The 72,089-nt window shown below is 43.0% G+C and overlaps 2 protein-coding genes across 2 annotated transcripts in view; both read right to left on the reverse strand.

Annotated features, from left to right (window-relative positions):
* Window positions 1-13,611: 13,611 nt before the first annotated feature.
* Window positions 13,612-50,725, reverse strand: LOC132591195 (zinc finger protein 501-like). Its single transcript, XM_060268417.1, has 5 exons — window positions 50,635-50,725; window positions 49,710-49,813; window positions 49,478-49,604; window positions 45,085-45,662; window positions 13,612-14,808 (listed from the first exon to the last, which is right to left on the reverse strand). Exons 1-5 carry the CDS (start codon window positions 50,723-50,725, stop codon window positions 14,368-14,370), a joined length of 1,341 nt encoding a protein of 446 aa, XP_060124400.1. The 3' UTR covers window positions 13,612-14,367.
* Window positions 50,726-72,050: 21,325 nt separating this feature from the next.
* The window catches only part of LOC118077698 (vomeronasal type-2 receptor 26-like), a 5,248-nt gene continuing 5,209 nt past the window's right edge, over window positions 72,051-72,089 (reverse strand). The window contains exon 3 of the mRNA XM_035101409.2: window positions 72,051-72,089. This exon is cut by the window's right edge and continues 860 nt beyond it. Coding sequence (XP_034957300.2) covers window positions 72,051-72,089 — 39 coding nt within the window.

The following is a 72,089-nucleotide window of genomic DNA, read 5'->3' on the forward strand; positions in this document are numbered from 1 at the left end:
TGACTTCCCTCCACCACCACTCCTCTTCTGGTTCCTTAGCCATAATCTTTTCCCCTACCGATTATAATTATTACTCCAAACTTATTTTTCCTTCAGTTTTTCTAGAGTGCCCCTAAAATTACAAGTCGTCTTAAAATCCTGCCAATGTGTTAACCTGTTTACAATACCCAATCGTGTTTCTCAAATCGCCATCGCAGCCAAGTTTAGCTTCAACTCAGCACGACGGAAGGGTTTAAGCTAAATTTTCCTGCGCGGGCGATTTGAAAAAATAGCAACTTAAAAAACAGAACCAACCTCAGGGACTTAGGCAGACGATGCTACTCTCTGTAGCCAAGGGGTCGCTGGCTGCTTGAAGCTGGTCGAAGACGATTTCCAGTAATGCACACGAAGCGAAGACGGCGACCTCTCCTGAACCCTGCAAATTCAAGTGCAAAAGCTTTGTAAACGGAGGGTATAAATAGTCGTGGCTGCCGAATGGAAAGTGGGGTAGGGTCAGGCGTGGGCGTGGCAACATCTCAAACCGTCGTCCCCTCTCCTACCCCCACCCAACCAGAACGCAGAGCGTTGACCTTGTCTGGACAAAAGCGGGATAATTCAAATTGCGCAGAGACCAAAGCTGGTTTTCAGATATACAGTATTGAAAAAAAAGTGTACTTTTTCTCTATTGCATTTATCTAAGCTCACATTTTAGCTTCCAATGAGCTTCTTGTCCCTGCTTTGCGGGGGGGGGGGGGTTGAATGAGATGAGCCTTTGGGTCCAACCTTGCAATTCAATGATTCTGTGAATATCAGTTACTTGGAATTGCAGTTGTGGAGAGGGTTGTTGGGCTCAGGTACCATTTGTAGACTTCCCCTTTTTTTGCGGGGGGGGGGGAGTATTTATTTATTTATTTCCTGCCTTTTCCTCCAAGAAGCAAAAGGTGTCATGTAGGGCTTATCTCACCCTCCTCATTTAATCCCCAACAACAACCCTGTGAGGGAGGTAAGGCTGAAAGGCAGTGGCTGCCCCAGGGACACCCAGTGAGCTTCATCATGACCGAGTGAGGATTTGAACCCAGGTCCTGCACCACACCCTGGCTCTTTCAATCATAGAATCATAAAGTTGGAAGGGACCATGAGTGTCATCTAGTCCAACCCCCTGCAAGGCAGGAATCTTTTGCCCAACATGGGTCTTGAACCCCAAACCCTGAGATTAAAAGTCTAGCACTCTACCAACTAAACTGATGTTTAGTCAGAAGCTTCAGGCACAGTGACTTTGTCACTAAGCATAAAATAACTCATAAAGTCTCCTTTTTTCTCCCCTTTAGCTATCATTTTTACCGTTTAAAATTTTTCTTCCCACATTTTTCTTACCTTTATTATTAATATTATTATATTTAATTTTACTTTTTAACTTCATTTTTTAAAAATCCCCCTTTTTCCCCCTTCCCCAATATCAACACTTCTACATCATTACTATCACCCCCATCTCCCACTTTTAATACATAGACACCACCCCTTCATTTTATACACCAAATCCCCCCCTTTACTCATCTCATCATCCTCATCTACCCCACTTCTCACCCCCCCTCCCACTTTTGTCACTGTTGTTTGACTGCTGGTTGGCCTGCCTTTAAATTGAACATCTTGGGCCCAGTCTAATTCAACATTTTTATCAATGACTTGGATGTTGGGCTTGAGGGCATCCTGAGCAAGTTTGCAGACGACACAAAATTGGGAGGGGTGGCTAATACCCCAGAGGACAGGATCACACTTCAAAATGACCTTAACAGAATAGACAACTGGGCCAAAGCAAACAAGATGAATTTTAACAGGGAGAAATGTAAAGTACTACACCTGGGCAAAAAAAAAATAAAAAATGAAAGGCACAAATACAGGATGGGAGACACCTGGCTTCAGAGCGGTACATGTGAAAAGGATCTAGGAGTCTTGGTAGACCACAAACTTGACATGAGTCAGCAGTGTGATGCAGCAGCTAAAAAGGCCAATGCAATTCTGGGCTGCATCAATAGGAGTATAGCGTCTAGATCAAGGGAAGTAATAGTACCACTGTATTCTGCTCTGGTCAGACCTCACCTGGCGTACTGTGTCCGGTTCTGGGCACCACAGTTCAAGAAGGATACTGACAAGCTGGAACGTGTCCAGAAGAGGGCAACCAAAATGGTCAAAGGCCTGGAAACAATGCCATATGAGGAACAGCTTAGGGAGCTGGGTATGTTTAGCCTGGAGAAGAGAAGGTTAAGGGGTGATATGATAGCCATGTTCAAATATATAAAAGGATGTCATCTAGAGGAGGGTGAAAGGTTGTTTCCTGCTGCTCCAGAGAAACGGACACCGAGCAATTGATTCAAACTACAAGAAAGAAGATTCCACCTAAACATTAGGAAGAACTTCCTGACAGTAAGAGCTGTTTGGCAGTGGAATTTGCTACCGAGGAGTGTGATGGAGTCTCCTTCGTTGGAGGTCTTTAAGCTTTGGTGGTGTTTCCTGCTCGGCAAGGGGTTGGACTGGATGGCCCTTGTGGTCTCTTCCAACTCTATGATTCTACGATTCTATGAAATCGTCTTGTCTGACTGTTTTTGAGAGGGGACTGTTTTTGAGAGGGGAGCCCTTTCCCTCCCCCTTCCCCACCCCCCTTTGTCTCTAAAATAATAATAAAAATAAATATACTGTGGTAGAAGGCTGGGTGGAACAAAGCCGGGAAGCTGTTAAAAATCTGGGAGACTGAAGCAAGAGACCACGATGGGCGCTTAAAAAAAAAAAATACAACAACAACAACAACAAAACAAAACACAAGGGGAAGAGGGGGTCAACCCCAATGCATTTTAAACCTCCTCCTTGAGAGTGGGAGTGAGGGGAGAGGTGGGCTGAAGAGGGCCACAAGGAGGCACAGACTGAACCCGAGTCCACCTCCCCAGTGGCAGACCCGTTGGAGGAAGGCCTGAGCCCAGAGTCCCACTGGGAAAGACCTCTGGGTTTTGCCTCTCCCCCCCCCTTTTAATTTTTTTTTAAAAAATGATTTAAATAATTAGTTTTTGGTTCATTAAATACATTTATATATTACAATTATACATTTTTGTTATTTGAACTATAAATATTGTGAAATTATGGTGTGTTTTTTTCTTGAAGTGGCACACCACCTGAGTTATGCTCAGTTTTTTGGCGAATTTGGACACACCAAGCTCAAAAGGTTGCCCATCACTGTTCTACATTGATGTATGAAAGGCAGTCTATAAGCTCCAGATATGGCAAAATGATTCATTTCTCAAAATTTATATGCTGCTTGTTGGACACAAAGCATGACAAAGTGGTTTACAAGAAGAATAAAACAATGTTCTTATGACCTGTATCCCAATAACACCTGGAGGGTTGAAACTTCAAACAAACCATGCCTTGCAGAGGGTGGAAAGAATCTCAGTTATTACCAGTATTTATCATCCCAGATACACTCCTGACTAAACTTAAAAAGACATCCCGGTTTGCATAAGCTATGAGGGTGTAACTGTGAAAGTTAAATAATCCAATTAATTTGAAAGGACATTGCCCTCCAGAACCACCACTATCTTGACCCCTGGGGGTCTGGATGCCAACAAGTCTTGAGGTCACCAGCCTCACCTTTATCTCCTTAACAATGGGGAATGCCCTGGGCAATTGCCTGACTTAATGGGCTTTCTTTGCAAATGTAAAAGGGGTTGGGTGGGGAGTGGAAAGAAGCCAAGTCTGGCAAAACCTATACAACCTATATGTATGTACAGTATATACAGTTGAAATTGAAATTATTCAACCCCCATTGCAAATCATGTTGATTAACAATATTTACAGACTTTCAGCCGTTTGCAATGAGCAAATAAAAGCAATGGAAATGGCTCAACAAAACGATGCTTCAAGTGGTACCCCCCAAATTCAGCTAAAATTGCAATTTATACTGAAATTGCAACTTTTATTTTTGCTTTTTGATAATCTGCGTCAGTGTCAAACTCTGTACTAACACCAGCATCCTTAACAATAACAGGATCTGCATCTTTCTTACTTGTTTCTGCATCTCCATCACCAAATGGGATGGCATTGAAAAATGCCAACTTTGTCCCATTTTGGGTTGCAATCCATGCTTCTGGTCAACCTTATCACTTTTGTGTCTGTCATTAACACATATAAACAGTAAATTGCCAGAACTCGGGCCAGGAGGAAGATGAATTTCAAATAAGTTTTCAAAAGGTTTTATTTATGTAATGATAAGATGAATTCAAATAGGAATCAATTCCAGTATGATAGTGAGGCAAATAAAAATAAATGCCAGTGAAAAAATCCCAGGACAAGGCCCTGTTTCGCCAATTCTTCATCAGCAATGTTTTAATGGTCAGAGTGTAACAAGTATTTTTGCCTTCATACATAGAAACAAGAACTCCAATTTCTACTGCCATTAACACATAGCCTAGAAAAATGCCATGTTGACCACATTTACTTAACTTGCAGAGTGTGCACCCATACCTCTGAACCAATTTTTTTTATATGTTTCACATATGGTTTTTTTCTTGTAAAGTATTTCATATGGGGTGCAACCAATGGCTGACTGGTATCTGTGATTGTACACATAAGAAAAGAAAAACAGCTTAGGGCATCACCCCAAAAGGGATTGGGAAGGCCAGAATCATGCAACAGAGTTGCAGTGAAAAGCAGACACGAGAAGCGGACACGGAGCAATGGATTCAAACTTCAAGAAAGAAGATTCCACCTAAACATTAGGAAGAACATGGACACTGGTACCAGAGCCTGCAATAAACCCAGATGCCAACTTTGCTGCCACATACACCTGGACAACATCATTACTGGCCCCAACAACATCCAACATACCATCTCAGGACTATTCAAGTTGTCCCTGCGTCCAGTCCCTGTGTCCCGTTTTCGCGCTAATGCGCATGTGTCCCGGGGACACAGGGATTGGACGCAGAGACTGGACCGTTTCCCTAACTGTTTCCCTGCGGCCGCCAACCGCCATTTTTTTTTTTTTGCCTCACGTGCGCGGTGGGTCGCGTTCCTCTTCCCGCCGAACTCACATGGACGTAGAGCACGGCGGCCGCCTCCACTTCCTGAGCGGGAGGCTGAGGGCGGAGGCGCCTCCGAAGAGCCTCTCTGGCGGCTGAACTGCCCGCAGGCCAGCCAGGAGCGCCGCCCTGAGCTTGCCAAGGGCGCCCATGCCGCTCCGCGCTGCTCTCAGGTCCCGGAGATCTCTTCCAGTGCCTGACGGGCGGAGGCGACGAGGAGTCCGCCCATAGCGACGGGGAGGGCAGGGGGCGGGAGAGGCTGGGCTCGACTGGAGCTTCTCTGGCCCACGTTGCTTTTCACACGAGCGCGGTGGTCTGAGGGCGGGAGGGGGAAACAGGCTGCTTGCCTCCCTCGGCCCCCGGACAGCTCGGAAACCTTCCTCAGGCCTCATTCTGCCCCCTTCGGAGGCCAGCTGGGGAAATGCCTTGATGACGAGCGGGGCTCACGGCTTCCCCTCATCCCCCCCTCTTCCCTTTGTCTCACCTCCCTACCCCCTTTTCCCAGCGGCGTGAGCGGTGCTCGCTCCGGAACTCATTGTCGGGCAGCAACACCTCTGAGCGTGTGCAGAATGCCCACACTTTTCTGAATGACACTAGTCTTCTAATATTGTGTATGCCATCAAATGCCAACAGTGCCCTTCAGGGCACTGTTGGCATTTGATGGCATACACAATGTGAGAAGCTGAGCAATTAAATGGTATGTTGGATGTCGTTGGGGCAGTAATGGTGTTGTCCGGGGTTATGTGACAGCAAAACCGTGTTTTTGAAGACAATCTTACTCGGTTACGAGTGATCAGCAAAGAAGAACAAAGAATAAGCAGCTTTCATTTTTAAAGTAGTAAGGTCCTATGTCCTCTAGGAGAAACAATATGAGCCTACATTGATTCCTGCCCATTTGTTTAAAGCAATTTGAAGTAAAGGAGTCTGAACTAAAGCGTTCTGTCATGGATGTTTTAGTTGAGATTCCTTGGGGTCCCTTCCAACTTTCACATAGTGTTTTAAAAGTATGGTGTGAATGGGCGGTATCCCTTTAATGGGAAGCCCAAACGCAGGATCTGGATGCAAGAACAACTCTCTCCACCCATGAATCCCAGAAACTGGGATTCAGAACTACGGCTGCCTCCAGCTGCTGTGCTTTTCAAAGGCTTTAAGTTGTGGGTGGAGATTCAAAGGCTTTAAATTGTGGAGTTTCAATCACTAGCTAAAGAAAAAGAAAGCCAGGCCTCTGGTCACACAATTTCCCCAAAATTTTGTTCCATTTAAAAAAACCTTTATTTGCAGATTTAAAAGAGAAAAAATAACCTTATACAACGAATACAAATAGTAACAAAAATACAAATAGTAACAAAATAAGAATACACACAGCACATTATATACATAGTGACCATCACATTAAGGATTTGGCCGGGCTGGTAAAGAAAAAGCATTTTATATGCAATACAACACTATGATGGCGCTGTGGAGTCCAGTCTTTCCCTCCCGGATTTCCCTGTTTAAATTTACAACACGTTTAAGTGAAACTCTTCTTTGATGTGCTCAGATCCAGTCCAAAAGGCATCCGCACAAAACTGGCATCTCTAAGACATATTATCAAATGTAGCCAAGGCAATGCGAAAGGTCGTTATTTATCAAAATGTGTGTGCTGTGTACAAAACTAAGCAGAAATAGCTCATTGCATTGCATTTGTGGTTTAGCACGCTTGCCTTTCTGCACTGTTACACATGAGGCAGCCCAGGAGCCACAGAGATGACCTCACATCCTACTACAATGCAATGCCAGTAAGTCATATTGGGGGGGGGGATGTGACTCTAAAAATAAACAAGTCAATCAAAGTGATGCCCAATAATTCCTTTCAAATACAATGGAACAGTGATAAATGATATTCAAAAACATCGAAGCCACGAGATGTTGCAGTACAACTCCCAATAGCTCCAGGCTGGTGCAAATCTGTAGCAATGGTTAGATCCAACAATGAGATTAAGACAAGGCTGAGTTCCAAAAGAACAACCCCAGGCAAAGCTCGGGAGTCTGTATTTATTAGCAGCAGCTTTGACAGGTAAACATTAACTCACGATGTAACTTCCAGCCAATCACAGAGCAAACCTCATGCATAAACATGTACAGGTACAGGTCACTTCCTGCCAACACCCTAACTTCTCCGCCATAGAGGAAGTGGTGGACTGCACATCCCACACATCAAGTACCTGTCACATGTCCCTCTCATCAAACATCCCCCTCCTCTCAGTCTTGTGATCCTCAGTAACTTTCCAAACTCCCCATAAGGATTCATTGTGCTCTTCTCACCTCAGCATGACCCATCCCGGTCTTTCCCTGTCAGGCTAGATCCAACCAGTTCGAACCAAACCTTTCCAGGTGCATCCAGCCTCCCCCAGCACAGTTGACCCATACCTCACCTTCCTATCTCTCACACTGTACTGGTTTGCCAGTATTACTCTAGCTAAGCCTAAGGATTAGCGGGTTTGCCACGCTACTATCATACACCAACCCCACATGTCCCCTTTCTTTTGTTTAAAAATGAACCTAGGCTGACAGGGAGAGAAACAATGTAACGGTACTGAGTGCTTGTGTAGAAACTTTGTTGCTGCTTTTACGAGCACAGGCTGTCAAAGCTTTTAAACATATATAAACTTTGTAACCTTTCAAACCACTTAGCATCAGGTACCACTAGAACAATGTATCAAAACATAAATAAGCATTATAGAAAACAATGCAACAGTCTCTTCAGGTAGACTTTGTATCAGCGCCATAAGATTACTGAGTCTCTCAAGAAGTGAGGGTCCAAGAGCTTTAACGTATGTTCCAAACTTTAACTAAATAACCCATTTCCTCAACGGAGAAGAGGTGTCCTTTAAACAGGTAAGCAGTGTCCTTCAGTCCTCTTTTACTGTAGCCGATGGTAGTCATGGTCACGCGGCCTCGCAGAGTTGGATGCCAAACAAGAAAAAGAAGCAAGGAGATGATTTTCAGGTGTCATCGCAACGCCATGAACTCTCAGTATTTCAGTAACCTGCATGGATAAGGCTTTCACTTGGCCCCAGGTGACTCGATGATGCTGTAGTGGCACACGGTCCCGATTCCTCTGTGGATCCCCCTGCGGCAGTGGATCCTGTATTCGCAGATTCGCCAACTCCTGTAGCAGGCTTGACTCCTGCTGTAACCCTTGATGCCATCGATCCACGGTTTCACCCATCTTGCTATATCTGGATTGGTTTACCTGAGGAAAAAGCACAATTGGAAAACCCCTCCCCCGTATATTTCTAAATATTCAAATGATTTAATTTAGTAAATTTGATTTAATTTTAATGTGTTCAATATAAATAATACTGAAGACCCAAATAATAACGAAGACCCATAGGTATATAGGTATTCCTCCTTTTTTTGTTTATGTTTGGCAAGAGACTTACTCTAAGGGGCAAAGACTCTGAGACCTTGAATAGTAACAATGGCATTTGATCATATGTTCACATTTGAGATGCCAGGCACATCTTCCTATAACGGTCCTGCATTTTTTTTTTTTTTAAATATTTTTATTAATTTTCCAATTAAAACCAATTATATCACATTCAATATTTCAAATTATACACATATATATATCAATCAGACCGAATGTTATGCCAAATCATCTAAAGAATTTTTTATTTGGGTTCCCATGCTTCAAGAAATTGGGAATTCCTCGCAACTGTCCACTGCCGTCTTTTTTCTAAAGTTCAAATCGTCCTTCAAGTTCATAATAATCCAGATCTTCCCCTTACAGTCACATAGATGTTTTCCACTTTCACGATTGTTTCCCAGCTGCTGATATAAATATCAAACAAAGTCTCACAGATGTTCTTTCTCCTGTGTGAGTTAATCAGTCCAGCCTCCCCATAAATCTTCTTAATGGAGCTCCTGTTGCGTTGAAGCAATTCGAAGTAGCGCCATCTTAAAAAGCTCAAATCACTTTCGCTTTTCTCTCATAGCCATGAAGATTTACGATCATTATAGAATTTACAGCTTTTCCAGGCAGGAGACCCAAACATCAAACCATAGACTCTTGGTAAATTAATGGATCTCCTTGCCCTATAGCTGAACTTAGCTTCAGGTCGCTGCTCCAATTTAAAGTGCGTCACAGCTCATAAATCCTCCGAACGCATTCAGAACTCCTTCCGTCCGACTAGGGGGGGGCTTTTCTCATCGGCAACTCCACATCTTTAAAAAAATATGCTCAGTAACAACAGTTATAAGGTTCAACTCACACAGTCTTTTGCTTCTCTTTCACTCCAAACAAGCCAGGACATCGCGTCCGGGAAGGTACGAGGCAACAATATGAAGAAAAAAAATAAAATAAAAACTCACTCCCCTTATCGCTCCGTCCCCATCAATCCTTCTTCCAGATGCAGTACAATCTTTGACTCCTCTCACTCGGCAGCATAAATTTCTCAGCAGTAAACAGCGCTTCTTTCCCTCCTTCTGAAGTATGTCCATAGATTTAAGCCTAATTATCTTCTTTAACCATGGAAATCCCCGCCATGCAGATTAGCGTCCGGGAGTCCTGGCCCTTGTAAGTGCTCAGCCCAAGCTCCCCCCACTCCAAAAACAGTCGGAGTGGGTCTGGGGGCATCGCGGGCCAGCGGCCCCTCTCCGTAACCCCCGGAGAGGGTAGGGGGTTGCCATTTACTCCCCTAGCAACCGCCAAATTCCTTACAAAGGTCAGAGAGATGGAAAACAGGTCCGCCATTCCTGCAGGCGGAAACCGGAACCTCAACGGTCCTGCATTTTTAGCTCCCACAGAATCTTACGCTAATATGTTGAGATAGAATTTGGATTAATATCGTAGCGAACCTCAGTGCTACCTGTTAGAAGTTAAATCTACTATTCTAATTCACACTGGATACAAAACTTATAATGCAAATATACCAGAAAACCTTCAGTCCTGGCGTTCAGCAAGCAAACTAAGATTTAACAAGAATAATTAAAAATAATAGAATCATATGGAAAAGACAAATTCTTCACATTAATCATGTGGAAAGAAGCTATGAAAAATATAAGCATTCTAAAATGCGGAAAAGACTCCAATTACAGGTTCCTGGCTATAGAATATCAAACTTCCTGTTGGGCACCTTCTTAAAAACAGAGCCAAAGAAATAGGCAGTAAAATACAAAATGTATTTAAATAGAGAGCATCCATGGTTTTGAATGGACCAATATAGGTCAGAGAAATAAGAAAACCATTGCTGGAATGGCACATGCACTCTTTGTAGAAAAATTAAACAATACTGTTTAATCTTCAATAGAATTTGAGATCTGAGAGAATCCCACAGCAAGCTTTTTGGTGACAGAGGGCAAAGAATGGACCATCTTTTAATTATGATCACAAGAGCAAAATACACCATAAACTACTTGTGTAGCCAAGAAAGCCAACTTCAAGAAGTGTTAGAGGAAAGAAAATGCAAACTGAAGAAAGAAATAGCAGCAATAGGACTTAACAATAAGAAAATAGATTGACATACTATATCCAGGAGAGCCAAATACAAAAAGACTAAAATCTTCATAGGAAATAACAGCAATATGAATAAGCATGAGAAATAAAGAATAAGATATAAAGAATTGCAGCCACAACACATTAAATCTAAGGCTAGTAATAGATATAGGATTGTATTCTCTGACAAAGAGACCCAGAAGATCACAGGAAAATCCAAGAATCTAACATTTAAGAGAAAGATAAAACCTAAGCACTACTGCAGAAATAATCCCAAGAAATTACACAAAAGAGAAATCAAAGAAGAGATCTCATGCCTTCCAAAATGTTGAGAAAATAAAGTATGCAAATAAGGCTTGTAAAAAATGCTAAAATGAAGAAAAATACTAATAGACTGCTATGCATTCACATACCCCACAGAAATGAACTAAAAAATACTCTGCAAACTGTTTGGTTAAGCTGCATCTATATACTTCAGCAAATAAGGAAAAAATGAATACTGCCAAGATGGTGTAGCAGCCAACATAGAAAATCCAACTATTTGCACCAAATTTAGTCCCAAACTACAACCGAATTAAGATTGTTCATGTAAAAACCTAGAACCTGCTGTAGCTAAGAAAAATCCACTCATCTTAGAAAGAAGACAACATACAATAGCTAAGTGTTTGAACTTTACCCTATAGCTGATAAAAGAAGAATCATACAATCAAAAAGAAATAAACACTTTAAATCAAGAGACAATGACTCCTGTAGGTAAGGAATATTATTAATCAAACAAGCTTGTTCCTGGAAGTTCCTTCAGAGAAAAAAATCACAGTTAATTATTAGTCGCTTGAGCATGTGCAGAGGACAAATCTGTGAAAGGAAAACAATGAGCCAACTCTCACACACAAAGAAGTAGGATTTAAACACCTTTCCAATGCTAAAAGAAAGAATTAAGTCTTGGAGGGAAAAACATTAATCTAAGAAATACTGGAACTCCTTCTGAAAATGAATTCTAGTCATCGAGTCTGAAAAGGAAAAATTCTATAAAGAGTAATCAGAAGTAAATTTCTTACACAAAGATTGAAATCAGATTTAACCAGACTATATAGAGAAGAGGTAAGACTCCCATGCTCACACCTGTAAATGGGAAATAAAATACACAAAGCAAAAATCAATTGCCAATTCTACAATTGGAGACTCATTTTAATGCAAACAGTGAAATCCTTTGGAGTTGGGCTACTGGCGATGAACTGGGTAGCTCTTGAAAACAAATGTAAACAGTGAGTTTTCCAGCATTCCCCATTCTTTAACCAAATCTAATCCTGTTAATACCTAAGTGGATATAGGACAACCCTGCATTTGAAAAGAAGGGGAAAGAATTTGTAATACAGACAATAAGCAAGCAGAATATTTTCACTGAACCCTTAAGAAAAGACAATAAAAGCTGACATGGGGAGAGAAAACATAAGCCTTCATTTACATTAGTGAGGAGAAAAAGGTACTTTCTTCAGAAACAATCAGTTGCAGATATTTTAAGTTTTCAGTCTGAACTGGCTACTTTAAGCAGACTGAAAAACTGCCAAATGACAATAGGAAGGTTCCTCTTTTTTTTAAGGAAAGCCTTGAGCAACTTGAACAGCCAAAAATCTGTTAACCATTTAACTATCTCAAGGAAAGGAAATGCAGATCAAAGCTTCTCACCTTCCTGGATCAAAAGGAAACATTTACTCAGGCCCTTTAAGCTTAACGCAGTGCTTCTGTGAAGCCTTCGCAAAGCTGAAAAGGAGTCAAACTTCAGAGACAGAAAATGCAAAGCACTAGCACTGTTTAAGCTAGGTTTCTGCCCAATGGAAATCTTTTTGTCACTTAAAACAGACCTTTCGAGATTTGACTGCCTGTCCTTCTGCAATACGCACTATCCCATAACAAATAATCATAAGCGTCAACAGTGTTTGCAGGACTGTATCTATTGGCAAGGTGTCATTTTCCTCTTCACAATGCTGTGCAGCAGAGAAAGCCACAAGCACCAGGGCAAAAAGTCCAACACCAACCAGCCCTTTCCACAGAGAGAGTCAGATAGGCTAGGAAATCCCTGGGCATTCAAGCCCTGTGTGACCGGAAAGGAAGCAAGCCCTTCTTCCAGTTCTTCTCTAGTCAACGTTCCTGACCCCAGCTCTCTCTTAAACCCGAGCCGAACAGCACCCCCCACCGTCTTTTTCTGGGACAATGGAGAGGTGGCCAGTAAACTAGAGGATTCCAAAGGCAATGGTAAAGCCAGAACCTCTGGAACTGAGATTGGGAGGTCTGTGGCAGCAGCCTCCACTGAGCAATGAGATACAGAAAGGGGGGTTCTTATATAGACCCCTACCAACCCCTATATTCACTTATATAGACCCCTACCAACTCAATTGCATTCCTGCACTTCCGCCAAAGCCTTAACAATCTGGCAGGAGCCCGTGGGGAGGAAAGCAACTGCTTCCCTATCCTGTCCCATACTTTTAAATCCAGGGAACCCTCTTGAGAGTACCACGGGCACTGAAACAATATCTCTTCAACCAACTCTTCTAGCTCTGCCAAACTAGCACCTGTCTGACTGAAATTCCTCAGAATTTCTCTCAGTTCCTGCGGGTGTGCACTCCCTTCCTGAACTGACTCAAGAGAACCCATACTCACGAAAAGAGGGCCGTGGCCGGTGGTACCTAGACTGCTTCGAGTCTTCATATGAGTAGGGCTGGATCACGTCGGGAAGTCACCATTATGTAGCAATGGTTAGATCCAACAATGAGATTAAGACAAGGCTGAGTTCCAAAAGAACAACCCCAGGCAAAGCTCGGGGGTCTGTATTTATTAGCAGCAGCTTTGACAGGTAAACATTAACTCACGATGTAACTTCCAGCCAATCACAGAGCAAACCTCATGCATAAACATGTACAGGTACAGGTCACTTCCTGCCAACACCCTAACTTCTCCGCCATAGAGGAAGTGGTGGACTGCACATCCCACACATCAAGTACCTGTCACATGTCCCTCTCATCAAACATCCCCCTCCTCTCAGTCTTGTGATCCTCAGTAACTTTCCAAACTCCCCATAAGGATTAATTGTGCTCTTCTCACCTCAGCATGACCCATCCCGGTCTTTCCCTGTCAGGCTAGATCCAACCAGTTCGAACCAAACCTTTCCAGGTGCATCCAGCCTCCCCCAGCACAGTTGACCCATACCTCACCTTCCTATCTCTCACACTGTACTGGTTTGCCAGTATTACTCTAGCTAAACCTAAGGATTAGCGGGTTTGCCACGCTACTATCATACACCAACCGCACACAAATCCTATGTGGTTGTTCTGTATTTTGGTGGGAAGGTGGGTTTTTGCTACAAAATACAGACCACCATCCAAGTTCTTTGGGGGGGAACCCAGTGGCTGTGATGCATGTGGCCGATGAGAATTGGAGTCCAAAATATTTGGAGGGCACCAGATTGTGAAGGTTGCTGTAATTATTCATGTGCTTTCTCCTGAAGGGATACAATCATAGCCACACTCTCCTGGCATTCTTTGCTACGACCTAAAGCAGTCTGCTCTGAAGGATGCTGATTCCAAACTCATTTCCTGTGGGGATTCTTGAATGTGATTCATGGCTCTTAGCCAGGCATAGGCAAACTCGGCCCTCCAGATGTTTTGGGACTACAACTCCCATCATCCCTAGTTAACAGGACCAGTGGTCAGGGATGATGGGAACTATAGTCCCAAAACAGCTGGAGAGCCAAGCCAAGTTTGCCTATCCCTGCTCTTAGCCGTTGAGTTTCTCCCATGTGCAAATTTTGTAATGTGAATTAACATGTGTATTCCACCAAAACCTCGATGTCTATAAAGTGCGTTCCTCTGCGTGAATTCTCTGGTGAAGTTTAAGACTTGATCCATGGCGGAAACTCTTCTCACACTGGGAACATTGATACGGCTTCTCCCCTGTGTGGATTCTGTGGTGCCTGTTCAGGTTTCCACTCCAGCTGAAGCTCTTTCCGCACTCGAAGCATTTGTACGGCTTTTCCCCTCTGTGGATTCTTTCATGCACTCTCAGGTACATGCTCTGAACAAAGCTCTTTCCACACTCTGAGCATTTATAGCGCTTTTCGCCAACATGGACTCTCTGGTGTGCATTAAGGTCTGAACTGTGAGGGAACTGCTTCCTGTTCTCTGAATACTCATGTGGCTTTTCTCCCATGTGGATTCTCTGATGCTTAGTAAGGTTCATCCAGCCAATGAAACCCTTTCCACACTCTGAGCACATCAACAGTCTCTCTCCATTCTCAATATTCCTTTTCTTGCCTGCACGATGTTCTGCTAGTATTGGAACTTCACGGAAGCCAGCCCCCACAGAAGCCAAGCGTTTCTTCCTCCACTTCTGCTTTTGTTCAGTTCTCTTTCTTTGAGGAATGTTTTCTTCATCCCTTTCACCCCCATCACCTGAAAGAATCAAGGAGGAACAGATCCTCAAATCAAGAAGGAAACTCAATGAATCAACGAAAGTAGAAAATATTAAGTGGGGAGGCAAATCCTTTCAAATACATTAAACAGCCTCTGATGGTGAAAAGGAAATAGTAACAGATACTGTTACACAAAGAGTCGGACACGACTAAACAACAATAACAACTGCTACACACGCCACATTATATATGGTCCGCATTTGTAGGAAATTGATATTTTAGTATGGCAGTCTCTATACTTTGGAATTCCCTGCATATTGATATGAGACAAGTGCCTTCACCCTTTTTGGCACCAGCTTAAAACATTTTTGCTCAGACAAGTCTACCCAGGTATCTAGAATACTGATGTGCTTGTAGTTTATTACTATTTTTAATCTTTTGAATTTACCCTTGATTTCTGTTTTAACTGGGCGAAGCACAACCCAAATCCTGCAGGGGAATAGCTGTAGTTTGATGATACAACATGTGCCTTGCTTTGAGGTTTTTCTATAACCAAGCACTAAATATTTTTGTGTGTGAAACAAGTAGCATAAATTATTAGCAGTAGTAAACCTACTACGCACCCTCCGTCAGCAGGTCCTGGGGTGGTTTACAACAATCTAAAATTCGTAATTTAAAAAAGGATTTTAGAAAATTTTACAGTCCCGGGAAAGGGGTGGGCTGTCAAAACACGTCTCAGGTCTCAAGGCCAGGGTAGAGAGCTACGTCTTCAGCATTCAGTTACAGGTAAGAGAAAACAGGTAAGTTTTTATAAAGATTTTTTTAAACTGAGGGGAGCCCCTGCTGTTTCTTTCAGAAGTGAATTCCGGAGTGCAGGAGACACCACTAAAAAGGTCCTGCTTCCCTCTGGTGCCCACCAGCTTAATTAAGGAGGGCGTGGGAGTCTGGTCTCACAGAAATAAAAATGTCTGCCAGGTATCTGCATGGCTTGCTAGGCCAAAAATGCAGGGAGTCCCATCTCAGTTAAGCACCTACCTGCTAATGTCTCTTGTTCTTCAGAGCCCTCAATGAATGCATTTTCCCGTTCTTTCTGCAATGTGATGCCAGACCTGGAAATTGGTAGTCCTTTTTTTGAGAGAAATAAGGTATTATTATTTATTCAATTTATATACTCCCCTTTATCAGGGTGGAGTACAACATTAAAACACATTGCACAGCATCAATGACAAAAAGAGCATACTGACAGACACCTAATTATGATGATAATGATAATGATAATGATAATGATAATGATAATGATAATGATAATGATAATGATAATGATAATGATAATGATAATAATAATAATAATAATAATTTATTTATACCCCGCCCATCTGGCCAGGTTCCCCCAGCCACTCTGGGCGGCTTCCAACAAAATATTAAAATACAGAAATCAATCAAACATTAAAAGCTTCCCTAAATAGGGCTGCCTTAAGATGCCTTCTAAAGGTCTGGTAATTGTTATTCTCTTTGACCTCTGGTGGGAGGGCATTCCACAGGGTAGGTGCCACTACTGAGAAGGCCCTTTGCCTGCTTCCCTGTAACTTGGCTTCTCGTAGCGAGAATAGTCCTGCTCCCCATACTTTTGCAGGTCATAGATTATTTAATAGGCATAGGGCCTGGGTAATGGTATAATGCTGCCTTAAAAGTATAGCATGGATGGGGCCAGAGCTTATTTATTTGAATCCTTTTGACCTGCACTTTCATAGCATATATCAAGGAGGGTTGTGGCATAAATTCAATTAAATCAGAATAAATATCTGTAAAATGGTAAGCCAGTAAGCTTACTGCGAAATGATATATAATGAATTGAAAAGGGTGTTCAAAATAACCTTTGTAAAAAAACAAAACCAGAAGCTTTTCTTTGGGGAATTATAGGGACAGAACCACCTAAATTGTATTGAAATTTATTTATGTATGCGACTACAACAGCAAGGATGTTACTCGCCCCTAAATGGAAAGAAGCAGAAGTCCCAGCAAAGGAAGAAAGCTGCAAAAGCTTATGGAATGTGCAGAAATGGTGGAACGTACCAGAAGAATAAGAAATCAAGATAAACTTTTTATAAAAGAATGGAAACGCCTTATTGAATATTTACAGATAAATTGCAAACAGATAAAAACATTGGCAGGGTTACTGTAATAACCCGCAGTTTCATACAAGTTTATATTTAAAGTAGATAATTAAATGAGCAAATTAAATGAATTTGGATATGCAGAAGATATTAAAAAATAAATTTAAGGAACCACAGAAAGAGGGGGAAAGGGAGTCAAACTTTGAAATGTTAAAATGATTGTGAAATTAAAGAAATGCATAAATTTGAAAAGTATAAATAAACTTTAATATAATAATAAATAAATAAATATCTGTAAAACATGTTTACAAACACCAGTAAAACAGCAACAGATACTAGCTGGCTGAAGGGGGGGGGGCGAATCCATATTGTAAGGATGTGACTAAAAAGTACAGTTTTTAAGACACATCTGAAAGAAGGCAGGGGTGGCTCCTGCCAAACATCCACAGACAGGGAGTTCTGCAGGGTGGAGCCTGCCACACTAAAGGCCCTTGTCAGCTACTGTCACACGCTGTGACGTTTCCCACAATGCACTGCCGCATACAAAGAGCAGCAACTATTCCTCCTCTCAGGATCTATCAGGCAAAACCAAGGAGAAGCCTTACCTAAAGATACCAGATTCTCATAATTCTCCTCCATGACTTCTTTGTGCAGCACTCTCTGGCCGGGATCCAGCAAAGCCCATTCGTACTCTTTGAAATGAATTGCCACCTCCTCAAGGGACACGGGAACCTGAAAGAGGGATGTCCCATCAAATCCCACACCTCTTGCGGGGTCTGAAAAAGGAACCTGGGTGGTCCCCTGCCCATTTCCCCAATGATTCCACCCACCCCGTACCTGTTCCAATTGGGCAGAAGCCATTTCCAGTCCGGCACAAAGAGGAGGAGCTCTAGAAGGAACCTCTGGGGTCATCTCGCTGTCTCCAAACGTTGTTTGACATCCTATTGGGAAGACGAAGAAAACGGGGAGGCATTTTAGGCTCTGTGATTTAGCCCAAATGCTAATCTAGTAGGCATCCATGTTGGGTGTGGTGTCTCTTTGTTCTAAGCTGCTGAAGAGAATGGGTGTTATTCTCTATCTCCAGCAGTGTGATCTTTAAATAAGGTGGACTACAAAGAGAGGTGTCTCCACCCAACAAGGATTCCTGAGAGAAAACATTAACACAACCCACAGGATCCAGGCATATTCAAGAGAAGGAGAGACCATGTTGAAACCTGCTCCTTTATGGACCTTACCCAGAGAGGTGGTGCCCATGTCAGCCTCCTGCTTGATTTCCCTGAACAGTGGCCTCTCGGTGACATCCTGCAGGATGTTCTCTGCCTCCATGAAACATGAGGTTGCTTTGGATGACATCTCCTGCACCTGAGATAGGAGCCCATGCAAGGAAGTGGGGGGGGGGGGAAGAGAGAGAGAGAGACAGGAAACAGGTCAGGCAAAGGCCAGGGGTGCCATTAAATAACAGAAGATGAATAAATGTTCAAGTATTAAGTTACTATTACTGTATTGGCCCCTATATAAGCCACACTCCCCCCCCCATTGCGATCTTGAAAAGTTAAAGTGCAACTTATATTCGCCACCTTACAAAAAGTATTGGGTATGCAGCCAGGAGCGCGGCATTGCAGTGCTTGTCCCAAACGTAATGCCCCATCTTCTCCCCCAAGGCCAGGAAGGGAGAAAGCGAGGAAGGGAACGGCTTATATTCGGGTATTGTCTCTCCCCCCCCCCGCCTTAACTTTTCAATGTACATCATATTTGGGCCAATACAGTATTATTATCATCATCATTAATAATAATTGTTATTTACCCTCCCTTTCACTCCAAGGTCCCAGGGTAGGTTGCGGCATTAATACACAATACTAAAAACAATTCAAAACTTGGATTCATAAAAGTAAGGTGAGTCCCAAAAGCATACACCTCAACAGCCAGGGTAAAAAATGAGCATCACCAGCATTCGCTGGAAGCTGTATAATGCAGGTAACCAGATGTACCTCTATGGGGAAGGAGTGCCACAGCTTAGGGGCCACCACAGAGAAGGCCTTCTGCCTCCCACCAAACCTCTGAGGGTGGAGGAACTACCAAGAGGGCCCCCCATCTGCTGATCCTAGCACCTGAGAGGATCTGGTAATTTATCAGCTGGAAGATTGATCAGTGAATCCAAATACAACTAAAGGATTGGGGCCTTGGAATTACCAGAGCAAAACAGTCTCTCACCACAGCCTCCTTCTGGTCTTCCGCTTGGCTCATGAGAAAACCTTCGGCCAGGGCCACTGCCTGGGAAGTGGTCTCCACTCCACATTCCCTGACCCAGCTCTCCATCTCTGGGGGGAGGACAGCCAGGAACTGCTCCAGGATCACCAGGTCCAGCATCTGAGCCTTGGTGTGCCTCTTCGGCTCCAGCCACTGTTGGCAAAGGCGGTGGAGTTGGCTGCAAACCTCTCGGGGTCCCTCGGCCTCCTGGTAGCGGAAATGCCTGAAACGTTGGCGCCGAGCGTCTGAGCTGAGGACGTCCTCCTCACCCAGGATCTCCTGTGTGGTTTTGTTTGAGGATGTCACACTGCCCCTCACCTGGATGGTGTGAGGAGCCACCCTTGCTTTCCCCCCTGTGTCAGTTGCCACAGAGTCTTGCTCTTCCATCTTTCCTCCACAGGAACTGTCATTTGCCTTTCTTTTCTGCCTAGAAGGGAAGGAGCATGTCGTATTGCTGCTTCTTTTGGTCTCGTCAGCCACATCTCTGTGCCATTTCATGAGGTGACTGTGCATCGCGGTGGTGGTTCCCACCTTCTGGCAACCGCTGGGCTTCCCAAGACTAACAGTTTGATGGCACAGATTGCGACGGACCACAGATTTGCTATTGGCATCCTTGGTGAAGAGCTTCCGCACAAAGGACGTTTTCCCACGATGGGCTGTTGGCTCCATGTTGGTGGCAACCTTTGGCTCAAAGGATCCAGAGCAGGTGGAGTTGACTAGGGAGTGCGGCCTTTTGAAGCCAGAGGCTCCTCTTTCCTTGAGTACTCGTAGTGCCCTTTCCTCTGCACGGTCCTCCTTTACCAGCACAGTGTTGCCATCCCTTGACTCAAAATCTTGACTGCTGGTGCTCTCTAGCAAAGTGAATTCCCTCGGCTGGCATGCTACACAAGCCAGAGAAGTGGATTGCAATCTAGAAGTGCCTGACATGGACCGAGTGCGAGGCCGGCAGGGTGTCCTCTTGCCACTTCCTGCTGCCTTGTTAAGAGCGGGCGTCAATCCCAAAGTGCCTGAGACAGACCGGGTGCGAGGCCTGGAAGATGCAGTCTTGCCACTTCCTGACGCCTTGTCAAGGACATCTCTGTGCTTTCTCATCATGTGACTGTGCATTGCAGTGGTTCCCACCAGCTGGCAACCGTCAGGCCTCCCGAGGCGAACCGCCCCATGGCAGAGACGGCACTGGACCACAAATTTGCTTATTGTCGCGAAGTATCTCCACATGGAAGAGATCCTCTGCCTTTTGGCTGGTGGCTCCATAGCGGTGGCGTCCTCTGGCTCAAGGGATGTGGAGGAGGACTGTCTTAGGGGGCATCTGCTTCTATGCAGCTCTGAGACCACGCCTGGGGTGCTGCTCAGGGGAACTTGGCCACGATGGGCTTCTGCTTGTGCTGGAAGTGGCAAGTTCAGCGTGTTGGAACCGGGAAGTTCCTTCTCTTCCTCCACACTGCTCTCCAGTGCCAGAATGAAATCCTCATCCTCCGACTCAAAAAGATCCTCTTGGGAAGACTCCAGTGGAGATTCTTCAGTAGGGTTTTGGGAACCGCTCCATGCCTCTTGTATGCTGAACTGTGGTCCCAAGCAGTTCCTTTTGATTGTCCTCTCCATCTTATTCTGCAGGTTGCCCATTGCGTAAGAGGTAGTCACTGTGAATCAATCCAGCCGAGTCTAATTTTTTTGGGGGGGGGCGGGGAGAAAGAGAAAAAGAATAAATCAATCACTGCTTTTCAATAGAAGCACCCATTAAAATCTAAGGGAAGGGAATTTGTATGAGCTTTAATGTGCACTGTTCATCCAAGGGCAAAATTGTTGGAGCCCTCCTTATTTCCCAAGTCAGAATCTGTTTATAAATGTCAGTTGCGAAATCAGCTTTTCAAACTATAATGTATTTATATATTCCCACAGAGACATATAAATATGAAGCAGGCACTGGCTGATAAAGGTTTATGACATAAAAAAACCTGTTTTTTAAACCCCCAAAGACTCTTTTTTTTTTTTTGCTGCTTATTCATAATGACTGTGAGTGACAACCCCACCCCTATAGCTTTCACCAAGTGCTTATTGTCCCTGTAAAATATTCAAAAGTTTTTTTTACATTTATACTTAATTTATATATTTAAAATATATTTAATATTATGGAGGCTCTCAACACACCGGTTTGAGACTTCCTTACAGCTTGGCAGCCTAGTGCTTCCAGGAAAGTGGGTGGTGCAAGAGTTAATGAATAAGCACCCCAAAGGATACGGGCCTCTCAGCGATACTGCCTCTCAGTAATTTGTATGGATAACCTTGTATGCATTGAACATTTTGTTATGCGTTTGGCTCCCATGAATTCCTGTGCCCAGCGTTTGTTGGAACAGAAGTTTAATCAATGCTTGGAGTTCCAGACATGGGTTGAAGCAAGTGCAAAAATATAAGACAGGCACGTTCCCCATGTCCAGGAGATCACCTGAAAGGCCATTGACACATAAAACATGGGTCACACAGGGGACTATGTCATTCTGGCAAATGTGTGAAGCCCCTCCCAGATGCCTGTGTTAGTTAGATGACAGAAGGCTTTCATCTGTTCGAAAAATATCAATGAAAAGGACTTTCGAAATACAGCAACTCCATACTTGAAACTATTCAATTGCAAATTCTAGGGCAGGCATAGGCAAACTCGGTCCTCCAGATGTTTTTGGTCTACAACTCCCGTGATCCCTAGCTAGCAGAACCAGTGGTCAGGGATGATGGGAATCGGAGTCCCAAAACATCTGGAGGGCTGAGTTTGCCTATGCCTGCTTTAGGGATCCCAGTTTGATGTATTACTATGACCGAGGGGCAAGTCAGGATTGCAAAACTTTGGCACCAGTTTGGAGGGGCCCCCAAATTTCAGGGTTTGTAGTTAATGAAGCTGCAGAGCATGTTTTGCATTTCCCTCAGTGATGATCATTGCAAAGATGCCTGAAGCTGCGTAGAAGCACCTATTTGGCTATTAAGAAGGCAAATAGCACCAGCATTTTGCAGTGGTGAGGCAGAAGTCAATTTGGGGTGCTGGGGTTCCTAGATTGCTGTCTTAGGGACCCTGCTACCACCCACTCACCCCTTGCAACCCCAGACAACTGCACCCCTGGGTGAGACTGACCAATGGCCCCTCCCAAAAATATACATAGAACAATTTAAATGGGGTGATCAAAAAGAGAGGCTAAATTGATGCAGTGTGTGGCAACCTCTAAACTTTGGAACTGCCTGCCTATTGACATCAAGCAGGCATCTTTACTGCACTCTTTTCAGCACCCACTTAAAACATTTTTGTTTAGGCAAGCGTATCCAGACATGTAGAAATGTTTCCTCTCTTACTTAACTGCCCTGGATTTTTAATCTTCTGAATGTTTTCAAATATTTGCTTTTAACTATTTTTAAGCAGCATCGAAATCAGATTGATTATATTCTCTGCAGCCAAGGATGGAGAAGCTCTATACAGTCAGCAAAAACAAGACCTGGAGCTGACTGTAACTCAGATCATCAGCTTCTTATAGCAAAATTCCAGCTTAAACTGAAGAAAGTAGGAAAAACCACTGGGCCAGTAAGATACAATCTAAATCAAATCCCTTATGAATACACAGTGGAAGTGAGGAACAGGTTTAAGGATTTAGATTTGGTGGACAGAGTGCCTGAAGAACTATGGATGGAGGCTCGTAACATTATACAGGAGGCAGCAACGAAAACCATCCCAAGGAAAAGGAAATGCAAGAAAGCAAAATGGCTGTCCAACGAGGCCTTACAAATAGCGGAGGAGAGGAGGCAAGCAAAATGCAAGGGAGATAGGGAAAGATACAGGAAACTGAATGCAGATTTCCAAAAAATAGCAAGGAGAGACAAGAGGGTCTTCCTAAATGAGCAATGCAAAGAAATAGAGGAAAACAATAGAATGGGGAAAACCAGAGATCTGTTCAAGAAAATTGGAGATATGAAAGGAACATTTCGTACAAAGATTACCATAATAAAGGACAAAAGTGGTAAGGACCTAACAGAAGCAGAAGACATCAAGAAGAGGTGGCAAGAATACACAGAGGAATTATACCAGAAAGATATGGAGGTCTCGTACACCTCAGGTAGTGTGGTTGCTGACCTTGAGCCAGACATCTTGGAGAGTGAAGTCAAATGGGCCTTAGAAAGCATTGCTAATAACAAGGCCAGCGGAAGTGATGATATTCCAGCTGCACTATTTAAAATTTTAAAATATGATGCTGTTAAGGTGCTACACCCAATATGCCAGCAAGTATGGAAAACTCAGCAATGGCCAGAGGATTGGAGAAGATCAGTCTACATCCCAATTCCAAAGAAGGGCCGTGCCAAAGAATGCTCCAACTACCGCACAATTGCGCTCATTTCACACGCTAGCAAGGTTATGCTTAAAATTCTACAAGGCAGGCTTAGGCAGTATGTGGACCGAGAACTCCCAGAAGTGCAAGCTGGATTTCAAAGGGGCAGAGGAACCAGAGACCAAATTGCAAACATGCGCTGGATTATGGAGAAAGCTAGAGAGTTCCAGAAAAACGTCTACTTCTGCTTCATTGACTATGCAAAAGCCTTTGACTGTGTCGACCACAGCAAACTGCAAGAAGATCAAACCTATCCATTCTTAAGGAAATCAGCCCTGAGTGCTCCCTGGACGGACAGATCGTGAAGCTGAGGCTCCAATACTTTGGCCACCTCATGAGAAGAGAAGAATCCTTGGAAAAGACCCTGATGTTGGGAAAGATGGAGGGCACTAGGAGAAGGGGATGACAGAGGACGAGATGGTTGGACAGTGTTCTCGAAGCTACGAACAAGAGTTTGACCAAACTGCAGGAGGCGGTGGAAGACAGGAGTGCCTGGCGTGCTATGGTCCATGGGGTCACGAAGAGTCGGACATGACTAAACGACTAAACAACAACAATTTTTAAGCAGTCATGTTTACGTTTTATTTTATAAATTTTATAAGACACTTAGAGGTTTGTTTGTTTTACACAATCAAGTTGTGTATATAGGTATGTTGTGTGTGTGTGTGCGTGCACACACACACACACATATAAATACACACACATATACATACATACATATGTACACATACACACACATATATAACCTTCAATTACACAATGAAAAACTCTGCCAAAGCAATTTACAACTAGCGTAAAAAATATGGTGTGTCCAATGCTACTCCTACTCAGAGTAGGCCCTACAGAAGTTCATAGGTTTCTTAATTAGAGCAGGTTTACTCGGGGTAGACCTGCTGAAATTAAGTAACCTATTAACCAGTTGGATACAAACTGGAGTAATAAAAATGGACACTAGCATGTTTAAAAGTCAGGATAGCAACACAATATGAGAAGGACCCATGCCTTTGATCAACTGTGAGGGGGAGTTGACTATAAAATAGCTCTAAAGCCAGCGGTGGGGAGAGGGAGAGAGAGCTTCCCTTCGCTCCCAACGGTATGCAAATGGGGCATCTTAACGTTTAAGGGCAGAACATCTTAAGATTTCAAAGAGCGCGAAACAGAGCCTACCAGTAGGTGGCGCGCATGAGCGAGAGAGACCGAAGGACTGTAGTTACATAGAGGTTTCCCTAAGCATTTACTTTTCAACCCCCGATGTGCTGCTATTCCATGCATGGACGCAGCGGGGGAGGACAGCTGCCCGCTCCAATCAATAAAAATAAATAAAAATGTGTAGCAAAGTGAGGATCTCCCCACGCCACCCCACCCGCAACAAAAATCCTGGCTACGCCCATGATTCCGTGCAATATTTTTTCCAGGGCTTTCGCATCACGCAAACACAAAACCTCCCCGCTTTCCAAACACACATTTTTACAGCTTTTTTTTGGATACACCCAGCGGTGCCTTCTTGCAATGCAGTCCGACCCTGACCCCCCAACCTCCAAAATATCCGTTTTTGGCGGGGGTGGGGAGAGATTGAATAGTTTCTGGTTGCCGGCAAAAGTTTTCAGAAAACTCCCCTCTCTGTCCAGCCACACTCTGGACCCCCCAATTCCCTCTAACCCCCATATCTCTATTTGATTTTTATTGGTCGGATCGATCCATCTAAACATCAATTGGAACAGAGCCAGCCCCCCCCCCGCTTTTCCCGGGAGGAAATCCCTCCTCACACGGGAGCACACACCAAGTTGCTAGACCTCTGGAGGTTTCGATTACGAAACGTAGTTCAAAACATCCAGAGAGCAAGCCGATGCAGTTATTTGCAATTATATTTCTCCTTCACATTTATATAATATTTTACTAGGTTTTATACAAATCTAACAAGAATGAAAACAGTAACGAAAATGAAAAAAATACAAAAATAACCTAAAACAATATTAATCAACCCCCCAAAAAGGATTCCCTGAATACCGTGACTTCCCTCCACCCCACTCTCCTGGTTTCTTAGCCATAATTTTTTCCCCTACCGAATATAATGATTACTCCAAACTTATTTTTCCTTCAGTTTTTCTATAGTGCCCATAAAATTACAAGTCTTCTTAAAATCCTGCCAGTTTGTTAACCTGCTTAGAATACGAAATTGTGTTTCTCAAATCGCCATCGCAGCCAAGTTTAGCTTCAACCCAGCACAACCGACGGGTTTCAGCTAAATTTGCCTGCGCGGGCGCTTTGAAAAAGGCTGCGCGGCTGCGCGGGCGATTTGAAAAAGACTTCTATTTTATAAATTTTGTAAGATACAGGTTTGTTTCTTTGTTTTACACAATCAAGCTGTATATATATGTTGTGTGAAAACATATATATATAATATTTTACTAGGTTTTATACCAATGTAACAAGAATGAAAACACACAGTAACAAAAATAAAAATCAAAAAATACAAAAATAATCTAAAACAATATAAATCAACCCCCCACCCAAAAGATTCCATGAATCCCGTGACCTCCCTCCACCCCGCTCTCCTGGTTCCTTAGCCATAATTTCCCCCCCTACTGAATAAAATTATTACTCCAAACTTATTTTTCCTTCAATTTTTCTAGAGTGCCCCTAGAATTACAAGTCTTCTTAAAATCCTGCCAGTTTGTTAACCTGTTTACAATACGAAATTGTGTTTCTCAAATCGCCATCGCAGCCAAGTTTAGCTTCAACCCAGCACAACCGAAGGGTTTAAGCTAAATTTGCCTGCGCGGGCGATTTGAAAAAAGCAGCTTAAAAAAAGAACCAACCTCAGGGACTTAGGCAGTAACAAAAATGGAAAATAAATAAATACAAAAATAACCTAAAACAGTATTTATCAACCCCCCCAAAAAAGATTCCCTGAATCCCGTGACTTCCCTCCAGCCCCTCTCCTGGTTCTTTAGCCATAATCCCCCCTACCGAATACAATTATTACTCCAAACTTATTTTTCCTCCAGTTTTTCTAGAGTGCTCCTAAAATTACAAGTCTTCTTATAGTCCTGCCAACGTGTTAACCTGCTTACATTACCCAATCGTCTTTCTCAAATCGCCACTGCAGCCAAATTTAGCTTCAACCCAGCACAACCGAAGGGTTTCAGCTAAATTTGCCTGCGCGGGCGCTTTGAAAAAGGGTGCGCGGCTTCGCGGGCGATTTGAAAAAGACTTCTATTTTATAAATTTTGTAAGATACAGGTTTGTATCTTTGTTTTACACAATCAAGCTGTATATATATGTTGTGTGAAAACATATATATATAATATTTTACTAGGTTTTATACCTGTTAGGGCAAAATTCTGGGTGCGAGAATGCTCAGCCACCCAGCTCATCAGGCAAGGGCCTGTGGTCGTTGCGGAGTATAAAAGGAAGGAGTCCAGCCATGATCCGGAGCAAACAGCAAGGTTTATTACTGCGCAGCAGGTTCAATGCCAGACTGAACACTGTGAACAGGGCTGCAAGAACTTTTAAAACTTCCCACCACCATCCCATAATGCACATCGAAAGCATCATACATACATCACTTGTGACAGGGTAAAACATCAGAAAAGGGGAAGGTGCAAGGGGCATTAGCATACAGGTAAACAGGAGGTAAGCAGGATTAGCATAAGGATGTCCCAGGACATTGTTAAGCAAGTACCAGTAAGTATCTGGGAAGGGATCCTTGAGTACCTGGTGGGGGGAAACAATGGGTCCAGTTGTGTGTATTGCCTCTGGCTTCGGAGGGTTGGGAATGGCAGGAGATGGTACCTGAATGGATTATGGATATGCAGAGGAGCACCACCCTGGCTACCTGACCTCTTGCTTAAGGGATTATGGCTGTTCCCTGCATCCCTGAGAGCCCTTGGCCAGAGTCGCAAAAAGGAGGTTTCATTTAGAAATAAAGATACACTGTATTCATTCATAAAGAAATATGGTTACATAGAGTCTCAGGCAACAGAGAAAGGGTAGGAAAGGGAGCCTTTATTACTCAGGGCTTGATCTTGAGGGGTTCGTGTTGGTGCGATACTAGAGTGGTGTTGTAGGATCAAATGGGGTCCCCTTGAGGGCATTAGTGCCAATCTTGATTCCCAAATGAAGCCTCGTTTGGGTGCCCCCCCCCTATAAAATTCCCTAACAGTCCCCCATTCGGAGATAGATTCGTGACCCAGTTCTGAAAGAACAACGAATCTTTTCTCCGCTCCTTCCTGCCCTTCCCTGGGGTCCTGGGTGCCAAAGCTCTGTGATCTGGTATTCTCCTTCCTCAAGTGTCACATCTGAACATATTCTGGGAAGAGGGTACGGTGCTGAGAATAAGTTCTTTAGGGAAAGAGATTTGAGGGGTTTGTGTCAGGGAAGAAGCGGAACAGGGAACAACAAGGGTTAATACAATGCATGGCACAACAAAACACAGGTACACATAAACTAAAACAATTCCTTTAAATAACCATCCTAGGTTGGGGGGGGGGGCCAGCCCCATATGTCAAAGTCCGAAAGTCCTTCATGTTGAATAGCTTCCAGTTGTCCAGCCAACTTATGGATATTGTTCAAGTGTCCCGGAATATGTAGAGTCTGGTCTGTGACATACGTGCAGCACTCAGAGTTGATCAGGGCACAAGTCCCGCCCTCACTGGACAATAAAGAGTCCGTAGCAATTCGGTTCTGTTCTGTTCTGCCTTCTGCATGAATTTTAAAAGTACGCCTGTAAGTTTAAGATGTCTACATGGTTGGAGCTAGCTCCATACACAGGGAATAGTGCCCTGCCCCATGTTTCCCTATTGGCAGCCACGTCAGAGAGTTTGGGGAGGGATTTTGATTTTCCCTTATTCCTTTGCCTTCCCGCCGGTAAGTCGCGAGTGATAAAGCAAATCAGGTTCAAGAAAAGTTGGATCTGCTCCGAGCTGGCATGGGGCTGTACTGGTAGGGTGTGGGGGTTAGGAGTTTAAGAGGGTTATGTCCTTTGCAATCTCCCCGCAGCGCTGTGGTCCGGTGTGGTCCCATACTGGAGAGGTGGGTGAAGGGCCTATGGGGTGGTACCAACCCTCAAGGTACTCTTCCCCCTTTCCAGCCCTCTGTGTGTCCAGGATTCCACAGGCAGCAAAATCGCCTCAAACAAATCCCTTGTAGTTGGGGCTTTGAAAGTTTTGGGGTCAAGAGGAGGCACTGGAACCCAAACATTAGGTTTTCCGTTTGGTGTTGCTTGTCAGTATAAACATGCACAGCCCCTCCCTGCTCTATTTCTGTCCAATTTGGGTGGCGAAGGGCCTCACCTTGTCCATAGAGGAGGTACGATCCATTAGCACAGTCCATATGGTAGTATTGTTGTTCCATGGAAAGGTTGGCATATAGAGAGTTCCCAGTACTGAGTCCCAGTGATTTTAGGCACCAGCGAGTGACGTAGTAAGGTTTGGGAACCCGGGTGACAGAAGTTGAAATCCCCCATTCGGTCAGGGTTGTGGTCGCCCCCTAGGTCTACAGTGTGGTAGTCGAGGAAGTGGCAGTCAGCTTGCAGTCTGGAGCATTGGTCCGACAGGACCAAGGCAGGTTGAGAGCAGAAGAACAGGGTAAGGAGGTAAAGGATGGGACCCATGTTCAGTTCAACGTGGAGCGACAAACAACTGACAGCTGTCAAAGCATGAGTTGTCAAACGAAGCGATGAGTGAGCGGCTGACAGCTGTCAAAGCAGGAACTGTCAAAACAAAGCGACGAGTGAGCGGCTGAAGCGACGGTAGGAAGCAGGAGCGAAGCGAAGGCTGAAGCGACTGCAGGAAGGCTGAAGCGACGGCATGAAGGCTGAAGGGAAGTGAAGGCTGAAGTGATGGCAGGAAGGCTGAAGCGACGGCAGGAAGCAGGAGCGAAGCGAAGGCTGAAGCTACGGCATGAAGGCTGAAGGGAAGCGAAGGCTGAAGCGATGGCAGGAAGCAGGAGCGAAGCGAAGGCTGAAGCGACGGCAGGAAGGCTGAAGATAGACGGCAGGAACTATTCACGTCTTAGGCGCAATTTGATGGTGTTGGGGTCTGGAACTATCTCCGAGGTCCAGATGTCCAAAGCGGTTTAGAGGAGATCCTGGTCTGGTCCGGTCTGTTGGGCCCGATCTTGGTCCCGATTCAGGTCCGGTACTGTTTTCTTACACCTAGTGTGATGCAGCCAAGAGTTCTTCTCCCCTATTTTAGAGCAGTGGGTGAGGTGAGGAGAACTTGAGATGGTCCCTCCCAAGGTGGTCAAAGTGGCTGCTTCTGGTACACTTTAACTGAAATCCAGTCTCCAGACTTCATGGATCCTGAAGCCTCTTTTTTTGGTCAAATGAGTTAAAACAATTAGAAAAGATGTGTAGAGAAGGTTGGCACACTGCAGAGTGCCAGGTGGGACAAGAATATGTGGTGATAAGTTGGTCTAACTTAATAAATTGGTCTTAACAATAGCCTGATCTACTGGAAAGTATAAAAATGCATGAGAACCCTCCAATGGGGTAAAAGCAAAAGTATGGTAAACATAAAAACAATTACACAAAAACTGTGGTCCCCCCTCCCCCCATGGAAATAACACACTATCAGACATAGTTCAGCAATTCTACATAATAACACATAATATACACAACATACAATTATTAATTCCACCCCAGTTGGATGTATTTGAGGAAATCTGTGGTTTTGAGGCAGTTCTTGCCTTTTTCACACATCTTTAGCCATTTGGCACATTTGCTTGAGGTTAGAAAGGGACAGAAAATGTCCTTACAATTCATCTCCCCCCCCCCTTTTTGTCAGTCCATATCCTTTTGGAATGTGATTGTTGTGGCCAGAGTCTTCTTGGGAAGCTGTAAACAATAAAATCTTAATGCATTTAAGTATTTTATTCATCGCCTTTCTATATAGTTACTACTGTTATTACCTGCTAAGTTTGTTTGGTTCTTTTGCTAAAAGAGAACTTTATGAAGATAACTTAAAGGTGCTACCTGACAGAATGCAGTTACAAAACAATACTGTATTTGGAAGTACTTAGGTTAATTTCATAGACATAATGGAAAAATAAATAAATAAATGAAAGCAGATTATTTGCAACCTAAAAAGAAGCATCAAAGCCCAAAACAGAGGGAAGTCAACTTTATATAGCAGGGGGGAAGAATGCCTGTAAGGGAAGAAAGACTAAAAGAATAAAAGGGATTACTGTTTGTATCTCCTCTCTTTTTTTTTTTTTTGCTGTGGAAGAAAACAAGAGGCAAAATACACCAGGATTAATACCAGTATATGGTAGAGGTAAATGTGAGATTAGTACATCTCAAGGAAGCATTTACTGACGAAGCATTTGCCCAGTGACCAGAAGATAGCAATTTTCTATTAATTTACAAGTGTGGAGGGGGCGTCCCCCCTTTTGTGTAAATAACATACTGTCAGACGTACAGTAGTTCAATGTTTTTGTCGAATATCACACAACGTAAATTATATATCAGTTGTATGTCTTGAGGTCATCAAGTGAGCTTGAGACAATTCTGGCTGCTTTTAAATCCTAGGGCACAGAGTCTTGAGGTCGAAGAGAGAAAATATCCTTGTAATTCATCATAGTTAAGCATTTTATTCATTTAAATATTATTATTATCATTTATATTTAATTACTGCTGTTATTGTCTACTCAGTCTGTTTAGTTTACTTCACCTAGTTTGGCTGTGGAGGAAACAAAGGACAAAAATGTTGTTAATTAGGACACAATTGATAAGTTATTAACATTTTCCTTATGTGGTTCTGAATTCTCTTTGAGGTTCGCGTATCCTGTTTGAAAGGGACTATTATTACTATTATTATTTACAGGAAAGAATGACTTAGATGCTACATTCGTATGTACAGGAAGAAAAGGTAGAAATGCAAAAAAAATTGCATAAATAAAACAAAATGATATTTAGATTACCACTCAAACAACATTTTTTTTCAGATGGACTGGACACAAAGATATCAGATTAAAAGGAAAAAGTTACTATCAATTAATACGAAGACATTATAAAGACCACACATGTTAATATTGGACTGTAACCTTAAAGATTTGAAGGTGAATGGGAAAATAATGGAAAACTGATTTAATAAATGGAAGCTAGGAAAAGGACCCATACGTCACAGAAGGGGTGTAGCCCAAGACCGCCCTCCCTAGATTCATCATAGGTACATCATGAAAGGGGAGGTCTGGTAGCAGTAATCTGAGCAGTCTGGACCCTGCCCCCTGCCCCCAAAACCCAATCAACAAGAGATATTTACATTTCCCCGTTTCCCAGCCAAGTTAATCACACCCTTTTGTCTGGCACTCGGGTATCAGGATGCCAGGGATTACCTGAGACAATGAGAAGGTTCCCCCCACCCCCTTCTTCCTTGCAGAGGAACACCTGCTCAGAGAGTCAAAATGGTGTCAGTCAGGCCTGTCTTCCTGTGCTGCTTCAGACATGTGCCTGTACATTCATGTACATGTTTTATGAACAATTATTATATATGTGACCTTAAAATTCTTATAACAGAGCCTTAGTTTGCATAGTCTGTCTGTCAACTGGGTGGATCTGACCATCAGGGTAGTATGAAGAGAAGACAGCTATTTTCTATGAATTTCCAAGTGTGAAGGGCGCTTTACATTAAGAAATTTGAATAATATTTCATGTGCAGAGTATAACCTTGACACCTCTTAAGTTACAACCTTCTTTTTCTCCTCTCTTTCTCTTCAAGCTGACATAGTCTCTGTGCATGTACAGAGTTCATGATTTAGAAATCCATTGTACCAATTGAAAGTGTTGCAGCTGTTGGCTAAGTCACCATTTGAATAGAGGAAGGGAAGGGTGAATAGGTTAGATTTTACCCAGAAACCCAGCAATTTACACTTCCACCAAACCAGCAACAAAAAGTGGTCAAATTAAATTCTTTGGTAAGTTTAAATCCATTTCTTTAGCCTTTGTGTCCTGAGATATTTCTGACCTCTTATTTCCTGTTCCTTGCTGCTTAGGAAGCAGGCTTATAAATCTTAAACTTTAAATATATAAAACTTCAATATCCAGACAACGCAATATTTTCACCAGAAAGCTGCAAGAAAAGTTTGGTCAAATTAAACTCCTTAATGAAGTCATGGCACTAATTAGCCATGTTTACTGTACTATATAAACATCTCATACCCCAGGCAAAAGAAATCTAGATTTGCCCCCTTTATCTACAGGGTTTTTGGGGTGCAGACTTTTATTCAAAATATTTCACAAATGTGGATTATTATTATTAGTGTGCTTTCCCTCTAGTCATTAGCGGAACAATGACCCGCCCCCTTATGTACGGGTAAATGACCAGTCAGAATTCATAAATTGCAAATGTTTGTTTGTTTTAAATAACTTCAGCCATGGGCAGACTAAAATTCCCTGCCCCCTCATATATGGGAAAATGGCTACAGGGTCACAATTCATAAGATATATTCTGCCATTTATTTACAAGGGGAAATGGTCAAGACTTTTATATGTGCTTAAACTTTAAACCTTAATAGACAAAATGGTAAAACTCATATAATCACTCCTTAAAAAAGACACTCTTGTTCTAACTCTGAAAACCAATAATCTTTCCTTGCCAGAAAGCAGAGCTGGGCTGAATTTCAACCCATCACCACATCAGACACATTGCCTTTCACATAGCTCTAAAATGGGAGTTAGAAGGGACCCTGTGGTCATTTAGTCTAACCCTCTAAGATACAGGATCCACAAGATTTGAATTAAAATACCAACTTTATACAGAACCCTTTAGCAGATGAGTTTTTCCTTAAGAGGTTATATCAGGAGCCCAACACAATTGAAGTTAAAACTAGACTCAGATAGACAATTCCTGGCTAAGGAAGCTCTACTTTTGACAAACAAATCACCTTTATAGGAATAGCTGTTCAATTTTCCTTTAGTCAATATTCCTCTAGTCACTTGAAGAAAGACTCCCCTTTTGAGCCTCTCTCAATAACAAACATTTGCACACTTCATGAAGTGAACATTTTCAAGTTTCAAAATATTTTCAAAGTATTGAGCAAGCATTTTCAAGGTTACTTACAAACACATTCTCTTTCTCTCCTACCTACCTAGCACCTTCGCATCACATACAACATACAATTTCAGACACATTCTCTCTCTCTCTCCTTCTACCTACCTAGCACCTTCACATCACATACAAAATGTAATTTCAAACACATTCTCTCTCTCTCTCCTTCCACCTACCTAGCACTTTCATATCACATACAACATACAATTTCCTCATTTAACTCCCCCCCCCATTTGCAAGAGTCTGGTAGGGTTGGAAGGGATCTTGAGTAATCTAGTCCATCCCTTCTGAAATATGGGGATCTCAACACTATCATCGCCCTTTCAAAGCAGGATACACATACATTTGAGTACAGATGGCTAACTGGGAAGGAAACACGGGCTATGCCCTATCACGGAAGCACACATGTGTACTAAGGGAAAAGGAAGGAAGGGGAAGATTAAAAGTACCAACTTTACATGGAGGCCTTTAGCAAACCTGAGGGTTGGATAAACAGTTTTAAGAGGGAATTTACTTTCTCACTACCACCATTCTGTCCAACTGGACCAAGGTTAAACTGACTCAGATAGACATTTGCTGGCTATGGAGCCTCTACTTTTAATAACATTTCCCTAGAAGGAACACCATATTTCATAGTCACATGGTCCTAATACTTCCAAGGATTCCTCATAACAACAACACTCTTCTCTCAGAAGGAGACCTACCTAAGGCTTTATGAAATATAGACACTGCATTTTAGCTTGCAAAGAGCTGTTGTGCTCAATGAAGCTGGTTGCAGCAGAAACATTACATACAGAGCACATGGCTCCCTTGTTACACAGACCTTAAACATTGTGAGTTCACAAACAAACATTTTCAAAGTTACAATCTCCCTTTTCCCTTCCTGCTCCCCCTTTCTGTACAGAAAGGGGTAGGTATACACACACACCCTCTTTTACTCTCTGGAGAAAGATTGGCCTTCTACAGCCTCTTACAACCAACAAACATTCACACACCACTTCCACCCTTTTTCAATATTTGCCATGTTTTTGGGTTGATCAATCCCTTAACATAAAATTATTTAAGCAAGCTTGCATTATTATTATTTTTAAACTTTTTTTTTTTTTTAACTTAAGGAAGGCAGTCTGTAGAGGTCATGGCCAATTTTTAAACACAAACTCCTTACATTCCCAAACCTTGATTACATTTCTTATTTATTTCAAGGGAAACAACGATCTCTAGCAGACACAAGGAACAGATGCACACACACTTAACAGACAAAACAAATAACAGACAACATGTAACGTGAAAACATATATATACCATTCCTATTGTTTCTCAGTCCTAAATAAAGTTACCTAGCTATTTCACAGAGTTTCTCCTGAGCCCTAGCTATCTGGTTTCCTCCCCAGACCTTTGGTGCTCACTTTTCCCGTTTCTCTTTGGGGTGCTTCCAACCACTCTGCCATGTCCTGCCTAATCCCTGTTAGGCTACCCCTCCTGGCAACCTCCTACCTATCGTCACAATCTTGAGAAATAGGGGACCCTACTGGACGCCCACGCTTTGCGGTGCCAGATCAGGTACCCCCTTGGATAGAATTTTTCGCTCCGGAATACCCCCCTTGCTTTTGGAAGCGGGCTCACGCACGATACACGTGTTACGTGGCTCGACCAGTGCGGCTGGGGTAAAGACAGGACAGAAAAGGCTTCAGCCTGCTGGCTGAAGTGGTTGAAAAAGAGCCTTTGGTCCCTTGCTTTTGGACAGGGCCTTCCTGCCAGGGCGGCTGACCAAAGGACCCCCACTCTTTTCTGGAAAAGGGGGGGTGGAGAAGCAACAGAGATAGAGCTCAGAACTCCCCTTTCGAGTTGAGCACGGCACACGGTCCGGAGAGACAGGACAGAAAGCACGATAGATAAGAGGGCAGAGAATTCAGTTGCCAGGAGATACCACCCCGCTACCACCAGTGCACTGGGTTTTAACCTTATACTCACACACTCCTCCGTGTTGATCCTGGGGATGAAGAAGCTGGCCGGCCGGTTCTTGCCTTTGCTCCCTGGCTGGGTCCTTCGAGACTTGCAGATTACCGCCTGGAGGATGGCCGAGGGTCCAAAGGGGTCTTCCCAGGCAAAAGGGCCTGGTGCCGGCTGAAGATCTTGGGGCCCTCAGTCAGCCACACAGGAGAACCGCAAGTCCCTGTTCGGGCGCCAAATGTTAGGGCAAAATTCTGGGTGCGAGAATGCTCAGCCACCCAGCTCATCAGGCAAGGGCCTGTGGTCGTTGCGGAGTATAAAAGGAAGGAGTCCAGCCATGATCCGGAGCAAACAGCAAGGTTTATTACTGCGCAGCAGGTTCAATGCCAGACTGAACACTGTGAACAGGGCTGCAAGAACTTTTAAAACTTCCCACCACCATCCCATAATGCACATCGAAAGCATCATACATACATCACTTGTGACAGGGTAAAACATCAGAAAAGGGGAAGGTGCAAGGGGCATTAGCATACAGGTAAACAGGAGGTAAGCAGGATTAGCATAAGGATGTCCCAGGACATTGTTAAGCAAGTACCAGTAAGTATCTGGGAAGGGATCCTTGAGTACCTGGTGGGGGGAAACAATGGGTCCAGTTGTGTGTATTGCCTCTGGCTTCGGAGGGTTGGGAATGGCAGGAGATGGTACCTGAATGGATTATGGATATGCAGAGGAGCACCACCCTGGCTACCTGACCTCTTGCTTAAGGGATTATGGCTGTTCCCTGCATCCCTGAGAGCCCTTGGCCAGAGTCGCAAAAAGGAGGTTTCATTTAGAAATAAAGATACACTGTATTCATTCATAAAGAAATATGGTTACATAGAGTCTCAGGCAACAGAGAAAGGGTAGGAAAGGGAGCCTTTATTACTCAGGGCTTGATCTTGAGGGGTTCGTGTTGGTGCGATACTAGAGTGGTGTTGTAGGATCAAATGGGGTCCCCTTGAGGGCATTAGTGCCAATCTTGATTCCCAAATGAAGCCTCGTTTGGGTGCCCCCCCCCTATAAAATTCCCTAACAGTACCAATGTAACAAGAATGAAAACACACAGTAACAAAAATAAAAATCAAAAAATACAAAAATAACCTAAAACAATATTAATCAACCCCCCACCCAAAAGATTCCCTGAATCCCGTGACCTCCCTCCACCCCGCTCTCCTGGTTCCTCAGCCATAATCCCCCCCCCTACTGAATATAATTATTACTCCAAACTTATTTTTCCTTCAATTTTTCTAGAGTGCCCCTAGAATTACAAGTCGTCTTAAAATCCTGCCAATGTGTTAACCTGTTTACAATACCCAATCGTGTTTCTCAAATCGCCATCGCAGCCAAGTTTAGCTTCAACTCAGCACGACGGAAGGGTTTAAGCTAAATTTGCCTGCGCGGGCGATTTGAAAAAATAGCAACTTAAAAAACAGAACCAACCTCAGGGACTTAGGCAGACGATGCTACTCTCTGTAGCCAAGGGGTCGCTGGCTGCTTGAAGCTGGTCGAAGACGATTTCCAGTAATGCACACGAAGCGAAGACGGCGACCTCTCCTGAACCCTGCAAATTCAAGTGCAAAAGCTTTGTAAACGGAGGGTATAAATAGTCGTGGCTGCCGAATGGAAAGTGGGGTAGGGTCAGGCAGGGGGCGTGGCAACATCTCAAACCGTCGTCCCCTCTCCTACCCCCACCCAACCAGAACGCAGAGCGTTGACCTTGTCTGGACAAAAGCGGGATAATTCAAATTGCGCAGAGACCAAAGCTGGTTTTCAGATATACAGTATTGAAAAAAAAGTGTACTTTTTCTGTATTGCATTCATCTAGCTCACCTTTTAGCTTCCAATGAGCTTCTTGTTCCTGCTTTGCGGGGGGGGGGGGGTTGAATGAGATGAGCCTTTGGGTCCAACCCTGCAATTCGATGATGCTGTGAATATCAGCTACTTGGAATTGCAGTTGTGGAGAGGGTTGTTGGGCTCAGGTACCATTTGCAGACTTCCCATTGGGGAGGGGGTATTTATTTATTTATTTACTTATTTACTTATTGTATTTATTTCCTGCCTTTTCCTCCAAGAAGCAAAAGGTGGCATGTAGGGCTTATCTCACCCTCCTCATTTAATCCCCAACAACAACCCTGTGAAGGAGGTAAGGCTGAAAGGCAGTGGCTGCCCCAGGGATACCCAGTGAGCTTCATCATGACCGAGTGAGGATTTGAACCCAGGTCCTGCACCACCCCATGGCTCTTTCAACCATAGAATTATAAAGTTGGAAGGGACCATGAGAGTCATCTAGTCCAACCCCCTGCAAGGTAGGAATCTTTTGCCCAACATGGGTCTTGAACCCCAAACCCTGAGATTAAAAGTCTAGCACTCTACCAACTAAGCTGATGTTTAGTCAGAAGCTTCAGGCACAGTGACTTTCTCACTAAGCATAAAATAACTCATAAAGTCTCCTCCCCCCCTTTAGTTATCATTTTTACCGTTTAAAATTTTTCTTCCCACATTTTTCTTACCTTTATTATTATTATTAATATTATTATTTTTAATTTTACTTTTTAACTTCATTTTTAAAAAAATCTCCCTTCCCCCCTCCCCCAATATCAACACTTCTACATCATTACTATCACCCCCATCTCCCACTTTTAATACATAGACTCCACCCCTTCATTTTATACACCAAATCCTCCCCTTTACTCATCTCCTCCTTATCATCCTCAACTACCCCACTTCTCACCCCCCCCCCACTCCCACTTTTGTCATTGTTGTTTGACTGCTGGTTGGCCTGCCTTTAAATTGAACATCATTGATAAAGATGTTGAATAAGACTGGGTCTGTCTTGGGCCCAGTCTAATTCAACAACTTTATCAATGACTTGGATGGTGGGCTTGAGGGCATCCTGAGCAAGTTTGCAGATGACACCAAATTGGGAGGGGTGGCTAATACCCCAGAGGACAGGATCACACTTCAAAATGACCTTAACAGGTTAGACAACTGGGCCAAAGCAAACAAGGTGAATTTTAACAAGGAGAAATGTAAAGTACTACACTTGGACAAAAAATATGAAAGGCACAAATACAGGATGGGGAACACCTGGCTTGAGAGCAGTACATGTGAAAAGGATGAGTCTTGGTAGACCACAGACTTGACATGAGTCAGCAGTGTGATGCAGCAGCTAAAAAAGCCAATGCAATTCTGGGCTGCATCAATAGGAGTATAGCATCTAGATCAAGGGAATTAATAGTACCACTGTATTCTGCTCTGGTCAGACCTCACCTGGCGTAATGTGTCCGGTTCTGGGCACCACAGTTCAAGAAGGATACTGACAAGCTGGAACGTGTCCAGAAGTGGGCAACCAAAATGGTTAAAGGCCTGGAAACAATGCCATATGAGGAACGGCTTAGGGAGCTGGGTATGTTTAGCCTGTAGAAGAGAAGGTTAAGGGGTGATATGATAGCCATGTTCAAATATATAAAAGGATGTCTTATAGAGGAGGGAGAAAGGTTGTTTTCTGCTGCTCCAGAGAAGCGGACATGGAGCAATGGATTCAAACTGCAAGCAAGAATATTCCACCTAAACATTAGGCTTGACAGGCATATGTCAAGAATGCTTTGGTGGTGTTTCCTGCTCGGCAGGGGGTTGGACTGGATGGCCCTTGTGGTCTCTTCCAACTCTATGATTCTACGATTCTATGAAACCTGCTTGTCTGACTGTTTTTGAGAGGGGAGCCCTTCCCCTCCCCCTTCCCCACCCCCCTTTGTCTCTAAAATAATAATAATAATTAAAATACTGTGGTAGAAGGCTGGGTGGAACAAAGCCGGGAAGCTGTTAAAAATCTGGGAGACTGAAGCAAGAGACCACGGTGGGCGCTAAAAAAAACACAAAACAAAACAAAACGCAAGGGGAAGAGGGGTTCAACCCCAATGCATTTTACACCTCCTCCTTGAGAGTGGGAGTGAGGGGAGAGGTGGGCTGAAGAGGGCCATAAGGAGGCACAGACCGAACCCGAGTCCACCTCCCCAGTGGCAGACCCGTTGGAGGAAGGCCTGAGCCCAGAGTCCCACTGGGAAAGACCTCTGGGTTTTGCCTTATTTTCCCCCCTTTTTAAATATTTTTTTTAAAAATAAGTTAAATAATTAGTTTATGGTTTATTAAATACATTTATATATGTTTATATATTTATATATTGTTATTTGAACTATAAATATTGTGAAACTATGGTGTTTTTTTCTTGAAGTGACACACTACCTGAGTTATGCGCAGTTTTTTGGCGAATTTTGACACACCAAGCTCAAAAGGTTGCCCATCACTGCTCTACATTGATGTATGAAAGGCAGTCTATAAGCTACAGAAATGGCAAAATGATTCATTTCTCAAAATTTATATGCCGGTTGTTGGACACAAAGCATGACAAAGTGGTTTACAAGAAGAATAAAATAATGTTCTTATGACCTGTAGCCCAATAACACCCGGAGGGTTGAAACTTCAAACAAACCATGCCTTGCAGAGGGTGGAAAGAATCTCAGTTATTACCAGTATTTATCATCCCAGATACACTCCTGACTAAACTCCTGACTAAGACATCTCGGTTTGCAAAAGCTATGAGGGTGTAGCTGTGGAAGTGAATTAATCCAATTAATTTGAAAGGACATTGTCCTCCAGATCCACCACTAACTTGACCCCTGGGGGTCTGGATGCCAACAAGACTTGAGGCCAGGAATAGGTTATCAGCCTCACCTTTATCTTCTTAACAATGGGGAAAGCTCTGGGCAATTGCCTGACTTAATGGGCTTTCTTTGCAAACGTAAAAGGGGTTGGGTGGGGAGAGGAAGGAAGCCAAGGCTGGCAAAACCTATACAACCTATATGTATGTATATACAGTTGAAATTGAAATTATTCAACCCCATTGCAAATCATGTTGATTAACAATATTTACAGACTTTCAGCCGTTTGCAATGAGCAAATAAAAGCAATGGAAATGGCTCAACAAAACGATGCTTCAGGTGCCCCCCCATTCAGCTGAAATTGCAATTTATACTGAAATTGCAACTTTTGTTTTTGCTTTTTGATAATCTGTGTCAGTGTTACTCTGTACTAACACTAGAATCCTTAACAATAACAGGATCTGCCTCTTTCTTACTTGTTTCTGCATCTCCATCACCAAATGGGATGACATTGAAAAATGCCAACTTTGTCCCATTTTGGGTTGAAATCCATGCTTCTGATCAACCTTATCAGCTTTGTGTCTGTCATTAACACATATAAACAGTAAATTGCAAGAACAGGTTTTATTTATGTAATGATAAGATGAATTCAACAAAGGGGATTGGGTAGGCCAGAATCATGCAACAGAGTTGCAGATGACACCAAATTGGGAGGGGTGGCTAATACCCCAGAGGACAGGATCACACTTCAAAATGACCTTAACAGGTTAGACAACTGGGCCAAAGCAAACAAGATGAATTTTAACAAGGAGAAATTTAAAGTACTACATTTGGGCAAAAAAATAAAATAAAAAATGAAAGGCACAAATACAGGATGGGAGACACCTGGCTTGAGAGCAGTACATGTGAAAAAGATCTAGGAGTCTTGGTAGACCACAAACTTGACATGAGTCAACAGTGTGATGCAGCAGCTAAAAAAGCCAATGCAATTCTGGGCTGCATCAATAGGAGTATAGCATCTAGATCAAGGGAAGTAATAGTACCACTGTATTCTGCTCTGGTCAGACCTCACCTGGAGTACTGTGTCCAGTTCTGGGCACCACAGTTCAAGAAGGATACTGACAAGCTGGAACGTGTCCAGAAGAGGGCAACCAAAATGGTCAAAGGCCTGGGAACGATGCCTTACGAGGAACGGCTTAGGGAACTGGGTATGTTTAGCCTGGAGAAGAGAAGGTTAAGGGGTGATATGATAGCCATGTTCAAATATATAAAAGGATGTCATATAGAGGAGGGAGAAAGGTTGTTTTCTGCTGCTCCAGAGAAGCGGACACGGAGCAATGGATTCAAACTGCAAGAAAGAAGATTCCACCTAAACATTAGGAAGAACTTACTGACAGTAAGAGCTGTTCGGCAGTGGAATTTGCTACCAAGGAGTGTGGTGGAGTCTCCTTCTTTGGAGGTCTTTAAGCAGAGGCTTGACAGCCATCTGTCAGGAATGCTTTGATGGTGTTTGGCAGGGGGTTGGACTGGATGGCCCTTGTGGTCTCTTCCAACTCTATGATTCTATGAGTGGAACAATGGGGTCATTGTCCAAGGTGGCAAATTTGAGCAAAATCCAGCATCGCCCGAGCTCTACGAGTACGGCTTTCTCCCGATTGAAGTGCAGAGTGTTTGAGGATCGGGACATTCGCAGGGAAACCAAAATGCTTGTTTACAAAGCTATTGTACCACCGGCGTTACTGTATGCCTGCAAAACATGGATCACTTATAAACACCATCTCCAACTCCTCGAAAGGTTCCATCAATTGTGTCCCCAGTAATTTTTACACATCACTTGGGAAGATAGGTGAATTAATGCTAGTGTACTGGAAGAAGCAAAGATCGCCATTGTCAAAGCAAGGATTCTTCAACATCATAGAATCATAGAGTTGGAAGGGACCACAAGGGCCATCCAGTCCAACCCCCTGCCAAGCCTTGTTGAATTGGTCATTTTATGCAGATGCCTGATGATCGTCTTCCAAAACAACTACTCTATTCCTAACTAAAAATGGAAAGCGTAATGCTGGTGGTCAACAAAAGAGGTTTAAAGACTGTCTCAAGGCAAATCTTTAAAAATGTAGTATAAACACTGACAACTGGGAAACACTGGACTTTGAGCGCTCCATTGGAGAGCAGCTTTACCAAAGGTGCCCTGGACGCTCAAACTCAGGACAAAAGGGGAAAACGTGCTAAGAGGAAGGCAGTTTGGCACACCAAACTGATCATCATGATCAACTCCCGCCCGGACGTTGATCATCATGATCAATTTCCGCCCGGAAGCCTATGTCCCTACTGTGGAAGGACGTGTGGATCCAGAATTGGCCTCCACAGTCACTTTCAGACCCACTGTTTAAACCATAACAAAATTAAAAAATTCCTTCCAGCAGCACCTTAGAGACCTACTAAGTTTGTCATTGGTATGAGCTTTCGTGTGCATGCACACTTCCTTACATACACTGAAACAGAAGTCACCAGGTGCTTAGTGAGAGGGTGGGGAGGGGTATTACTCCCTCCTTGTGGTGGGAGTGGGTGATTGACTGACTGATAGCTGTTGACTGTTAACGACTGCAATTGGTCTTGCAGGAAAAAGCAAGGGGTGAGATGGCTAGAGAGAGCTTTATCATGTATAAAGCAACTTCTCTTTCCAATCTATTTCTGAAATTCTTTTGTAATAAGACAGCTACTTTGAGATCTTGTACAGAATGTCCTGGGAGATTGAAATGTTGTCCTACTGTTTTCTCTGTCTTGTGATTCCCGATGTCAGATTTATGTCCATTTATCCTTTGGCGTAGGGTTTGGCCTGTTTGTCCAATATAGAGAGCTGAAGGGCACTGTTGGCTTTTGATGGCATACACAATGTTAGAAGATGAGCGATTAAATAGTCCTGAGATGGTATGTTGGATGTTGTTGGGGCCAGTAACGGTGTTGTCCGGGGTTATGTGGCAGCAAAACCGTGTTTTTGAAGACAATCTTACTCGGCTACGAGTGATCAGCAAAGAAGAACAAAGAATAAGCAGCTTTCATTTTTAAAGTCCAGTAGTAAGGTCCTATGTCCTCTAGGAGAAACAATATAAGCCTATATTGATTCCTGCCCATTTGTTTAAAGCAATTTGAAGTAAAGGAGTCTGAAGTAAAGCGTTCTGTCATGGATGCTTTAGTTGAGATTCCTTGGGGTCCCTTCCAACTTTCCAATAGCATTTTAAAAGTATGATGTGAATGGGAGGTAAGGTATCCCTTTAATGGGAAGCCCAAACGCAGGACCTGGATGCAAGAACAACTCTCTCCACGCATGAATCCCATAAACTGGGATTCAGAACTACGGCTGTCTCCAGCTGCTGTGCTTTTCAAAGGCTTTAAATTGTGGAGTTTCAATCACTAGCTAAAAGAAAAAGAAAGCCAGGCCTCTGGTCACACAATTTCCCCAAAATTTTGTTTCATTTTAAAAAACCTTTATTTGCAGATTTAAAAGAGAAAAAATAGCCTTATACAACGAATACAAATAGTAACAAAAATACAAATAGTAACAAAATAAGAATACACACAGCACATTATATACATAGTGCTCATCACATTAAGGATTTGGCCGGGCTGGTAAAGAAAAAGCATTTTATATGCAACACAACACTATGACACCAGATGGCACTGTGGAGTCCCGTCTTTCCCTCCCGGATTTTTCTGTTTAAATTCACAACACGTTTAAGTGAAACTCTTCTTTGATGTGCTCAGATCCAGTCCAAAAGGCATCCACACAAAACTGGCATCTCTAAGACATATTCTCAAATGTAGCCAAGGCAATGCGAAAGGTTGTTATTTATCAAAATGTGTGTGCTGTGTACAAAACTAAGCAGAAATAGCTCATTGCATTGCATTGCATAGCATTTGTGGTTTAGCACGCTCGCCTTTCTGCACTGCTACACATGAGGCAGCCCAGGAGCCACAGAAATGATGAAAGACCTCACATCCTACTACAATGCAATGCCAGTAAGTCATAAGGGGGGGGGAATGTGACTCTAAAAATAAACAAGTCAATCAAAATGATGCCCAATAATTCCTTTCAAATACAATGGGACAGTGATAAATGATATTCAAAAACATCGAAGCCACGAGATGCTGCAGTACAACTCCCAATAGCCCCAGGCTGGTGCAAATCCTGTGTGGTTGTTCTGTATTTTGGTGCGAAGGTGGGTTTTTGCTAAAAAAAAAACAGACCACCACCCAAGTTCTTTGGGGGAACCCAGTGGCGGTGATGCATGTGGCCGATGAGAATTGGAGTCCAAAATATTTGGAGGGCACCAGATTGTGAAGGTTGCTGTAATTATTCATGTGCTTTCTCCCGAAGGGATATCAGAATGTCCACACTCTCCTGGCATTCTTTGCTACGACCTAAAGCGGTCTGCTCTGAAGGATGCTCATCCCAAACTCATTTCCTGTGGGGATTCTTGAATGTGATTCATGGCTCTTAGCCAGACATAGGCAAACTCGGCCCTCCAGATGTTTTGGGACTACAACTCCCATCATCCCTAGTTAACAGGACCAGTGGTCAGGGATGATGGGAACTGTAGTCCCAAAACAGCTGGAGAGCCAAGCCAAGTTTGCCTATGCCTGCTTTTAGCCGTTGAGTTTCTCCCATGTGCAAATTTTGTAATGTGAATTAACATGTGTATTCCACCAAAACCTCGATGTTTATAAAGTGCGTTCCCCTGCGTGAATTCTCTGGTGAAGTTTAAGACTTGATCCATGGCGGAAACTCTTCTCACACTGGGAACATTGATACGGCTTCTCCCCTGTGTGGATTCTGTGGTGCCTGTTCAGGTTTCCACTCCAGCTGAAGCTCTTTCCGCACTCGAAGCATTTGTACGGCTTTTCCCCTCTGTGGATTCTTTCGTGCACTCTCAGGTACGTGCTCTGAACAAAGCTCTTTCCACACTCTGAGCATTTATAGCGCTTTTCGCCAACATGGACTCTCTGGTGTGCACTAAGGTCTGAACTGTGAGAGAATTGCTTCCTGTTCTCTGAATACTCATGTGGCTTTTCTCCCATGTGGATTCTCTGATGTTTAGTAAGGTTCATCCAGCCAATGAAACCCTTTCCACACTCTGAGCACATCAACAGTCTCTCTCCATTCTCAATATTCCTTTTCTTGCCTGCACGATGTTCTGCTAGTATTGGAACTTCATGGAAGCCAGCCCCCACCAAAGCCAAGCGTTTCTTCCTCCACTTCTGCTTTTGTTCAGTTGTCTTGCTTTGAGGAAAGTTTTCTCCATCACTTTCACCCCCATCACCTGAAAGAATCAAGGAGGAACAGATCCTCAAATCAGGAAGGAAACTCAATGAATCAAAGAAAGTAGAAAATATTGAGTGGGGACGCAAATCCTTTCAAATACATTAAACAGCCTCTGATGGTGAAAAGGAAATAGTAACTGATACTGTTACACAAAGTCGGACACAACTAAACAACAATAACAACTGTTACACACGCCACATTATATATGTTCCGCATTTGTAGGAAATTGATATTTTAGTATGGCATTCTCTATACTTTGGAACTCCCTGCATATTGATACGAGACTCTTTTTGGCACCTGCTTAAAACATTTTTGCTCAGACCAGTCTACCCAGATATCTATAATACTGATGTGCTTGTAGTTTATTACTATTTTTAATCTTTTGAATTTACCCTTGTTTTCTGTTTTAACTGGGTGAAGCACAACCCAAATCAGTGGTTCCCAACAGGTGGTCCGGGGACCCCCAGGGGTCCGCGAGCTATGCCAGAGGGGTCCTCAAGATCCTATTAGAATAAAAAATATATTAAATATATTTCGTATGATAACAGATTTTTTGTTTTGGCCGCTTCCTGCATGAGCAGAGTCTAGCGCAAAACTAGAATTAGATAGAGGCAGTAGTTCTGCTGTATGCCGCAAGGACTACAAGAAACTTGGAGATAAGGCAATGAAAAAGATCCTTCCATTTGCAACCACATATCGGTGTGAGCAAGCATTTTATTCCATGTGTTTCATGAAAAACAAATATAGGAATCGGCTCGACATGCGGTCGGATTTCAGAGTGAAAGTTTCAAGTTTGGAACCTAATATTTCAGAAATAATGGACTCAAAAGGACAGATTTAACTCATCTCATTAAGAACTGAAAATTAAAACTAACTGTATACTGATGGAGTACTCTGTTGTAACGGTAAAAAACGTATAAATATAAAATATAAAAAGACTCTTAATTTGGCTCTCACTTTTTAATTTTAGGATTAGGAATTAATGGGGGTCCTTGCCACAATAGCGGCTCGATGAGGGGTCCTCGAGAAAATTTTGTTGGGAACCCTTGACCCAAATCCTGCAGGGGAATAGCTGTAGTTTGATGATACAACATGTGCCTTGCTTTGAGGTTTTTCTATAACCAAGCACCAAATATTTTTGTGTGTGAAACAAGTAGCATAAATCAAGGGTTCCCAACAAAATTTTCTCGAGGACCCCTCATCGAGCCGCTATTGTGACAAGGACCCCCATTAATTCCTAATCCTAAAATTAAAAAGTGAGAGCCAAATTAAGAGTCTTTTTATATTTTATATTTATACGTTTTTTACCGTTACAACAGAGTACTCCATCAGTATACAGTTAGTTTTAATTTTCAGTTCTTAATGAGATGAGTTAAATCTGTCCTTTTGAGTCCATTATTTCTGAAATATTAGGTTCCAAACTTGAAACTTTCACTCTGAAATCCGACCGCATGTCGAGCCGATTCCTATATTTGTTTTTCATGAAACACATGGAATAAAATGCTTGCTCACACCGATATGTGGTTGCAAATGGAAGGATCTTTTTCATTGCCTTATCTCCAAGTTTCTTGTAGTCCTTGCGGCATACAGCAGAACTACTGCCTTTATCTAATTCTAGTTTTGCGCTAGACTCTGCTCATGCAGGAAGCGGCCAAAACAAAAAATCTGTTATCATACGAAATATATTTAATATATTTTTTATTCTAATAGGATCTTGAGGACCCCTCTGGCATAGCTCGCGGACCCCTGGGGGTCCCCGGACCACCTGTTGGGAACCACTGGCATAAATTATTAGCATTAGTAAATCTATTACGCACCCTCCACCAGGAAGTCCTGGGGTGGTTTACAAAAATCCAAAATTCGTAATTTTAAAAAGGATTTTAGAAAATATTATAGTCCCAGGGAAGTGGCGGGCTCTCAAAACATGTCTCAGGTCTCAAGGCCAGGGTAGAGAGCTACGTCTGCAGCATTCAGTTACAGGTAAGAGAAAACAGGTAAGTTTTTATAAAGATGTTTTTTAAACTGAGGGGAGCCCCTGCTGTTTCTTTCAGAAGTAAATTCCAGAGCGCAGGAGACACCACTAAAAAGGTCCTGTCTCCCTCTGCTGCCCACCAGTTTAATTAAGGAGGGCGTGAAAGTCTGGTCTCACAGAAATAAAAATGTCTGCCAGGTATCTGCATGGCTTGCTAGGCCAAAAATGCAGGGAGTCCCATCTCAATTAAGCACCTACCTGCTAACGTCTCTTGTTCTTCCGAGCCCTCAATGAATGCATTTTCCCATTCTTTCTGCGATGTGATGCCAGATCTGGAAATTGGTAGTCCTTTTTTTTGAAAGAAATAAGATATTTTTATTTATTCAATTTATATACTCCCCTTTATCAGGGTGGAGTACAACATTAAAACACATTGCACAGCATCAATAACAAAAAGCATACTGACAGACACCTAATTATGATCATAATAATAGTCCTGCTCCACACACTTTTGTCGGTCATAGATTATTTAATAGGCATAGGCCTGGGTAATGGTATAATGCTGCCTTAAAAGTATAGCATGGATGTGTTAGGTTTTTCCTTTAAGACTGATGTGGTCAATGGTGCTACACAGAGATGTGTGTTTGCAACCTTGATCTGAATGTTGACACACCTGTGAGCTTTTGCTAATTTGAATAATTGAAGGTAGAGTTTGCTTACTGTAATGTGATTGGGTAATTGACTATTTTGAATTCTGTATTTAAGCAAATGGTTCATGGGTGTGGTGGTGGTGATGTATTGTGAAATGAGAGGAAAGGAGTAGAGGAGTGTGTTGTATATAATTGTAAATAAAAGCAAGCAAAGATACTGAAGACGACTTTGTTATTTCGTCAACCCTGCCGCTGTTGCCACTCGGTTGGTGCGTATTTTGCCCAACAGGATGGGGCCAGAGCTTATTTATTTGAATCCCCTTGACCTGCACTTTCACAGCATATATCAAGGAGGCTTGTGGCATAAATTCAATTAAATCAGAATAAATATCTGTAAAATGGTAAGCCAGTAAGCTTAATGGGATATGATATATAATGAATTGAAAAGGATGTTCAAAATAACCTTTGTAAAAAAACCAAAACCAGAAGCTTTTCTTTTGGGAGTTACAGGGACAGAACTACCTAAATTGTATTGAAATTTATTTATGATGAATTAATTTATTTAGGAAATCAAGATAAACTTTTTCTAAAAGAATGGAAATGCCTTATTGAATATTTACAGATAAATTGCAAACAGATAAAAACACCAGCAGGGTTACTGTAATAACCTGCAGTTTCATACCAGTTTATATTTAAAGTAGGTAATTAAATGAGCAAATTAAATGAATTTGGATATGCAGAAGATATTAAAAAATAAATTTAAGGAACTGCAGAAAGAGGGGGAATGGAGTCAAACTTTGAAATGTTAAAATGATTGTGAAATTAAAGAAATGTATAAATTTGAAAAGAATAAATAAACTTTAAAATAATAAAAAATAAATATCTGTAAAACGTGTTTACAAACACCAATAAAACAGCAACAGATACTAGCTGGCGGAAAGGGGGGGGATCCATATTGTAAATATGTGACTAAAAGGTACAGTTTTTAAGAGACATCTGAAAGAAGGCAGGGATGGCTCCTGCCGAACCTCCACATACAGGGAGTTCTGCAGGGTGGAGCCTGCCACACTAAAGGCCCTTGTCAGCTACTGTCACACGCTGTGTCGTTTCCCACAATGCACTGCCGCATAAAAGAGCAGCAACTATTCCTCCTCTCGGGATCTATCAGGCAAAAGCAAGAAGAAGCCTTACCTAAAGATACCAGATTCTCATAATTCTCCTCCATGACTTCTTTGTGCAGCACTCTCTGGCCCGGATCCAGCAAAGCCCATTCGTCCTCTTTGAAACGAACTGCCACCTCCTCAAGGGACATGGGAACCTGAAAGAGGGATGTCCCATCAAATCCCACACCTCTTGCGGGGTCTGAAAAAGGAACCCGGGGGGTCCCCTGCCCACTTCCCCAACGATTCCACCCACCCCGTACCTGTTCCAATTGGGCAGAAGCCATTTCCAGTCCGGCACAAAGAGGAGGAAGTCTAGAAGGAACCTCTGGGGTCATCTCGCTGTCTCCAAAAGTTGTTTGACATCCTATTGGGAAGACGAAGAAAACGGGGAGGCATTTTAGGCTCTGTAATTTAGCCCAAATGCTAATCTAGTAGGCATCCATGTTGGGTGTGGTGTCTCTTTGTTCTAAGCTGCTGAAGAGAATGGGTGTGTTATTCTCTATCTCCAGCAATATAGCCTGAGGCTAAAAGAGGCTGCAATGGAGAAGAGACAGAGCTCTGATTTTAACTTGGAATACACAGTATTTGTAAACTAAGTTACTATGCTTTATGCTATGAGCAGTGTAAGAGTTATGACGCTAAGTAAATGCAACTTCTGTTCTTTAAGTTGTCTGAAGTTATATTCTGTGAGCAAAGCTTCTGAACTACATTTTAGGACTGGATAATTTTTAGTTCAATACAAGGGTGAGTTTTGTTCATCCAGCAGCTTCCACGTGCGCAAAATTAATAATATCAATAGGGAGGCCACCTGAGTGGAAATCCATGAGGGGGAAAGGCCATAACTTGGTGGAAAAGCATCTCCCCAGCATCTCTAGGATAAATAAGACTCCTTGCCTGAATCCCTGGAGAGTCACTACTAGTAATTGTGGTTGGTTTCATTCAGAATAAGGCAGCTTTCTTTGCCCCTCATCTTTCTCTGCATGCAAATATATATGGATGGTTTGTATTTCTATGCAGTCTGAACCCACTGAAACAAAGCTGATCTTTAAATAAGGTAGACTACAAAGAGAGTTGTCTCCACCCAACAAGGATTCCTGAGAGGAAACATTAACGCAACCCACAGGATCCAGGCATATTCAAGAGAAGGAGAGACCATGCTGAAACCTGCTCCTTTATGGTCCTTACCCAGAGAGGTGGTGTCCATGTCAGCCTCCTGCTTGATCTCCCTGAACAGTGGCCTCTCGGTGGCATCCTGCAGGATGTTCTCTGCCTCCATGAAACATGAGGTTGCTTTGGATGACATCTCCTGCACCTGAGATAGGAGCCCATGCAAGGTAGTGGGGGGGGAGAGACAGGAAACAGGTCAGGCAAAGGCCAGGGGTGCCATTAAATAACAGAAGATGAGTAAATGTTCAAGTATTAAGTTACTATTCCCGTATTGGCCCGTATATAAGCCACACTCCCCCCCAATTGCGATCTTGAAAAGTTAAAGTGCAACTTATATTCGCCACCTTACAAGAAAGTATCGGGTATGCAGCCAGGAGTGCGGCATTGCAGTGCCTGTCCCAAATGTAGTCCGCCGTCTTCTCCCCCAAGGCCAGGAAGGTAGAAAGTGAGGAAGGGAGCGGCTTATATTTGGGTATTGTCTCCCCCCCACCCGCCTTAACTTTTCAATGTACGTCATATTTGGGCCAATATTAATAATTAATTAATAATTATTTACCCTCCCTTTCACTCTAAGGTCCCAGGGTAGGTAGCAGCATTAATAAAAAGGTAAAGGTAAAGGGAACCCTGACCATTAGGTCCAGTCGTGACCGACTCTGGGGTTGCACGCTCATCTCGCATTATTGGCCGAGGGAGCCGGCGTATAGCTTCCAGGTCATGTGGCCAGCATGACAAAGCCGCTTCTGGCGAACCAGAGCAGCACACGGAAATGCCGTTTACCTTCCCGCTGTAGTGGTTCCTATTTATCTACTTGCATTTTGACGTGCTTTCGAACTGCTAGGTTGGCAGAAGCTGGGACCAAGCAACGGGAGCTCACCCCGTCACAGGGATTCGAACTGCCGACCTTCTGATCAGCAAGCCCTAGGCTCAGTGGTTATACTAAAAACAATTCAAAACTTGGATTCATAAAAGTAAGGTGAGTCCCAAAAGCATACACCTCAAAAGCCAGGGTAAAAAATGAGCATCACCAGCATTCACTGGAAGCTGTATAGTGCAGGTAACCAGATGTACCTCTATGGGGAAGGAGTGCCACAGCTTAGGGGCCACCACAGAGAAGGCCTTCTGCCTCCCACCAAACCTCTGAGGGTGGAGGAACTACCAAGAGGGCCCCCCATCTGCTGATCCTAGCACCTGAGAGGATCTGGTAATTTATCAGCTGGAAGATTGATCAGTGAATCCAAATACAACTAAAGGATTGGGGCCTTGGAATTACCAGAGCAAAACAGTCTCTCACCTCAGCCTCCTTCTGATCTTCCGCTTGGCTCATGAGAAAACCTTCGGCCAGGGCCACTGCCTGGGAACTGGTCTCCGCTCCACATTCCCTGACCCAGCTCTCCATCTCCGGGGGGAGGACAGCCAGGAACTGCTCCAGGATCACCAGGTCCAGCATCTGAGCCTTGGTGTGCCTCTTCGGCTCCAGCCACTGTTGGCAAAGGCGGTGGAGTTGGCTGCAAACCTCTCGGGGTCCCTCGGCCTCCTGGTAGCGGAAATGCCTGAAACGTTGGCGCCGAGCGTCTGAGCTGAGGACGTCCTCCTCACCCAGGATCTCCTGTGCGGTTCTGTTTGAGGATGTCACACTGCCCCTCACCTGGACGGTGTGAGGAGCTACCCTTGCTTTTCCCCCTGTGTCAGTTGCCACAGAGTCTTGCTCTTCCATCTTTCCTCCACAGGGACTGTCATTTGCCTTTCTTTTCTGCCTAGGAGGGAAGGAGTGTGTCGTATTGCTGCTTCTTTTGGCCTCGTCAGCCACATCTTTGTGGCATTTCATGAGGTGACTGTGCATTGCGGTGGTGGTTCCCACCTGCTGGCAACCGCTGGGCTTCCCAAGACTAACAGTTTGATGGCACAGATTGCGACGGACCACAGATTTGCTATTGGCATCCTTGGTGAAGAGCTTCCACACAAAGGACGTTTTCCCACGATGGGCTGGTGGCTCCATGTTGGTGGCAACCTTTGGCTCAAAGGATCCAGAGCAGGTGGAGGAGTTGACGACTAGGGAGTGGGGCCTTTTGAAGCCAGAGGCTCCTTCTTCCTTGAGTACTGGTAGTGCCCTTTCCTCTGCACGGTTCTCATGTACCAGCACGGTGTTGCCATCCCTTGACTCAAAATCTTGACTGCTGGTGCTCTCTAGCAAAGTGAATCCCCTCGGCTGGCATGCTACACAAGCCAGCGAAGTGGATTGCAATCTAGAAGTGCCTGACATGGACCGAGTGCGAGGCCGGGAGGGCGTCCTCTTGCCACTTCCTGCTGCCTTGTTAAGAGCGGGCGTCAATCCCAAAGTGCCCGAGACAGACCGGGTGCGAGGCCTGGAAGATGCAGTCTTGCCACTTCCTGATGCCTTGTCAAGGACATCTCTGTGCTTTCTCATCATGTGACTGTGCATTGCAGTGGTTCCCACCAGCTGGCAACCATCAGGCCTCCCAAGGCGAACCGCCCCATGGCAGAGACGGCACTGGACCACAAATTTGCTTATTGTCGCGAAGTATCTCCACACGGAAGAGATCCTTTGCCTTTTTGCTGGTGGCTCCATAGCGGTGGCATCCTCTGGCTCAAGGGATGTGGAGGAGGACTGTCTTAGGGGGCATCTGCTTCTATGCAGCTCTGGGACCACGCCTGGGGTGCTGCTCAGGGGAACTTGGCCACAATGGGCTGCAGCTTGTGCTGGAAGTGGCAAGTTCAGCGTGTCGGAACCGGAAGATTCCTTCTCTTCCTCCACACTGCTCTCCAGTGCCAGAATGAAATTCTCATCCTCCGACTCAAAAAGATCCTCTTGAGAAAGCTCCAGTGGAGATTCTTCAGTAGGGTTTTGGGAACCGCTCCATGCCTCTTGTATGCTGAACTGTGGTCCCAAGCAGTTCCTTTCGATTGTCCTCTCCATCTTATTCTGCAGGTTGCCCATTGCGTAAGAGGCAGTCACTGTGAATCAATCCAGCCGAGTCTAATTTTTGGGGGGGGTGGGGAGAAAGAGAAAAAGAATAAATCAATCACTGCTTTTCAATAGAAGCACCCATTAAAATCTAAGGGAAGGGAATTTGTATGAGCTTTAATGTGCACTGTTCATCCAATGATAAAATTATTGGAGCCCTCCTTATTTCCCAAGTCAGAATCTGTTTATAAATGTCAGTTGCGAAATCAGCTTTTCAAACTATAATGTATTTATATATTCCCACAAAGACATATAAATTTGAAGCAGGCACTGGCTGGTAAAGGTTTATGACATAAAAAAACTGTTTTTTAAATCCCCAAAGACTCTTTTTTTTTTTGCTGCTTATTCATAAAGACTGTGAGAGACAACCCCACCCCTATAGCTTTCACCAAGTGCTTATTGTCCCTGTAAAATATTCAAAAGTTTTTATTTATATTTATACTTCAATTAGAATAAGCATCCCAAAGGACACAGGCCTCTCAGCAGTACTGCCTCTCAGTAATTTGTATGGATAACCTTGTATGCATTGAACATTTTGTTATGCGTTTGGCTCCCATGAATTCCTGTGCCCAGCGTTTGTTGGAACAGAAGTTTAATCAATGCTTGGAGTTCCAGACATGGGTTGAAGCAAGTGCAAAAATATAAGACAGGCACGTTCCCCATGTCCAGGAGATCACCTGAAAGGCCATTGACACATAAAACATGGGTCACACAGGGGACTATGTCATTCTGGCAAATGTGTGAAGCCCCTCCCAGATGCCTGTGTTAGTTAGATGACAGAAGGCTTTTATCTGTTAGAAAAATATCAATGAAAAGGACTTTCAAAATACAGCAACTCCATACTTGAAACTATTGAATTGCAAATTCTAGGGCAGGCATAGGCAAACTTGGCCCTCCAGATGTTTTTGGTCTACAACTCCCGTGATCCCTAGCTAGCAGAACCAGTGGTCAGGGATGATGGGAATTGGAGTCCCAAAACATCTGGAGGGCTGAGTTTGCCTATGCCTGTTCTAGGGATCCCAGTTTGATGTATTACTATGACCGAGGGGCAAGTCAGGATTGCAAAACTTTGGCACCAGTTTGGAGGGGCCCCCAAATTTCAGGGTTTGTAGTTAATGAAGCTGCAGAGCATGTTTTGCATTTCCCTCAGTGATGATCATTGCAAAGATGCCTGAAGCTGCGTAGAAGCACCTATTTGGCTATTAAGAAGGCAAATAGCACCAGCACTTTGCAGTGGTGAGGCAGAAGTCACTTTTGGGGAGCTGGGGTTCCTAGATTGCTGTCTTAGGGACCCTGCTACCACCCACTCAATGGGGTGATCAAAAAGAGAGGCTAAATTGATGCAGTGTGTGGCAACATCTAAACTTTGGAACTGCCTGCCTATTGACATCAAGCAGGCATCTTTACTGTACTCTTTTCAGCACCAACTTAAAACATTTTTGTTTAGGCAAGCCTATCCAGACATGTAGAAATGTTTCCTCTCTTACTTAACTGCCCTGGATTTTTAATCTTCTGAATGTTTTCAAATATTTGCTTTTAACTATTTTTTAAGCAGTCATGTTTACGTTTTATTTTATAAATTTTATAAGACACTTAGAGGTTTGTTTGTTTTACACAATCAAGTTGTGTATATAGGTATGTTGTGTGTGTGTGCGCGTCCACACACACACACACATATATAAATACACACACATATACATACATACATATGTACACATACACACACATATATAACCTTCAATTACACAATGAAAAACTCTGCTAAAGCAATTTACAACTAGCGTAAAAAATATGGTGTGTCCAATGCTACTCCTACTCAGAGTAGGCCCTACAGAAGTTCATAGGTTTCTTAATTTCAGCAGGTTTACTCGGGGTAGACCTGCTGAAATTAAGTAACCTATTAACCAGTTGGATACAACCTGGAGTAATAAAAATGGACACTAGCATGTTTAAAAGTCAGGATAGCAACACAATATGAGAAGGACCCATGCCTTTGATCAACTGTGAGGGGGAGTTGACTATAAAATAGCTCTAAAGCCAGCGGTGGGGAGAGGGAGAGAGAGCTTCCCTTCGCTCCCAACGGTATGCAAATGGGGCATCTTAACGTTCAAGGGCAGAACATCTTAAGATTTCAAAGAGCGCGAAACAGAGCCTACCAGTAGGTGGCGCGCATGAGCGAGAGAGACCGAAGGACTGTAGTTACATAGAGGTTTCCCTAAGCATTTACTTTTCAACCCCCGATGTGCTGCTATTCCATGCATGGGCGCAGCGGGGGAGGACAGCTGCCCGCTCCAATCAATAAAAATAAATAAAAATGTGTAGCAAAGTGAGGATCTCCCCACCCCACCCCACCCGCAACAAAAATCCTGGCTACGCCCATGATTCCGTGCAATATTTTTTCCAGGGCTTTCGCATCACGCAAACGCAAAACCTCCCCGCTTTCCAAACACACATTTTTACAGCTTTTTTTGGATACACCCAGCGGTGCCTTCTTGCAATGCAGTCCGACCCTGACCCCCCAACCTCCAAAATATCCGTTTTTGGCGGGGGTGGGGAGAGATTGAATAGTTTCTGGTTGCCGGCAAAAGTTTTCAGAAAACTCCCCTCTCTGTCCAGCCACACTCTGGACCCCCCAATTCCCTCTAACCCCCCCCATATCTCTATTTGATTTTTATTGGTCGGATCGATCCATCTAAACATCAATTGGAACAGAGCCAACCCCCCCCGCGCTTTTCCCGGGAGGAAATCCCTCCTCACACGGGAGCGCACACCAAGTTGCTAGACCTCTGGAGGTTTCGATTACGAAACGTAGTTCAAAACATCCAGAGAGCAAGCCGATGCAGTTATTTGCAATTATGTTTCTCCTTCACATTTATATAATATTTTACAAGGTTTTATACAAATGTAACAAGAATGAAAACACACAGTAACGAAAATGAAAAAAAAACCTAAAACATATTTTTTTCCCCTACCGAATATAATTATTACTCCAAACTTATTTTTCCTTCAGTTTTTCTATAGTGCCCATAAAATTACAAGTCTTCTTAAAATCCTGCCAGTTTGTTAACCTGTTTAGAATACGAAATTGTGTTTCTCAAATCGCCATCCCAGCCAAGTTTAGCTTAAACCCAGCACAACCGACGGGTTTCAGCTAAATTTGCCTGCGCGGGCGCTTTGAAAAAGGCTGCGCGGCTGCGCGGGCGATTTGAAAAAGACTTCTATTTTTGTAAATTTTGTAAGATACAGGTTTGTTTCTTTGTTTTACACAATCAAGCTGTATATATATGTTGTGTGAAAACATATATATATAATATTTTACTAGGTTTTATACCAATGTAACAAGAATGAAAACACACAGTAACAAAAATAAAAATCAAAAAATACAAAAATAATCTAAAACAATATAAATCAACCCCCCACCCAAAAGATTCCCTGAATCCCGTGACCTCCCTCCACCCCGCTCTCCTGGTTCCTTAGCCATAATTTTCCCCCCTACTGAATATAATTATTACTCCAAACTTATTTTTCCTTCAATTTTTCTAGAGTGCCCCTAGAATTACAAGTCTTCTTAAAATCCTGCCAGTTTGTTAACCTGTTTACAATACGAAATTGTGTTTCTCAAATCGCCATCGCAGCCAAGTTTAGCTTCAACCCAGCACAACCGAAGGGTTTAAGCTAAATTTGCCTGCGCGGGCGATTTGAAAAAGGCTGCGCGGCCGATTTGAAAACATGGCAGCTTAAAAAAAGAACCAACCTCAGGGACTTAGGCAGTAACAAAAATGGAAAAATAAATAAATAAATTCAAAAATAACCTAAAACAGTATTTATCAACCCCCCCCCCAAAAGGATTCCCTGAATCCCGTGACTTCCCTCCCCCACCCTTCCTGGTTCCTTAGCCATTATTTTTTTCCCTACCGAATATAATTATTACTCCAAACTTATTTTTCCTTCAGTTTTTCTATAGTGCCCCTAAAATTACAAGTCTTCTTAAAATCCTGCCAATTTGTTAACCTGTTTACAATACGAAATTGTGTTTCTCAAATCGCCTTAGCAGCCAAGTTTAGCTTAAACCCAGCACAACCGACGGGTTTCAGCTAAATTTGCCTGCGCGGGCGATTTGAAAAAGGCTGCGCGGCTGCTCTGAAAAAATAGCAGCTTAAAAAAAGAACCAACCTCAGGGACTTAGGCAGTAACAAAAATGGAAAATAAATAAATACAAAAATAACCTTAAACAGTATTTATCAACCCCCCCCAAAAGGATTCCCTGAATCCCGTGACTTCCCTCCACCCCGCTCTCCTGGTTCCTTAGCCATAATCTTTTCCCCTACCGATTATAATTATTACTCCAAACTTATTTTTCCTTCAGTTTTTCTAGAGTGCCCCTAAAATTACAAGTCGTCTTAAAATCCTGCCAATGTGTTAACCTGTTTACAATACCCAATCGTGTTTCTCAAATCGCCATCGCAGCCAAGTTTAGCTTCAACTCAGCACAACGGAAAGGTTTAAGCTAAATTTGCCTGCGCGGGCGATTTGAAAAAATAGCAACTTAAAAAACAGAACCAACCTCAGGGACTTAGGCAGACGATGCTACTCTCTGTAGCCAAGGGGTCGCTGGCTGCTTGAAGCTGGTCGAAGACGATTTCCAGTAATGCACACGAAGCGAAGACGGCGACCTCTCCTGAACCCTGCAAATTCAAGTGCAAAAGCTTTGTAAACGGAGGGTATAAATAGTCGTGGCTGCCGAATGGAAAGTGGGGTAGGGTCAGGCAGGGGGCGTGGCAACATCTCAAACCGTCGTCCCCTCTCCTACCGCCACCCAACCAGAACGCAGAGCGTTGACCTTGTCTGGACAAAAGCGGGATAATTCAAATTGCGCAAGAGAGACCAAAGCTGGTTTTCAGATATACAGTATTGGGGGGGGAAAATGTGTACTTTTTCTCTATTGCATTTATATAGCTCACCTTTTAGCTTCCAATGAGCTTCTTGTCCCTGCTTTGCGGGGGGGGGGGGTTGAATGAGATGAGCCTTTGGGTCCAACCTTGCAATTCAATGATTCTGTGAATATCAGTTACATGGAATTGCAGTTGTGGAGAGGGTTGTTGGGCTCAGGTACCATTTGCAGACTTCCCTTTTTTTTTTGCGGGGGGGGGGGGAGTATTTAATTATTTATTTCCTGCCTTTTCCTCCAAGAAGCAAAAGGTGGCATGTAGGGCTTATCTCACCCTCCTCATTTAATCCCCAACAACAACCCTGTGAGGGAGGTAAGGCTGAAAGGCAGTGGCTGCCTCAGGGACACCCAGTGAGCTTCATCATGACCGAGTGAGGATTTGAACCCAGGTCCTGCACCACCCCCTGGCTCTTTCAATCATAGAATCATAAAGTTGGAAGGGACCATGAGAGTCATCTAGTCCAACCCCCTGCAAGGCAGGAATCTTTTGCCCAACATGGGTCTTGAACCCAAAACCCTGAGATTAAAAGTCTAGCACTCTACCAACTAAACTGATGTTTAGTCAGAAGCTTCAGGCACAGTGACTTTGTCACTAAGCATAAAATAACTCATAAAGTCTCCTTTTTTCTCCCCTTTAGCTATCATTTTTACAGCTTAAAATTTTTCTTCCCACATTTTTCTTACCTTTATTATTATTAATATTATTATATTTAATTTTACTTTTTAACTTCATTTTTTAAAAATCCCCCTTTTCCCCCCTTCCCCAATATCAACACTTCTACATCATTACTATCACCCCCATCTCCCACTTTTAATACATAGACACCACCCCTTCATTTTATACACCAAATCCCCCCCTTTACTCATCTCATCATCCTCATCTACCCCACTTCTCACCCCCCCACTCCCACTTTTGTCACTGTTGTTTGACTGCTGGTTGGCCTGCCTTTAAACTGAACATCATTGATAAAGATGTTGAATAAGACTGGGTCTGTCTTGGGCCCAGTCTAATTCAACATTTTTATCAATGACTTGGATGTTGGGCTTGAGGGCATCCTGAGCAAGTTTGCAGATGACACCAAATTGGGAGGGGTGGCTAATACCCCAGAGGACAGGATCACACTTCAAAATGACCTTAACAGATTAGACAACTGGGCCAAAGCAAATAAGATGAATTTTAACAGGGAGAAATGTAAAGTACTACACCTGGGCAAAAAAAATAAAAAAATAAAAAATGAAAGGCACAAATACAGGATGGGAGACACCTGTCTTCAGAGCGGTACATGTGAAAAGGATCTAGGAGTCTTGGTAGACCACAAACTTGACATGAATCAGCAGTGTGATGCAGCAGCTAAAAAGGCCAATGCAATTCTGGGCTGCATCAATAGGAGTATAGCGTCTAGATCAAGGGAAGTAATAGTACCACTGTATTCTGCTCTGGTCAGACCTCACCTGGCGTACTGTGTCCGGTTCTGGGCACCACAGTTCAAGAAGGATACTGACAAGCTGGAACGTGTCCAGAAGAGGGCAACCAAAATGGTCAAAGGCCTGGAAACAATGCCATATGAGGAACGGCTTAGGGAGCTGGGTATGTTTAGCCTGGAGAAGAGAAGGTTAAGGGGTGATATGATAGCCATGTTCAAATATATAAAAGGATGTCATCTAGAGGAGGGTGAAAGGTTGTTTTCTGCTGCTCCAGAGAAACAGACACCGAGCAATTGATTCAAACTACAAGAAAGAAGATTCCACCTAAACATTAGGAAGAACTTCCTGACAGTAAGAGCTGTTTGGCAGTGGAATTTGCTACCGAGGAGTGTGGTGGAGTCTCCTTCTTTGGAGGTCTTTAAGCAGAGGCTTGACAGGCATATGTCAAGAATGCTTTGGTGGTGTTTCCTGCTCGGCTAGGGGTTGGACTGGATGGCCCTTGTGGTCTCTTCCAACTCTATGATTCTATGATTCTATGAAACCTGCTTGTCTGACTGTTTTTGAGAGGGGAGCCCTTTCCCTCCCCCTTCCCCAACCCCCTTTGTCTCTAAAATAATAATAATAATAAAAATACTGTGGTAGAAGGCTGGGTGGAACAAAGCTGGGAAGCTGTTAAAAATCTGGGAGACTGAAGCAAGAGACCACGATGGGCGCTTAAAAAAAAAAAAACAACAACAACAACAAAACAAAAAGCAAGGGGAAGAGGGGGTCAACCCCAATGCATTTTAAACCTCCTCCTTGAGAGTGGGAGTGAGGGGAGAGGTGGGCTGAAGAGGGCCACAAGGAGGCACAGACTGAACCCGAGTCCACCTCCCCAGTGGCAGACCCGTTGGAGGAAGGCCTGAGCCCAGAGTCCCACTGGGAAAGACCTCTGGGTTTTGCCTCTCCCCCCCCTTTTAATTTTTTTTTTTAAAAATAATTTAAATAATTAGTTTTTGGTTCATTAAATACATTTATATATTACAATTATACATTTTTGTTATTTGAACTATAAATATTGTGAAATTATGGTGTGTGTTTTTCTTGAAGTGGCACACCACCTGAGTTATGCTCAGTTTTTTGGCGAATTTGGACACACCAAGCTCAAAAGGTTGCCCATCACTGTTCTACATTGATGTATGAAAGGCAGTCTATAAGCTCCAGATATGGCAAAATGATTCATTTCTCAAAATTTATATGCCGCTTGTTGGACACAAAGCATGACAAAGTGGTTTACAAGAAGAATAAAATAATGTTCTTATGACCTGTATCCCAATAACACCTGGAGGGTTGAAACTTCAAACAAACCATGCCTTGCAGAGGGTGGAAAGAATCTCAGTTATTACCAGTATTTATCATCCCAGATACACTCCTGACTAAACTTAAAAAGACATCCCGGTTTGCAAAAGCTATGAGCTGTTAAAGTGAATTAATCCAATTAATTTGAAAGGACATTGCCTTGACCCCTGGGGGTCTGGATGCCAACAAGTCTTGAGGCCAGGAATAGGTTATCAGCCTCACCTTAATCTTCTTAACAATGGGGAATGTCCTGGGCAATTGTCTGACTTAATGGGCTTTCTTTGCAAACGTAAAAGGGGTTGGGTGGGGAGAGGAAGGAAGCCAAGGCTGGCAAAACCTATACAACCTATATGTATGTACAGTATATACAGTTGAAATTGAAATTATGCAACCCCCATTGCAAATCATGTTGATTAACAATATTTACAGACTTTCAGCCGTTTGCAAATGTAAAAGGGGTTAGGTGGGGAGTGGAAAGAAGCCAAGTCTGGCAAAACCTATACAACCTATATGTATGTACAGTATATACAGTTGAAATTGAAATTATGCAACCCCCATTGCAAATCATGTTGATTAACAATATTTACAGACTTTCAGCCATTTGCAATAAGCAAATGGAAATGGCTCAACAAAACGATGCTTCAGGTGGTCCCCCCCCAATTCAGCTAAAATAGCAATTTATACTGAAATTGCAACTTTTATTATTGCTTTTTGATAATCTGTGTCAGTGTTAAACTCTGTACTAACACCAGCATCCTTAACAATAACAGGATCTGCCTCTTTCTTACCGGTACTTGTTTCTGCATCTCCATCCCCAAAACCTATACAACCTATATGTATGTATATACAGTTGAAATTGAAATTATTCAACCCCATTGCAAATCATGTTGATTAACAATATTTACAGACTGTGGGATGGCATTGAAAAATGCCAACTTTGGGATGGCATTGAAAAATGCCAACTTTGTCCCATTTTGGGTTGCAATCCATGCTTCTGGTCAACCTTATCACTTTTGTGTCTGTCATTAACACATATAAACAGTAAATTGCCAGAACTCGGGCCAGGAGGAAGATGAATTTCAAATACCGTAAGTTTTCAAAAGGTTTTATTTATGTAATGATAAGATCAATTCAAATAGGAATCAATTCCAGTATGATAGTGAGGCAAATAAAAATAAATGCCAGTGAAAAAATCCCAGGACAAGGCCCTGTTTCGCCAATTCTTCATCAGCAATGTTTTAATGGTCAGAGTGTAACAAGTATGTTTGCCTTCATGCATACAAACAAGAACTCCAATTTCTACTGTCATTAACACATAGCCTAGAATTTTTTTTAAATGTTTCACATATGTTTTTTTCTTGTAAAGTATTTCATATGGGGTGCAACCAATGGCTGACTGGTATCTGTGACTGTACACATTGTTGGACTGGATGGCCCTTGTGGTCTCTTCCAGCTCTATGATTCTATGATTACCTTGTTTCAAGGTTTGGTTCACTCTTTCACACAAACCATTCTGCCCTGGGTGTGGCAGTCATGTGCTCTATGCCCTGTTCAGTAAGGAAATTCTCAAACTGCTCTGAACAAAATTCTCCACCCCGTCAGTAAACAAACAGTGTACGTGCTCATCGTGTACATTCCTAAGCCATGCCCAAAATTGTCGAAACCTAGAAAAAGCTTCGGATTTTTTTTGCAGTACATAGACCCAAACATACCTAGTACCATAATCTACTAGTACCATAAAGAAAGGTGAGTTGCCTCTAGAGAGTGCTAGAGGACCAGCTAAATCAGCATGTACAATTTCAAAAGGTTTCTTAATTTCTCTCCCAGATTTTACACCTTTGGGAGCTTGCTTAATTTTGTTCTCTGCACATGAAACACATATCATATGGTAAGGACATTTCTGCACCTTCATGCCCTCAACCATGCTTGGCATCTTGGCTACTGCCTGGAAATGCAAATGGCCAAATAGGTGGTGATACGCATGTACTGTACATTGGTCATGCAGTTTCTCATTATTATCGTAGCTACAGAAATGCTACAACATGTCTTGTCAGTTGCTTCAGCAGCCATATCTGTAACAAAAAGCAATAGATATAAACCATTAACACATTTGGCAAACAGAATGAGTTTGTCATCTCGAAGAATTTCACATCGAGATCTAGTGAACACTACTTTATTTAATTTTTTAAAAATATATATTTATTAATTTTTTATAGTAACAAAATATAGCATACAACAAACATCTCATATACATTTCACAAAAAACATCAAAAACATCATTAAAAGCATCGAAAAAAATAAAACAAAAAAACCCCAAAACATAAAAACATCACCCAATCTTATATTCCATATCTATGTCGACTTGCTCCATTCCTTTCCTTCTACGTTTCTAAAATATCACTTACTTAGCACTTTCTAAATCTTAAAAACATTCTATTTCTTGGTTATCAGATCTAAATATTACTCTTAATCCCTTTTCACTCAATTATTTCCACAAACTCACAATAGAATTTTAGTCTTAAGAATATAATAACATCCCAACATATATCAAATTCTAAACACATATTACATTGAACTAGCTACCTTCTGCAACCACCTTATACACTTCCAAATCCTTTATTGAATATTTCTAATCTTATAATTCTTTTCTAAATAAACTTTAAATTTCTTCCAATCTTCTTCCACTGATTCTTCTCCCCGGTCCCGTAGTCTCCCAGTCAGTTCAGACAGTTCCATAAATTCTATCAACTTCATCTGCCAATCTTCCACCGTAGGTATGTCTTCAGGTTTCCAATTCCTTGCTAATACAATTCTAGCTGCTGCTGTGGCATACAGAAAAAAGGTAGTATCTTTCTTAGGCAATTCCAACCTAGCAGTTCGAAAGCACGTCAAAATGCAAGTAGATAAAAAGGAACCGCTACAGCAGGAAGGTAAACGGTGTTTCCATGTGCTGCTCTGGTTTGCCAGAAGCGGCTTTGTCATGCTGGCCACATGACCTGGAAGCTATATGCCGGCTCCCTAGGCCAATAATGCGAGATGAGCGCGCAACCCCAGAGTTGGTCACGACTGGACCTAATGGTCAGGGGTCCCTTTACCTTTACCTTTAATACCAAGTAGAAAAGCTTCTGGGTTCTTAATAAACGTGTTTTTAAACACTTTCTTCAGCTCATTATAAATCTTATCCCAGAAGCTCTTCACTTGGGGGCATGTCCACCACATATGGTAAAAGGTTCATTCCACTTTCTTACATTTCCAACATTTATTATCTTGTTTATGGTACATCTTTGCCAGTTTTATTGGTGTAAGGTGATGGGATTTCACCATTGGGAGGTCCAGACAGCAGCTCCCTCTTCGCCACAGTCCCGGTGATTCCCATGGAACACGAACACGACTCAGGGTCTCAGCAACCTGAGCACGCAATCAGCAGAGATGCCCACGCAGTTTCAGCGGAGATGATAAGGCAGCAGCAGAGAGGCATTTTAAAGTGGTTTATTTACAGCTATATTACAGCATGAAGAGAGAGCGAACGATGCTTTCTCTCTTTCATCAGATCAAATCAAATCAGAACAGAACTAGTACAGAACCAGTACAGAACTGAAAGTAAGAGTCCATAAAAGGATATACCTAGACATGTGACATATATCAGCAGCAACATGCCTAAGTCTTCAGGTGGAACTGAATCTCCTGACATCACTCCCCCATTCTGTGAAACCTTAAGCTCAGCAGTTCCAAACTGTAGCTTTTGCATATAACTGTGCAACTGTTCTTTATTTACAACCTTCGACAACATATCAGCCGGAATTTCATTACCTGGCATGTATGATATTTGGACCAGTCCTTTCTTTATGCATTCCCTTGCACGATGTAATTTTATCTGCAAATATTTGGTCCTCTGCTTGCAACTCTCAGATGCTAGCAAAGCTAAACAGGACTGATTGTCTTGATATACCTGAATAGGACAAGACACATTAACTCCAATATCCTTGAACAGTTGCAACAACCATTCACAATCCATTAAGGAGAGTGAGAGAGCGTTGAGCTCTGCTTCACAGGAACTCTGACAAACGGTTGTCTGTTTCCTGCACATCCAATCAAAAAGACAATGGTTGTATACATAACAAACACCTGAAGTGCTTTTGCTATCTGTGACATCACTACCAAAACTTGCATCTGCAAAGATTTCCAGACCTCCAGTCTTTTGACTTGTGAAACGCAATCTGTAGTGCATGGTTCCTTTTAAGTACCTACAAATGCGTTTCAAAGCACGCCAATCCTGAACAGTAGGATTGTTGGCACGTCTGCTCAGCAAATTACAGCTAACAGCAATGTCAGGTCTTGAAACTCTTGCGATGAAGTTTAACTTACCTAACACACATCTATACAGTGTAGTGTCGGTAAATGGTTCTGCATCATCATCAACTTTATAACCTTGTACCATAGGTGTGTCAACAGGATTTGCGTCAATTAAATTCAGTTGGTTCAGCACATCAGTAATCTTTTGAGTTTGGTGTACCAGAAAAGTACCTTCTTTGTTTCTCTCAACCTGTAGAGAAAGATAATTGGAAACTTCACCTAGGTCTTTCATATTGAAGTGTTCCTTCAACTGCGCAAGTGTACTCTGGTACAACTCTTTGTTCTTCCAGAAGAACAGCAAATCATCAACAAAACAAATACAATACAGTTTTTGCTCCCCCTCTTGTTTGACAAATACACACGGATCAGCGATACCTTGCTTAAATCCTAAGGAAAGCAATGTTTCTGTAAGTTTGGTGTTCCAACACCTGGCACTCTGTTTGAGCCCATACAGTGATTTCTTTAGTTTGCATACCATTCCCTTTGGTACATCCACACCAGCAGGGGGCAGTAAAAATATATCTTCTTGTAAAACCCCGTATAAAAAAGCTGTATCAATATCATGATGGGAGACCTGAAACTTTTGTTCAGACGCAAATTTAAGCATGAGTCTCACCGTCTCGTATTTCACGGTAGGAGCAAAGACTTGGTTAAAGTCCTCCCCCGGTACCTGCGAAAATCTTCTGGCGACCAACCTTGCTTTGTGTCTCATAATCTTTCCATTCTGGTTAGTCTTGGCTTTAAACACCCACTTGCTGTCAACAAGTCTCATTCCCGGGACAACTGGAACTAGCTCCCAGGTTTGATTTCTATCTAAGGAGTCAATTTCAGCCTTCATGGCTTCCAGCCATGGCTGAGCCTGCTTTGGGTTCAATTCCTGAACCTCTTGGAAACTAGCAGGTTCAAAGATTTTTTCAGAGGTATCAAGAACAGCAACAGCTGTCTTTGCATATTCATCAGCATATCTCTTGGGCTGTTTCCCCTTTGTGGCCCTCTCGGACCTTCGAACAGTCCGTTCTTCATCTTTACTTAACTCCTCCTTTTTAGGAGAAAAGTGACCAATGGTGAACAGAGGTTCTTCTAGTTCAGTGTCAGACGCATCTGATGGTCTGATTGAGGCTTTTGCACTTAAATAATCTGCAGTGTCACTATCAGAGGCTGATAGTGCACCTGCGCCTCTTACTGAATCAGAATCAGAACCAGAATCCTGCTCATCATCATCCTCAGCTTGTGCTTCTTCTTCTTCATCATCAACAGGATGAATCTGAAAAATCCCCACATTTCCCCCCCATTTGGGATTGCACTGGACACTCTTGGTGATTCTTACAGTTTGAGTGTTTTTCATCAACACTCTGTACGCTCCATTTTCGTATCCCAAGAATATGCCAGGTTCACCTCGTGTCCCCAGCTTACCACTTTGTGGGGTGTTTACCCACATGTCAGATCCAAAGATCCTCATGTGTTTGATGTAAGGCTGTTTGCCAAACATCTTCTCATAAGGGGTACACTCAATCGCTGAATGCCACCTGCGATTAAGAGTGTATACAAAATTAGATAGTGCTTCGGCCCAATACTGTTCTGGCAAATTGGCATCATGCAGCAAGGTTTTAAGTCCCTGCTGTAAGGTTTGTCCTGCCCTTTCACACAGACCATTTTCCCAAGGACTTCTGGGGCATGCCAGATCGTGTTGAATTCCCTTCTCAGATAGAAAAGCTTCAAATTCGTGAGAAGTGAACTCCCCTCCATTGTCACTGAATAGGCACTTTATCTTTTGGCCCCTGGCATTTTCAAGCCATGCACAGAAACCCTTGAACTTTAAAAAGGCATCTGATTTCTGTTTTAGCACAAACACGTGAACATATCTGGTGTAGGAGTCTATTAGGATCATAAAATACCTAGATCCACTCACAGATGGTGATAGTGGACCTACCAGGTCTGCATGGACCACCTGATAAGGCTGGGTTGCCTTCCTCCCAGACACTTTCCCTTTGGGTGCAACTTTCACCTTATGTTGTGCACAGGAAACACACTTCATATGATACTTGCAGGGTTTAAGCTTCAGGCCCTGCACAACCTTGGGCATCTTGGACACTGCTTGCCAGCCTAAGTGTCCAAAAATGCGATGGTATTCATGAATACAACCTGCATGAAGAGGCCTATTAGTTGTGTTAGCAACATAAGCAACATTTTCATCAGGTTCACCCTCAGACACTTTTACATCATCAAAAGTCATCAAAAACAGTTCATCAACCTTTTCGGCACGTACGTATTCTTCATTGTTCTTAGTGATAATGGCAATGCCATTCCTGAAAGAGATGTGAAAACCCTTTCTGTCCAGCTGTGGAACTGAAAGTAAATTATCCTTTGCTTTTGGCACATAAAGCACATCAGCAATCTCTAGGTTTAGAGATTCTAACACAATTGTCCCAGTTCCTTGAATGTCCAAAGATGATCCACCTGCCTGTAAAATCTTCCCCTTATAGGCTTGAAATGAAACAAAAAGATGTCGGTCTCGGCAGATGTGATGAGTCGCACCAGAATCAACAACAAAGAAGTTATTAGCCTTTGAAGTTGCTGTTATCTTAGCCAGCATAGCTTTACGCTCTCCACTTGGCTGCTTTCCACCGCTGCTACCCCCCTTTCCTTGTTTGCCTTTGAAATTTGCAGCAGCTGTCGGTCTTTGCTTATCTTGCTTCTTTCTGCAGTTTCGCTTTACGTGACCCAAACCTCCGCAACCATAGCACCTGATCGTGAAGGCTCTAGCGTTATCAGCTTGAGATTGGCACGTAGCAGCTGGCTCCTGTGATTTGCAACTGGCGCCCTCAGCTCTCCTCCGATCCCACTCATTTTGCAATACAGCAATTACTCTAGCTGCTGTTAAATCTCTTGTGGGAAGGGCTGCTAACTGGCTAGCAATGGCATCAAAGCTGTGGTCTAAAGAGTCCAGAATCAACACTGCAAACACAGCTTCTGGCAAAACAAAATCACGATTCACCAGTTCCTCCCTCAGCCGCTGCATTTCAAGAATGTGGGCACGTAAATCACCTCCCGGCTGGAGTTTCATGTTGTGCAGAGTCCGAAAAAACAATAGAACTGACCCTGCCTGTTTGCGTTCATGGGCTTCACGTAGTCCCTCCCACATTAGTTTCGCAGACGCTCTGTTAGCAAGGGTAATTAATTCTGTAGCTGAGACACATCCAATAATCAAACCACGAGCTTGTGAATCACATTGAGCCCAAGCATTCGTCACTGGCGTGGGGGGGTTCTCTTCAGTCACATGCCAGAGCTTTGCAAGTCTTAACTTGCCTTCTACATATATTTTCCATGTATGATAATTAGTCCCATCCAGAAGAATTATCTGGTTAGAGCTTCCAAGCATATTCTCCATTTTTCCAGCCACCCGTTACAGGCAATCACTTTGGAAAAATGCCTCCGCTCCAGCTCTATCTCACAGTCAATTAATCACTGGGACAGGTTACGACTGTCTGTTTCAAAGCTTTCTCCGGCAGCAGCCAGCAGCTTGCTGAATAAACATCTTGCTGCCTATCGCTCTCCACACATACCTCTCAATTGCTCCGATGTTTTCAGCACTGATCAGAGCCACATTCGGAACACATACATTCATTTTTATCACTGAAATTCGGCCTAACAAAGATAATTTCAAATTGGTCCATATATCTAGATCTCTTTTAATTCCATTCCATAATTTTTCATAATTATTTTCAAACAAATCTATATTTTTACCAGTCATATTTACTCCCAGGTATTTAGTGAACGCCACTTTAAAACCTTGAAAAGCACATTGAGAAACACTGAAAAGATTATCCTGTAAATGAGGAGCATAGATGGTAATCTTAATTGTAGCATTAAGGCTCTTTAAAGATACAGTTCCCTGAGCCAAACTTTTGATAACAGTTCCATCCGCCTGATGAATTGCTCCTCCTTGTTTCTCAAGGTGAACAAAGAGATTCTTATCTCTGGCTACATGCCAAGTGCAGCCAGAGTCAAAGACAAATGCAGAACGTGGATGCAGACTTGAACATCATGAGATCAAAGCCTTTGGTGCAGCTGGCCCTTGGGGTTCTTTTTTTTAAAATATAATTTTTATTGATTTTATAATAAACAAAAGAAATACAGGGAAATAAACAATCATCATTTCACACCTTCTTCCATCCCCCCCATGAGTCCCCTCCTGCCACAAGAAAGACCCATGCTGAGCAAATAGTCGAAGGTGGTTCATTTTAAGTGGCTGGGTTTCTCCCCTACCCCTCCTCCCCTCCCCAAGGCCCACCCCTGCCACCGGTGGGCCCCAGAGTAGCAGGGGAAGACTGAGCCGGGTGTCCGCCCACCAACATTCCCAACCCTGCTCATATATGTAAAAAGAAAAAAGAAAAAGAAAAAGAAACTAGAACGTAAAATCCCTAACCCCCACCCCACCCCAAAACCCACAAAAAAAAGAAAAGGAAAAAACAAAAAAAGGAAAAAAAATACAACAAAAATTCCCAAATCTTCACATTATCATTATTATGACTTCCTCAGATCTCTTCTTCCTGGTTTTCTTCACTTCTGTAATTTAATATGGCGAATTTTCTACCCCAATTTCAACTCTTATTCTTATAATATTGACTTATTCCTCCTCCTTCTTCATGCTGCCCCCCCACAAGTCCCCTCCTGCCACAAGAGGAACCCGTCAGGTGCAGCACTTCAAAGGTTCCATTTTTGTGTCTGGGCTTCCCTCCCCCCTCCCCCCCAGAGCGCCTTCTGCCACCAGGTGCTTCTGTGGCCCTTGGGGTTCTTGTCCACCTCCCCCTCTGCCATCTTAGGTGCCTCAGAGTATCAGTTACTCTGTAACAGTTTAATCAATGTAAGATGTTTTAGCAACGTGTCACCAACCTGCATTGTAAATTTAATCTGCAATTACATGGTATTTAAGACCAGTTAAATTGGCAAAAATTTATAGAACAAGTAGCAAAAAGTGCTGGAAATGTCAAGAGAAAGATGGTGAATTTTTTCATGCGAAAAGGTGAAAAGATATTGGGAAACGATATATAATGAATTGAAAAAGATGTTTAGATACACCTTTCCCCCCCAAAACCTGAAGCTTTTCTATTGGGTATAATGGGAGGGGAAATTGCTAAAGAAGATCAGAGATTGTTTATGTATGCTACAACCGCGGCAAGAACTTTATTGGCCCAAAAATGGAAATTACGGGACTTACCGACAGTTGAGTGCAATATACAATGTGACACTGATGGAAAATTCAATGCATTTTTTTAAAAACACTTTTTAAAAGGCATTTTCAGAATGGTTCTTATATGTGTGTAGATTCCACCTAGGTTAAAACTTAATGTTCTTTAAACTTTAAACAGAGAGTGCCTTGCGTAGTTTTTATACTTTTCACAGGAGGGAAAAAGAGAACTAATTTAAGTGTAAAATTTTCCAGAATATTTGAGGACATGAATCATGCATCAATTGTGCATCAACTGCTATATAAATGTGCAAAGCAAAATAAGTATTAGACAAACTGATTTGAAAGGTGCAAACCTATTTTAATAACTTGCTAATATCTCCTTGCATATTTTGAAATTACCCAGTATATTTTGGAAATGACTCATGCCTGTTGTGTGTCATCTGCTTTAAAAATGTTTGGCACCTTGTACCACAAGAAGAAGAAGAAGAAGAAGAAGAAGAAGAAGAAGAAGAAGAAGAAGAAGAAGAAGGGAGGAGTAGTAGTAGTTTGGATTTGATATCCCACTTTATCACTACCCGAAGGAGTCTCAAAGCGGCTAACAATCTCCTTTCCCCTCCTCCCCCACAACAGACACCCTGTGAGGTGGGTGGGGCTGAGAAACTTCAGAGAAGTGTGACTAGCCCAAGGTCACCCAGCAGCTGCATGTGGAGGATCGGAGACGTGAACCCGGTTCCCCAGATTACGAATCTACCGCTCTTAACCACTACACCACACTGGCTCTCTTGGCACCAAAATTCAAGGTGACTCTCTTGATATGCACAGCAGGAAATAAAGAAATGCCAATGGAATATGTTTCTTTTTATTTTGAAAAATGATGCACAAGCAATTTATTTGTAATACTAAGGCATTTTAATTTTCTTAATGAGCAGCATTCATTATTACTGAATTGCGATAATGGATTCTTATTACGTAGGAAAAATATACCAGCAGTCCTGAGAAAAGAATTCATAAATAAGGTTTAGCAGGAGAAAAATGAACAGTGGTAATATGATTCAAATGATAATTTTGTGTTCTGATTTCCAACAGAATAGCTTCTAAGGATCTACATTCCCTTCTCATGTGTCCTCACTTTATTGCTACCATGTTGGCTATCCATTGCAAAAAACAAAAACATATTATAGGAATCAGGTGCCACATTAAGTCTTTGTTGTCAAGTGCTCCTTTGTATTCAGACT

The sequence above is a fragment of the Zootoca vivipara genome, chromosome 2 (assembly GCF_963506605.1).
Source record: "Zootoca vivipara chromosome 2, rZooViv1.1, whole genome shotgun sequence".
NCBI lineage: Eukaryota > Metazoa > Chordata > Lepidosauria > Squamata > Lacertidae > Zootoca > Zootoca vivipara.

Bases quoted from the DNA above. Each gene is read 5' to 3' on its own strand.
- LOC132591195 (XM_060268417.1), bottom strand. From the start codon at position 50,725: ATGGAGGCAGAGAACATCCTGCAGGATGCCACCGAGAGGCCACTGTTC. The intron at 49,814-50,634 runs GTAAGGACCATA...TCTTCCCAATAG, and splicing joins CATGGACACCACCTCTCTGG to GATGTCAAACAACTTTTGGA. The intron at 49,605-49,709 runs GTACGGGGTGGG...TCCCTCTTTCAG, and splicing joins CTTCTGCCCAATTGGAACAG to GTTCCCATGTCCCTTGAGGA.